Source organism: Brassica napus, chromosome A1 (genome assembly GCF_020379485.1).
Source record: "Brassica napus cultivar Da-Ae chromosome A1, Da-Ae, whole genome shotgun sequence".
NCBI classification, from domain to species: domain Eukaryota; kingdom Viridiplantae; phylum Streptophyta; class Magnoliopsida; order Brassicales; family Brassicaceae; genus Brassica; species Brassica napus.
In genome coordinates this window covers 18,475,610-18,547,698 of record NC_063434.1, presented here as the reverse complement: position 1 = coordinate 18,547,698, position 72,089 = coordinate 18,475,610, and the positions used below count along the sequence as shown (strand labels likewise).

At 41.1% G+C, this 72,089-nt stretch overlaps 2 protein-coding genes across 2 annotated transcripts; one reads left to right on the top strand and one right to left on the bottom strand.

Moving 5' to 3' along the window:
- Positions 1 to 2,833: 2,833 nt before the first annotated feature.
- Positions 2,834 to 4,345, top strand: LOC106427556. The gene is made up of 2 exons (XM_022717351.1): positions 2,834 to 2,943; positions 3,034 to 4,345. Exons 1-2 carry the CDS (start codon positions 2,834 to 2,836, stop codon positions 4,343 to 4,345), a joined length of 1,422 nt encoding a protein of 473 aa, XP_022573072.1.
- Positions 4,346 to 18,965: 14,620 nt separating this feature from the next.
- On the bottom strand, positions 18,966 to 19,729 carry LOC106427573 (UPF0057 membrane protein At1g57550-like). The gene is made up of 2 exons (XM_013868295.3): positions 19,247 to 19,729; positions 18,966 to 19,149 (listed from the first exon to the last, which is right to left on the bottom strand). Exons 1-2 carry the CDS (start codon positions 19,319 to 19,321, stop codon positions 19,066 to 19,068), a joined length of 159 nt encoding a protein of 52 aa, XP_013723749.1. The 5' UTR covers positions 19,322 to 19,729; the 3' UTR covers positions 18,966 to 19,065.
- Between the last annotated feature and the right edge of the window lie 52,360 nt (positions 19,730 to 72,089).

Sequence of the window (72,089 nt, the reverse complement as noted above, 5' to 3'; positions counted from 1 at the left end):
GAACATACATAATACGGTCACTAAACCCAAACATCAACCCCCACCTTCCAAATACTTAACCCTAAATCTTAATCATTAAACCTAAACCCAAGTATAAACTCTAAACCCAAATAGTATAGAACAAAATACATAGTATAGTACATATAGTTGTAAACTAGAAATTGATAAATAATGAATTTATCAAACAATTGATGGTACAATAATACAAAAACCGTAGCATGCTATTTAGTTTGGTACTTGCGAATTGTACACAATTTATTAAATTATTTATTTAATATTTCTTTTAATAAATAATTCTCAGCAGGTTACACAGGTTAAATTGAAGGGTAATATAGCATTATTACATAAAATACATGTACTGTAGATGAAAATTAGGGGTTTTAGTTATGTAATGAATTATAATTTGTTTGAATGTTATACAGCCCAATTTCCCTTCTTTTTAAGAGAGGCGTGTGAAAGCATCCATCATTTAAAATTAAAAGAGGCTTTTTCAAAAGGTGCATCGGAAAAGGACACATCATTTACTAAACAAATTGATGATATATATAAAATCGTATAAAAGAAAAGATCTTATCTATTTGTTACAAAATTGCAATATCATCAGTGGATAACAATAATAACTAAGATACCGAATAATAAAAAGAATGGTGTATAGGTAAAGAGAAACCTGATCAATTATACATCATAATTAACCAGTTTTAAAAAAAAATCCTCTTAACAATGTTCACTCATCATGATGTTCTCCGCTGGTCTGCTCCTCAGTGAGGCTAGGTTTTCTTTCATACGTTGCAAAGAATCATCGAATCTAAAACTTCACAAAACTTCTTTGTTGAGGGACAAAGAACACGGCAGTTGACTGAATTTTTAACCATTCCAAACTCAGAAGCATATAATATACATTAATACATATACATGTTATACTACGAGAGATAATTTTTGAATTTGCAATCTGCAGATTTGTAACTTAAAACTGTCGAATTCTAATAGAAACTTGGTGCGGGAATTTCCAGTTAACTTCGGTGGGATTGTGGGTGAACCCAAAGATACATGAACCGAAATAACTGAATAAACTGAAACCGCATGTCTAGTGACGAGTGTGGCTCTTGATAAAGTTGTTGTTGGATAAGCTTCAAAAAGGAATTACTTGTGTGTGATGCAGCGCACCGTCATTACGTTGGGCCTCTATACCTAACGACCTTACTTGTGTTCTAAGTTTTATATTTCCTTTTCTGTTTAGGATTTCTTTTGTCCTTTTCGGACTAGCATTAGGTCTTTCGTTTAGTTTAAATAGCAATCTCTAAGTTTGTATTGAGCACCTTACTTTGAATAATAAAACCACAGTCCTTACATAGAGCTTGCAAAAGCACTTAGAGGAGTACTCTAGCCCTATTTTGATCTTGCCGAGAGTATCGTCAATATCAAAAGACCTTCTTGTTTCGTTGAGAGTATCAACGCGCCAAGAATCCATTGATCTCACAAGTTCTTTTCAAGTTCTTGTTAGATTACTTGTTACTTAAACTTCCGCTCTCTATCAGTAGATATTAGAATCAGTACGTTTTGGGAAAGAATTTCTCGTTTTCAATGACAAAGAAAACAGAAGGTTCGGGTGGTGACAATCGGGAACAGCTCCCGGAAGGAACCACAATTAGAATTCACTGAGCTTCGAGCCCTAATTGTCGAGATGCAGACGGCAACGCACGTGGCGACGCAAGTTACACAAGCCTCCATACAGCAACTTGGCGACACAGTGGGAACCCTAGCAGCCCGCCTCGACGCCTTGACAACAGCACTAATGACTCGCTTGGAACAGCAGGTCCAACCCGTCGTTCATGCTCCACCACCACCGGCCCAACATCAACAACATCTACCGCAGTTACTACCATCACAACGACAGCAGCAACAACAACTCCCACCCATCAATCAACCGCTTCCTCAAAATCAACAACGGCAGCAACATCAGCACCAATTCGGTGATGCGCGAGCTCACGACTTGTACGAAGAAGAAGAAGACGATCATCGAAGAGTTTTTCGTGAGGATCTCCGACAAAGGGACATCATGAATACTAGATGGGAAAATAGCTTTCAAGTGGACATACCCGAATTTCATGGAGGTCTTAAAGGAGATGATCTCATTGATTGGTTGATCTCCGTCGAAGAGATCCTCGAGTTTAAACAGGTCTCTCCAGCTCGACGAGTGCCTCTCGTTGCTATGCGTTTTCGCGGACATGCTGCGACATGGTGGAAACAATTGATAACTACTCGTTCTCGTACCGGAAAAACACCGATCCAGACATGGGATAAGCTGACTAAACATCTACGCCAATCTTTCTTGCCCCATAATTACGAGTGCACCATGTATACAAAACTTCAGAATCTGCGTCAAGGTTCTCGTAGCGTTGACGAATACGCTGAAGAATTTGCTCTCCTCTTAACGCGTAATGAGATTAATGACAGCCAGATTCAACTAGTTTCATGCTTCATTGGGGGTCTCCGAACACAACTTCAAACGGCAATGGCACAATTCGATCCTCCTACGGTCGGAGAAGCGCATCGTCATGCGGCTTCTTTTGAGCAACAGTCCCGGTCTTATAACTGGAATGCTTCACCGACACGCCCACGCTCGCAAGACCAAGCGTCTAGCACCACGCCGTTAACGGCAAATAAAGAAGCTGGGGATGCCTCAACGTCAGCCACTAAACCTACCACGCAAGATTAACAACAGCTTCGACGCTCAACGCGCCCTAACGCTTTACGTTGTTACACTTGTGGGGAACAAGGACACAGGCAGACAGCATGTCCTAACGCCAATCGTCGAGGATTGGTAATCCAAGATATGGACGAGGAGCAGGACGTGTACGACTCTCAAGATGAAGAAGACCAAGCAGACGACTCCAACGTCTACCCAACAACTGGCAATAGTGGTCATCTCTTAATTCTTCACAGGTATTGTTTGGCACCACGACAACAAGACGATAAGTGGTTGCGCACAAATATTTTTTGATCCACTTGTACAATCAAGGACCGCATCTGCAGCTTTATAATCGACTCCGGCAGTCGTAATGTTATATCCGAAGAAGCAGTTACTAAACTCGGCATCTTGAGAGAACCTCACCCGGCACCATACTCTTTGGGCTGGATCTCAGAGGGCGTTAAGATACGTATCACACAACGTGCCTTGATCTCCTTCTCGGTCGGACCTCACGATAAAGATCGTGTTTATTGTGACGTCGCGCCAATGGACATTAGTCACTTAATTTTGGGGCGACCGTGGGAGTATGATCGCCAAGTCATTCATCATAGAGCTAAAAATACTTATAGTTTCACGTGGGATACACATCAAATCGTCCTCATTCCATCACGGGACAAAGCCACTACTCCAAATCCACCGCCAGCGACCACTCCAGCACCACAGCAACAAAGACCGGCTACCATGCTTTGTTCTTACTCTTCTTTCATCTCTGAATTGAAAGACGGGTGCATGGCATTCATGTTACTCCCATCAACATATCATCGGACACTTACAACTTCAACAACAACGGCATTGGACTCGGTTCTGGGCGAGTTTGTCGATGTCTTTCCAAATAACTTGCCAGAAGGCTTACCACCATTACGCGACATTCAACATCACATTGACCTTGTACCAGGCGCCACTCTCCCTAATAGACCTCATTATCGTATGAGCCCAAGTGAGCATGAAGAACTACGTCGGCAAGTGGAGGATCTGCTGCAGAAAGGACATATCAAAGAAAGCTTGAGCCCCTGCGCCGTACCTGCTCTGTTAATTCCAAAAAAAGATAGGACATGGCGTATGTGCGTTGACAGTCGCGCGATCAATAAGATTACTGTTCGTTATATGTTCCCGATTCCCAGGTTGGATGACCTATTGGATCAAATTGGCGCCGCCAAGATATTTTCAAAAATCGATCTCAAAAGCGGTTATCATCAGATTCGAATCCGTCCAGGAGATGAAAGGAAAACGGCTTTCAAGACGAGAGAGGGACTTTTTGAGTGGTTGGTAATGCCATTTGGCCTGTCTAACGTGCCAAGCACTTTTATGCGGATCATGAACCAAGCTTTGCGCCCATTCATTGGCCAGTTTGTTCTCGTTTATTTTGACGTTATCCTCATCTTTAGTACATCCATCGATGAACACGAAGACCACTTACGCAAGGTTCTCACCGTTTTGCGTCGACAGTTCTCACCGTTTTGCGTCGACAACAACTCTATGCGGCCAAGCATAAGTGTGAATTTGGCGTCACCAAAGTCCTCTTTCTCGGTTATGTGGTGTCTGATGAGGGCCTTTCAGTCGATACATCTAAAATCGAAGCAGTACGTTCGTGGCTGATTCCCAAAACTGTCTCAGAAGTACGTAGCTTTCATGGTTTGGCGGTTTCTATCGGCGTTTCGTCAATCACTTTAGTACTATTATGGCTCCGATTACAGCATGTATGCGGGATGGTAAGTTCGACTGGACACAAGAGGCAACAAACGCATTTGAGTTGATCAAGGAGAAACTTACCACAGCCCCGATTTTGGTCCTTCCTGACTTCTCTTCTACATTTGAGTTACACTGCGATGCGTCTAAACTTGGAATTGGTGCAGTACTTAGTCAGAATAATAGACGTGTGGCTTTCTTTAGCGAAAAACTTGCTGGAGCTCGTGGTCGTTACAGCACCTATGACGTCGAATTCTACGCCATTGTCCAAGCCATTAAACACTGGCGTCGCTATTTAGTCCATCGCGAGTTTGTGTTGTGCACCGACCATGACGCGTTGAGGCACTTGGATAGTCAAGCCAAAGTTTCATCGAGACATGCCGCTTGGATATCTTATTTGCAACAGTTCACGTTTTCTATACAACACCAGTCAGGCAAACCAAACAGTGTTGCTGATGCTCTTAGTCGACGACATTCCTTGATCACTACAATGCATACTCGTGTGACAGGTTTTGCTACGTTTGCAGACTTGTATCCGACTGATCCTTTCTTTGCTCGGATTTATACGGCAGCAGAACAAGGGGATCACACGGACTATACAGTTCACGATGGCTTCTTGTTTAAAGGGATTCATTTGTGTGTGCCTGATTGCAGTCTCTGGCAGCGGATTATTCGCGAACTCCACGACGAGGGTCACGTGGGTCGGGATCGTACTCTCCAGCTCGTTGTCGCGTCTTACTTCTGCCAAACTCTCCGGCGAGACGTCGAGCGGTACGTCGAAAGGTGTCGGATCTGTCAACAATCAAAGGGTAAGACGTCCAATGCGGGTCTCTACCTTCCACTTCCTATTCCGACTCAACCATGGACTGACGTCAGTATGGATTTTGTGTTGGGTTTGCCTCGAACTCAACGAGGGCATGATTCGATATTTGTCGTTGTTGATCGCTTTTCGAAGATGGCTCACTTCGTGGCTTGCAAGAAAACAATGGATGCAATAGGGCTATTAAGTAATAACTAGGAATGCGGCTAGCTCAGCTAGTATACTTACACAATAAGTCCCACATTGATTCCTTCAGACGTGTCAATGGGGCAAATACGCCCGTAGTGACTAGGATGGATATCTCGAGCACCTAGGAAAAAAAGACCATATGCAGATAACGAAGAACCATAAACTACCCACCTCGCAGTGTCCCGCCTCCCCCCGAATTCTCGTCAGTGTTGCTGGTCTCTTCTTTCGCGACATCTATTGGCTCCACGGTCTTCCCTCCTCCATTGTCTCCGATAGGGACACACGCTTTCTCAGTCACTTCTGGAGATCATTGTGGAAAGTTCTAGGCACTTCCTTGGATATATGAGCACGGCATATCATCCTCAAACTGATGGTCAAACGGAAGTTACTAATAGATCGTTGGGCAATCTCTTACGCTGTCTCGTGGGTGATAACATAAAGTCATGGGATTCTAAGCTATGTCAGGCCGAGTTTGCGCATAATCATGCGATCAACAGAAGCTTAGGTTATTGTCCGTTCCAGATTGTCTATGGCATCGTTCCTCGCTGTCCTTTCGACTTGGCAACGACTCCGGATTTGACGCGCCACCACGGTGAAGCCGTTGACTTCGTCTCCAACCTGCAACAACTTCATCAAACAGTTCAGCAGAATTTGCAACACTCGGCCGCCAAATACAAAGCAGCCGCTGATACTAAGCGTCGTGAGGTACTTGACAAAGGAAAGATTACGATTGCGCGAATACAACAAGTTAAAGTCAAAGAAGCTTGGACCAGTGGAGATTGTTGAATGCATCAACCCTAATGCATATCGTCTTAAGCTTCCGTTGGACCTCCGCACTTCTGACGTTTTCAATGTCAAACACCTATCTCCTTTTCATGGCGATAATGACCCTACAGATTCCGAATCGTAAAAGGAGAGCAAAGTAGATCTTATTCCGAATCTGCGTTTGAGCGTTACAACAAGGTAAGAGCCTGGGCTTCGAGAGCTGTCGGCAAGATTCCTAGTTCTAAAACCCTAAGACGGCAACAACCTAATTGAGTCGCAGCTCGAATAACAAAAAACGGAAAATTGCCTAAACTGCCTAAGGGCTAAGTTTGCTGTGAAAAGTTCTCCCTCCATGCCTCTTCCCTTGGACTCATTATATACTCGCTCCTAGGTCAGTTTACACTTTTCTCCTTGTGCCCTTAAGCCGTCATACCGTAAAAATAGAGATATTCTATTTTTCCTGATCTTCGTAATTATCTTCGAAATTTCGTATTTATCCGCGGAAACCTGACATTTATTTTTCCTTGCGAACCAAGCGTAAACCGACCCACGGTTTACGGGCTGCTGGTTAAGAAATAGTAAAGTGAGCTTCGAGTCATGTCTTAGGTCTCTTTGGGCCGTCTTTCGACTTGAAGTGTTTATTACAATTTCTTTCGATAAAAATGAACTTTTCGCGGTTTTTATCGTAAAGTTTGATTGATGATTTCAAATGACGGAAAACACGAAATGGGTTCGCTATGGTCTTCGGGAGATAGCATCAAAGGGTAGAGGAGAATGCAGGTATTCGTGTCGTATCAACGTTTCGGAAGCGCTTGGTCGCTACGTAGCGACCGAACGGAACGCATGCTCGGTCGCTACGTACCGACCGAACGGGACGCACGCTCGGTCGCTACGTAGCGACCGAGCGGGACGTGCACTCGGTCGCTATGTAACGACCGTGCGACCTTATTTGGGCTTTTCTCCGATGTCTCGTGTTTCTTCCGCGAAGCTCTTCGTAAGAACGAATCATTTCCGAAAAAGTATTTGTCTTAAAGAAATTCTTACTTTCTTCTTTGGACGTTTTGAATGTTAATTTCGTCGCAACCATTTTTGACCCCAACAGGTAGCCCCCCTGCTCGTTAGAATCGTGGATCGAGAGACGAGATTCTAGCGCGCGGTTTGGCGATTTAGGCAAAGATAGGCGTCCCGGACGAAGGTTATACTCTAAACTCCGCGGAGGAAAGTTATCAAGAAAGGGTATGTTTAAAATAAATAAAATTCTAAGCCCATACTTCTATAAGTAGTGAGCTCTTGTCATTCATTTCCTTCATACCTTCCCTTCTTCAAATCTTCTCTGGCTTCTCTCCTAAATTTTAGCTTTCAACATGTCTTCTTCCCAAGGTGGCAAGAGAAGTTCTGACGTTGAGATGCGCGAGGCCACCTCCCCAGCTCCGATTCTGACTTCTTCTGTCGAAGCGCCGGCTTGCGTCGCCGACCATCTTTCCTTCTGAGAGAAACTAGCTCGTCGAAAAGCCGAGAAGGAGCCGGTTCCAGCTGGTACCGAGTTCCCATACTCTTCTGCCCTGGCCGTTGCTCCGGACCATGGGACCAAGGTCAAGGTTCTGCAAGACGCATGAACTCTTGCTAGCTCGAGCGTTCCGGATACTTCGGTTCTCCCCGCCGGATCGTACACGACTCCGATTCTTGTCGAGGATAAGGAGAGGGCCGCTGAGTCTATGCCTCCTCCTTCGGTCAGAAAAGATATCGTTCTAGCGCTGCGTGCTCCTAATGCTGCTCCGGTTGCTCAGCCTAAGGGCCGGAAAAGGAAGTGTACCAAGGGCGGTGACGGAGAATCTTCACAACAAGGAGGCTCGAGTCTAGTGTCAGAGCTCCGCGGAAAGGTTTGTCGCCTGTTCAACTTTTTTTTTATGATGATTTTTTTTTTATCTCTAACTATCTTCTCGTTTCGCAGTTCATGTCGTTGATCGACGGGATGATCAGCGAGTGCGGTTCTGAGGCCAGTCATCTTGCCGGGGAGTTGTCGGAGCTGCAAGGCAGCTGGTCCAAAACTGAAGCCATGCTGACGGCTTTCAAGGATTCTCATTCCGCAAAAGTGTCCAAACTCGAGGCTGACATAGGGGAGCTCGAGAGGGACCTCGGGAAGACGGCGATCTCTCTGCTTAAGGAGAAGAAGACCAAGAAGGCCAAAACTTTGGAGGTGCGTCGACTTCAGTGTCATATCGAGGGTGACGTAGGATTAGCGAGCTGCAGGATTCGAGAGGCGACATATGCTCTCCGCTCTAAGTTCCAGGCTCGTTTGGCGAAGATCTCTGCCTTTCTTGGCTCCTTTGAGTGCATCCGGAGCAGGGATTCGGCCTTGGCGACGATTGAGGGCTGGACGGCTGTAGTTCAGGCGTTCCAGAGTGAGACTCCTTCGTCCTTAGAGGCCGAAGAGACCCAGTTGTCCGACGCCAAGGGGGATTTGGCCATCGTGGATGGAGATTTCGATCTCGTCCTAGCTGACCTGAAATCCGCGTGCTTCCTTCCGACGTGTTCAGAAGACCTAAAGGGGAAAGATCCCGTGGTCGGAGAAAACGGAGGTGACGCAGCCCCAGGCTTGGACAAAGCGATGGGTGAAGAGGGAGCGTGAGTTCAGAAGATGACTATGGTTTAGATCTCTTGTGAGAGATATTTTTTATGTTTGATGTTTTGGCCTTAAATGGCTTTATTTCATGTTTCGGGACTGGCTGTTTGTGGCTTTGAATCTCTGCCGTTCTGCGGCTTTCTTTTTATGAGAAGATGATCAAGTTGCGTTTTTCGTGAGTTAGCGTATGGTGTGAAAGGAAGGTGATGAGTTGTCGTCTCATATCCTTCTTCGATGTGAAATTTTTTGTTCGAGATCTGTTTTGAGAGTTTTTCCACGAAATATAGATTTCGCGGGATATCTGAAGATGTCGAATATAAACATAGAGGCATGGTTTTAGGATCTCGTATCTTTTCGATATCATGCCTTGAGATGTTAGAGACTAGTGCGCTGGGTTTAGGGCAAGACCTAGGTTTACTTTCGGTTTTAAGATTTATTCGGTGACCAGCCGGCTATCGATTTATCTGTCGCGATTATAACCTAATTCGTACCGATTTAAAGTCCCCGATAGGTTTTCGGCTTACACGACTTGTTTGATAAGAATCGAGCACCTCTCCAGAGACAATTTTTAAGCCACTTGGAAGTGCTAGACCAAAATTTCAGGTTTCTTTTATAGCGCTATTATCCTTGTGTCAGATGTATGAGAGTCATCTTCCCCCTATCGCGGAAGATAAAGATGAAGGAGAAATCAGACACGTCGATGTGGATTCTAGCAGTCAGTCCGAGCCTAGACACAGATGTGCATCCGCGTCGCACAAGGAGCCATGCGGCTCAAGAAAATTCCCAGTGCGATAACCCTATGACCGAAGAAGAAGAAGCCATCTTCTGGGACGAACAGGAAGAACTGGCCGAGGAGCAAACTCGGAACACTCGCAGCAAACACCGACAAGGTCGGAAATCTAGCGAGAAATCCGAGATTCGCGTTCATCTCATGAAAATGGTAGCAGAAGTTAGAGCGGTGAAATCTCAGATCCACCACGCTACTAGCATTGCGCCTGAGATCGATCTACTGCTCGAGGAGTCTCGAAAAACACCCTTCACTACTCGCATCACTGGAACTAAGGTTTTGGATCCTGGAAAGGTCAAGGTAACACCTTACGACGGTACAACCGATCCAAAGGCACAATATGCAGGCCTTTCAGATCGCAATGGGAAGAGCCAAGTGTAGAAAAAGAGAAAGAGATGCCGGCGAATGCCGCCTCTTTGTCGAAAACCTCTGAGGAACAGCACTTGAGTAGTTCTCTCGCCTGAGGCAAAATTATTTCGGAAGTTTCCGCCAACTGCCTCGGCGTTTCTCAAGCAGTACTCTATGTTCATATACCGTTATGGCTTCGCTCCGCAAAAGCTTAACTTTCTCACACAGTTGTGATTTGCAGCACAATATCCATCATTTCCTTATGCGCCTACGACGTTAAGCAAATGATCCTTCCGTATACTTGTCTTACCACTCCTTGTTAACCCCTTCATAGGCCTCTAGAACTCCACCATATCGTAGTTCGAGGACTTATACGTTGATCCCATCCCAGCTGAAACCTTTGAGCTGATTGGTGTCTCTTTCAACACTGACTACAACGAGTCCAACATAACTATTTAGAGAAGTAAGGCACAATGACGGAAACGCTTATCCCCTAAGTTAGTATTAAGGGACCTTAACCTGGCTTTGACACCAATTATCCCATTTCCGACAGCGGTTCCCGAGCACGAGGTTAAGGACACACATGTCTACATACCCGACATCTCCGTGTGTTCTGTTACTGGTCCCGTAAACTTCAAGTGCGTTTCCTTTGTTACAAACGACACTTCCTCTTAAGGTTCTGCGAAAAGGGAGGGAAAAAGAAGGGAGAGTAAAGTATACTCAGTGAAGTGATTCTAGACCAGTCTCCCCCATAAGGCTCTATACTGCTCAATGCGAAACGAGAACCGACTAGCAACTACACTCAATTCAATGCAACTTACATTACTAGCTACTACAGTTCCATTTCATGTAATCAAGCAATATAATGATTTCAGTCATCACTCAATACACATAATTCGATTTAAGACTTCAATCAACCTAGAACTCTATGATCTACACTGCTCAAGCGGTCCATACCACCCCTTTCTTGCTGCATCCCTATGGAGTCGCCTGCCCTGGTATGCTCAACATCTGGTTCCTTGGATGCGGTCTGCCCCTGCAGTGTATTACGACCCCTTCCCACAAAGACTCGGCGTGACTCAATCTTACCGGCACCTCTACTCTTAGTCCGCCGTTTTTGAATGCTACGGCCCCGCATTTCGACCGTTTTTGAATGCTACGGCCCTGCATTTCCACCGTTTTTGAATGCTACGGCCCCGCATTTCCACCGTTTTTGATTGCTAAGGCCCCGTATTTCTACCGTTTTTGAACGCTACAATCCCGCGTTTCCTTTCTACCCACCCTCTCCAGGTGGCTTACATTTCATTCAATCTTCTTTTCCTTTTCTTTCTTTCTTTCCTTAGACTCATTCTTTCTTTCCTTTTTTGACGCCACCCGTTCTCGGTTGGTCACATTCAATTCATTAAACAACCATTCACTAAGGTCCTACCATTCATCTAACCAAACCGGTTAACAGTATTCTATGATCCTATGGGCAACTCTTTCTATACATCCTAGCTTTCACAAACACACAAGTCTAGCAATCAGATCAGAGAATCACATCAACATAATCACATCAACACATGACAGTCCATTCAAGTCCTTTAACCTTATCAGCGTTCTTATGCAATACGATCCATGCAACTATCATTCTAAGATTTGTCATGATCTAACAACCTAACATCAACCAGGATCTTCCCAATCCTAGCTCCTCATTCAACAATAATAAAGGAGCATGAAATAGATCTGGGTAGCACACCATACCTTAGCTTAGATCTAGATCTGGATCTGGAAACATGAGATAAGAGAGAAGACATCCGGGACAACAACAACTCGCGGCCACCACCACCACTCGCAGTTGCTCACGGCGAGGGGGGAGAGATATCCGGCCGGGAGAGAGAGAAGTTCGGCGGCGAAGAGAGATAGAGAAGAGAGAGGGAGAGCACGACAAAGAGAGAGAAAGAGAAGAGAGACGGCACGAGGAGAGAGAGAGCTTGACGGCTAGGGCTTCCTATCTCCGGGATTTCTCTGCAGAGCTTCACTTCTAAATTTCTGATGAGAGAAAAGAAGGAGGAGGCTTTGTATTAATAGAAAAAGGGAAGGGGAACCTTAGGATTTTCTAGTTGGGCAGTAGAGAATCCAATACACCTTTAAATTTTAATTGGGCCAGTTTTGGGGTGTTATAAATTTAGTGGAATTTTAAACAAACAAAATATTTCTTAGTTTACATTGATTTCATACATTTAAGATCTAATATTGACACAATTCATGTTTAGATCTAGTATTTAATATATTTCAAGATCTCTTAAAATTTGGTTATTGTCCATAGCACTATCACGGCGAAATCGCCCAATCCCTATGTTAACAGAAGCCAATGGTTCGGTTCAATACATAAACGTTACATGTGTAAAAGCATACATTAACTAGTACACATTTTAATTCATACATGAACTTTCAAAGTTTGGTTTTAACATACATTGACATGATTTCCATTAGTCAAATATTACAGAAGATGAGTTGTCGTTAACCAGTAATAGGAAATCAACTAATTCTATATCAACAGGGGCCAACGGTCCCGATCAACAAATTACACAATAACAAAATTATTTAGCCTAAATGATTTATTTTTCTCGTTCTATTACAATGTAATATATTTTAATTAGCACATACTATAATAAAAACCTCACCCTATCAACACGTGGCATGAAATTTATCTTGTAATGTTTAAATAACGAAAATTAGGACAGTGTATGTTAAAACCAGATCTCGAAAGTTCATGTATTAAATTTGAATTTTTTTTATTAGTTAATGTATTTTTTTCTCACAGGTAAAATGTTTGTGTATTGAATGTTTGTGTATTGATTGGGATTTGTTGACCCCTGTTAATGTAGAAATTAGCCAATTTCCTATTATCGAATAACAACAATTCATTTTCCGTAACGTTTGACTAACAAAAATAAGTTCATGTATATTAAAACCAAAATTTTAAAGTTTATGTAAGGAAATTGAATTTTGTACTAGTTGATGTATTTTTCCGCACACGTGATGGTACATAACTTTGGCTTCTATTCACGTATGAATTGACTGATTTTCCCACTATCGTGTAAACAAAATGGAACACTATAATCATAACATTTCTCAAAAGCGTCAAGGAGCGGCTGACAAAGCTTCCAGGAGCAGGAGACATGGCTCAAAAGCGAATACCTCTTTGGGCATTTTTAAGAGAAAATTTGAGATTTTTCGTCGGGGATCTCCTCGGAAGCGTTCGACGTCGTCTCATGGCGATGCAGGAAAATTAAGGCGCCACCATCAAGTTTCGAAAAACATGAGAGGTGGTTCGTCAACAAGTGATGGTTTGATGGGATCCAAAAACCCATCCCAAGATCATCTATGAGGACACTCAGTTGGAACTGTTGAGGGATTGGAAACGACCTCATAGTTCGACGCCTTACGGAGATGTGTCAGAAGCATCACCCAGGACTTGTGTTCCTTTCTGAGAAGAAGAACAGAAGGCTGTTGTTGCAAAACATTCAGGCCGGCTTAGGATTTGATCATTTGTGTACTGTTGAGCCACTAGGACTCAGCGGAGGTTTAGCTTTATTTTTTATAGATGAATTTCAAGTTAATGTTTTATTTCGAATAACCGTATGATTGACATTCAGGCAGTCATTGATGGAATAAAATTCTATATGACGTTTGTTGATGGGGATCCTGTACTAGAAAGACGAGATCAAGTTTGGGAACGTCTTACACGTTTCTCAACAACAAGAAATGGACCTTGGTTCATGATAGAAGATTTTAATTAAATCACAGGTCATAATGAGAAAGAAGGAGGGAGACAATGTCCTGATAGTTCAGTCCTCCCCTTTAAGCAAATGCTTAATGACTGTGGGATGCTAGAGTTTCCTTTCATGGGGGACATGCTTTCTTGGGTAGTGATATCACTCAAATTACTCTAAGGAGTGATTTATACTTTCTCAAATAAGAGGTCGGGTTGTAGTACTTAGGGATCGAATTCACAGGGACCTAGGAAACCAATTAAATCTAATCAGTTTGATTAAGCTAGACTAATAGGTTTAAAGCAGTAAACAAAGATATGCAAAGCAGTAAACAGTAAACAAGTTGAACAAGACAATTGGCCAGCTTGGCAAAGAGTTGTTTGATGGAAGGATGGTTACTAGACTTAGGGTTTCATTCAGGTTATTAGAACTCTAAACTATAGATGCTAAGGATTAATTCTAGAACTCGATATTTAATTCAAAAGACAACCAGCTCTCGCTGTGACTCTAATCTATTGACTAAGTTCAGTGTTTCAGCTCTCGCATGTTAACACAGATCGAGCGTCGATCGATATTATGGTATGAGCGTCGGTCGATGCTACGGATTGAGTGTCGATCGATGCTACGGTATATGCGTCGATCGACACTGCCTTAGGCAAGCGTTACCGATCTGATCAATTATTTTCAACTAGATTCCTAGACCAACTCTCATATGCGCCTAGGTATCTTATCCAGCAGGATTTGGGTTCCGTTAATTGATTGCACTCTCGTGCCTCTCAATTGTCCTATGATTCTAGGTTCAAGCAATTAGTCACACTCTCGTGGTTTCCAACTACTCTAGATACTAGTATTACAAGCTATCCTGATGTAGAGATCTTTAGATATCCTAACAATCATATAATTCAGAAATTCATTCAAAACCCTAGAAATTCCTAAACCTAGCAGGTGGATCTACTCATGCATGATGTTTGTCAAATAAATCGTAGATGAATAGATGAAATTGCAATAGATATAAATAAAACCAAAACAATGGAGTTCCAAGAGGACTCTGAAGGAGTTCCTCCCTTCTCTTCTAATCTAGAACTATGAATAAAAATAAAGCTTAGCCATCAACAATGGCTTTGAAAACACATAAATAGGGTTTATGGTCGTCGAAGGGTATTATGGTTATTTGGGGTTGCTTCTGGGCTTCAGTCAGTCATAAAATATGATCGGCCCGCATTCTGGCATCCATATCGATTGATATCATGAGTTCTGCATCGATCGACATACGTTCCTCTTCTCGACAGCTTCCTGTCGCGAGGCAGACTGACCACTCTTCAGTAAAATATGCATAACTTCTGCTACATGATGCTGATTTACCTCAAACCGGTGGCATTGGAAAGCTAACTGAAATATATATCTTTTGTCAAAATATAGGCTCAATATAACGGTGGAAAGGTCTCCGTCCATAGCTAGACATCTGACACGTCTGTGCTGTTTTGCACCTCAAAAGACTCCAAACTTATTTCTCCAGAACGTACCTGGACCTGTAAATACTCTAAATAGTCTCTATATAGTAGTAAATATATATTAAAACACTTATAGACCATGGCTAAAAGTGGGTAAAATCCATGGTCTATGGGGTAGGGAAGAGAGCAGGAGGAACAACTGTTCGATGTCTCTTAGACAGAGCAGTCGGAAATGCAGATTGGCATGATAAGTTTCCTCACTCGACTGTGAAGTATATGAGGTTATGAGGATCGGACCATCGTCCGATTCTTGCAGACATACTCATAAAGCCAATGAAGAGATAAAAAAAATTCAAGTTTGATAAAAGATGGCTGGATAATGAGGAGCTGATGCAAGTTATTCTTCAGGGATGGAAATCTTCTGATCTCCCTCCCAATGCGAGTATTATGGAACATATTTCCAGTTGCAGAAAAGCTTTGAGCGAATGGAGGAAACAACATAATGCTAACTCAGCAAAATTAGTGGAGGATCTTAAAGAAAAAGTGAAGGGTTTATATGCAGATGATAACGCTACAACTGAGGAAATTGCAGTAGCGTTGAAGGAACTCTCTGATGCTATTAAAGCAGAAGAAATGTTTTGGAAACAGAAGAGTTGGATGTTTTGGCTGAGAGAAGGACACGGAAATACAGAAAATTTTCAAGACTTAACAAAGCAAAGAAGAGCAAAGAATAAAATCACACAGCTCATAGATGCAAATGGAAATTTAGTTGAGGATGAAAAAGGATTAGTAGCCATTGCTACTAGCTACTTTAGGCAGATCTTTGAATCATCAAATCCAAAGGACATTGAAGAGGCACTAGCTCATGTTCCTACGACGATCACTGGAGCAATGAATGACAACCTTACAGATCCGGTCTCCGAATGGGAGGTCAAACTAGCGCTCTTTGCTATGCATCTAGAAAAGGCCCCAGGACCAGATGGGATGACTGCGCTTTTCTATAAAAAATTATGGGATATAGTAAAGGAGGATTTAACTATTATGGTTAATAAATTTCTTTTTGAGGGGACAGTGGCGAATGGACTAAATGATACAAATATATGTCTCATCCCAAATACAACAAAGCCTAATGAAATGGCTCAGTTTAGACCCATTAGCTAGTGCAATATCAGCTACAAGATAATCTATAAGGTCTTATACCAGAGACTAAAGAAAGTGCTTCCAGGCTTGATATCGGAAATCCAGTCGGCTTTTGTTGCTGGGAGACAGATTTCATACAACATTATGATTGCTCAAGAAATGTTTCACGCTCTGAGAACTAAACCAAGTGAACGCAGTAAGAGGATGGCCATTAAGACAGACATGAGCAAATCATATGACATGATGGAATGGTCTTTTATTGAAGCTGTCATACGCAAGATGGATTTCTCAGAAACATGGATCACATGGATCATGCGCTGTATTACGTCGGTGGAATATAAGTTCCTCATGAATGGAGAGCCAAGAGGAAATATTATTCCAGGTAGAGGTATTCGCCAAGGAGATCCTTTGTATCCTTTCATTTTTATTCTATGCACGGAAGCGCTTGCTAGCCTTCTCAATCATGCAGAGAACCAAGGGAAGATAACAGGGATGCGCGTCACGCGTGCGTGTCCTTCGGTATCCCACCTTCTCTTCGCTGATGATAGCATGTTCTTCTGTAAGACAGAGCCCCATGAATGTGAAGAAGTAATGAAAGTAGTCACGAAATAAGGCAAAGCATCAGGTCAATGTATCAACTTTGATAAATCGTTCTTACTCTCTGGTAAGCGGATTAATGCAACTAGTAGAAAAGAGATAAAAGATACACTTGGGATACAGAACGAAGGAGGAATGAGAACTTACTTAAAAATCCCAGAAGACATAAGTGTATCCAAGTGCAAACTTTTTGCATTTCTAAAGGATAAGTTGATGGATAGAGTGAATGGATGGACATGTAGATGGCTCTCAAAAGGAGGGAAGGAAGTACTAATTAAATCGATTTTGCTCGCTCTTCCAACATATGTTATATCTACCTTTCTGCTCCCATTGGAGATATGTGAAAACCTAGCCAGTGCCATTGCCCAATTCTGGTGGAGTTCAAATCCACCAAAAAGGGGAATAGACTGGGCAAAATGGGAAAACATATGTTTACCTAGAGAGGAGGGTGGGATCGGGTTCTGTATGATCCAAGAGTTCAATCTGGCACTATTGGCAAAACAATTATGGAGACTAGTTCAATTTCTGATTCTCCACTAAGAGTAAACTCTGCTAGCAGTCCATCCTATGTGTGGACAAGCATTTCTGGTGCAAGGAAGTTGTTACTGCTGGAAATCAGACAGAAGATTTATTCAGGTTATGAAGTCAAGGTGTGGGAGGACCCATGGATTCCTACGACCCCTATGAGACCTGCTATCCCCCTAGCGCCAGTTGTGCATCCTAATATGAGAGTCAGTGATCTCATTAATCAGGTATTGAAGGAGTGGGATGTTGGTTTATTGGAGAGATATGTCAATCTTGAGGATATACCACTCATAAGGAGTTTGGCCATAAGCACAACTCATCGCCGTGATACATTCTACTGGAACTACACAAGGAATGGCTAATATACGGTTAAATCATGATATTGTGTGGCTCATAATTTATTAAAGACAGAGGAAGACAAGGAAGTTTTGGAGCCAAGTATCACTAAGCTTCAAGCATTTGCTTGGAAGTTGAAGGCGCATACGAAGATATGTCATCTTATATGGGAACTGTTAACTGGTCATGTGGCAGTAACAAGGAATTTAACAAGACGCAATATGAGGTGTGACAACTACTGCCCACGATGTGGAGAACCAAAAGAAACTGTAACCCATGCCATATTCGAGTGTCCGCCTGCTCTCCAATTTTGGTCATTATCATCAAATCCAACAAGCCCAAATATATTTCCAGTACCAAGCATCTACACAAATATGGACTACCTATTCTGGAGAAAAAAAACAACATTATCGAGCCAGAACAAGATAGGGATCCTTATCGTGGATAATCTGGTATATTTGGAAGAGTAAGAATGACAAACTTTTCAGGGGGATAGATAGAGATCCTTTTGAGCTAGTTCGACATGCAGAAAGTGAATGTCAAGCATGGTTTGATGCTAACGAAGTGGTACAACCAGTGACACAAGATAACAAAATTGAAGAACCTCAAGTCATAAGCTTTGGTAATATTTGTTTGATAGATGGATCTTGGACATCCACTGCTCATTTTAGTGGATGCGGATGGGTCTGGATGGACAGTGGTGGGAACTTTCAACTTATGGGGACAATAAATTTCACTCGACGTGAATCAGCCTTGCATTCGGAAGTAGAAGCGCTGCGATGAACGATGGAGAATATGCATCATCATTCAACATGCCAGAGTTTCAGAAGAGACTGTAATGAGCTGATTGCATTGATAAAGGAACCTCAGGCTTCGCCAAGATTTGTAACGGAATTTGAGAGGATAAAGACGCTACAGATATGCATCCCAGATTTCAATATCATTCATGTTCCACGAGCGCGTAATCAGATTTCAGATTTTTTAGCTAAAACTGCTAGATCCTTCTATAGGGAGTTACATTTTATTGGTTGTTCTATTTCGGTTTGGTTACCCAGACCACTTCAAGTTTGAGTAATAGAATGGTTTTTCGACGTTAAAAAAAAAGATATTCATAACATTTCTGGGAATTGCTTGGATTTACTTTAACAAATAAAAAAAAAAAAACTATTGTTAGATTACAGAGAGATCAAAGATAACAACTGATTGAGTACGTATTACGACAATTTGAAAACCTGTGATAAATTGTTTTAGTGGAAAGAAAATATAAAAAAATATAAAAATTCTTTTGTTTCTATTTAGTAAGAACCCATATAGCATATACCATTCCAGGGATAAAACCAAAGAACGTCAGGAGCAACGAGAGCCAAAACTCCAACTGCAAAAAATGTATTGCCAAAAGTTAAGAAAAAGAGATTTGAATCTTCAACAATTAAAGTTAAATATAAGTGATATATGTATGAAAAACATATTACCCCGCACCCAAATCTGAGGAATACACCGACAGGAGGTATGAGAACTGCACAAAGAATTTCAAGGAAACTCCCCATTCTTCTTCTGTAATTTTTGTTTTGTATATTTTTTCCTTTGTAAATTGTTTTCTGTTAATAAGCAAGAAAATAGGAATATATTGGATCCGTCTAATAAGGGAAGAAACTGAGTTTGACTGTGTATGGTCCTCTGTTTATACCTAAAATGAAGGAGCTGTTTTAAATACCAATAACTACCCTATTATACCCTTTTCGTTTTCAACGCGACCACCCGTTTCTCGTGGTCGAAGAAATGAGATGAACAAATAAAAGTTTATAATAAAAAAAAAAAAATATTTGGCTACGAATCTATACCATTAAAACTGAAGTACGTTTTCTGACATCCCTTTATTTTAAAAAATACTAAATCTCGACCAGAGCAACTGCGCGAGTTTTTGTTTTCATTTATTTTTATATAAATTTTTTGTTTTCATTTCTAAATGATATATATTATAATATATATGTGTCTATAAATTTTTAAAACATATAAGTTTACGGTATATTTTTTCCATTAAATAGATTGTTTCACACTCTCATATATATTTGTATCTTCTTCTATATATATATTTTTTCGGATTATTATTTCATTATTAAAATCGTAACTATATATATAAAGATTAGTAAAATACTTTTTTATTGTCATATTCAAAAATATTGTAACATTATACAAATTTAGAAAGTTTTTTAAAAAATCAAACTTTTCACTTCATAGATTTATATTATCGAGTAAATAATTAAACACTTAGTTTTGTTTAATTTTTAAAATAAACTATATAGTTTCAAATTTGTTTTCATTTTTTTAAGGTAGTAAATATTAATCATTGTTAGATAATATGATTTATGTTATTTAAAAAAAAATATTTATACTTTAAAAAATTAACATAATTATGTATCTATAAATATTTAAAACATAATAAGTTTACGGTATATTTTTTTCATTGAATAGATTGTTTCAAACATTCATATGTATTTGTATCTTCTTCTATATATATATATATTTTTTTTTTCGGATTATTATTTCATTATTAAAATCGTAACTATATATATAAAGTTTAATAAAAAAATTTTTTATTGCATATTCAAAAATATTGTAACATTTTACAAATTTAGAATTTTTTTAAAAAATTAAACTTTTCGCTTCATAGATTTATATTAGGGAGTAAATAATTAAACATTTAGTTTTTGTTTAATTTTTAAAATAAACTATATAGTTTCAAATTTATTTTCATTGGTTAAAGATAGTAAAGATTATGGGAAAATTACATGTTTACCACTTTTGTGGTACCACTTTTCATTTTTACTACCAATAATGAGACATTTTCAAAAATACCTTCTTCAATAAGTGGCAAAAGACTCTTATGCCTTTGTTATTCATAAATTTCACATTTTAAAAACCCTACTCCACCCCTCAACTCTAAACCCTAAGTCTAGATTAGTTAACCCTAAGGGTATAATTGTATTTTATCCTTCATTAAAGGTGAAGGTAAAGTGGTTAGTGTAAACATGAAAAATGGTACTATAAATGTGGTATTTGTGGCAATTTTCCAAAGATTAATCATTGTTAGATAATATGATTTTTGTTATTTAAAGAAAATCTTTATAATTTTAAAAGTTAACATCGACAAATATATAAATATTTAGATTAGAGATTAAATGTAACATGAGTTTTTAGGAATATATCAATTATGTCCATTTTAAAAAAAAATCACACATGAATCAAGGTTGTGACTTCTGAAAGAGGCAATATCGAAAAAAGTAGATGGAGAAAATAATGATAGACGAGGGCGGCGGCGACGATTCACCGAACCCATCCGACCAAGATCGTCCTGCGCAGGAGGCGCCGGATCTGGGTATTCAACAGAATAGCGCAGGAGGCGCAGGCGGTGACAGTGCTCTGGAAGGAAAGGAGAACCCCTCTCCTACTCTGAAAGCACTCGTAGTGGAAGGAACAAGTCCGAAAGTTTCGTACTCCGACGTTCTACTCGATGGATCCTCAGGTTTGGAGGATTATCCTGAGTTTGTGGTGAAAGACGGTGTTGCAGAAGTGGAGGTTCCTATGTCGTTAATGGAAGAGGCTGTGCCATTGTGGAATAGCTTCGTCGTAGGGTACTTCATGAATGATGCTCCGCACATTGGATCGATTCATGCGACAGTTAACAGGATTTGGGCTTCTCCTCTGAAGAAGACCAAAATTGATGTTCAGTTCATAGGGAAAACAACGGTACTATTCAGGATTGAGGATGCAGGGATCCGTAATAGGATCTTGAAGCGAAAGTTCTGGCACATCTCCGATGTTCCGCTAATGCTGGGTGAATGGACTCCTGAAACGGCTCGATCCCCTCCTGACCTCTCTGCAATGCCATTGTGGGTTGACATGATGAATGTACCTGGTTATCTCTACTCCAAGAAAGGCTTGAGCTTTCTGTCTAGAACCACTGGGAAGTTCATTAAGCTTCACCCTAATACGGAACATTGTGTTCGCTTGGATGTTGCTAGAGTGCTGGTGGAAGTTGACCTAACTAAACCACTGCCTACCAAGATCAATTTCAAAGGGAGAGATGGCTCTGATGTTGTCGTTTCCGTTACTTATCCCTGGCTACCTCCTCGATGTCTCTCTTGCTCTAAGTGGGGGCATGTTGAGAAGGATTGCTCAGTTCCAAAGGCCAATGTAGAGGCGGCAAGGCAGGCACATGTGGTGATTGAGCAGGCTCTAGTGACGGCGAATGACTCCGTTGTACTAGAGGGTTTTTCGACAAAGGACACTACAGGGAAATCCCCTTCTGAGATTGTTACGAAACTAATGGAAGACCTAGAGTCTATGACTGGAAAGGCTAGTCTCTCTGGTGAGGGTACCTCCAAGGAGGAGGTAGTTCAGACGGTTTCAAACAATATTTTGGCTCCAGATAGTAACTCTTGGTCTCTAGTTCCGGGTCAGGGTAGCCCTCAAGCTTATCCCCGTAAAGCACAGAACTCTAGCAATGATTGCATCTCTCCGAATGGTTTTCAAGCTCTTCAGGATATACGTGAAGAAGGAGAGATAGAAGACGATGAGGAGACTGGAGAAGTGGAGGTTCCAGATTCTGCAACCCTGATCGTGGAAAGCTTACCAGTGGTTGTGGTCACAAATGAGACATCAGTGACAGCTCAGCGACATGGCGGCTCTCAGCGAAATAAAGGCAGAGGTGCTAAGCGAGGGATAGTTAACTCGAGAGATTTGGTTCAGGCTGTGACTCAACAGCAAAAGGCTAATAGTCAAGTAAGGAAAGCTTCCTCCAGGAAGCACTGATGTCGTCAATCTTCGCTTGGAACATACGTGGGTTCAATAAGCCACGTAAACAAAAGGCAGTTAATTATTGGGTCAATGCTGCTAAATTGTCTTTTGGGTGTTTGCTGGAAACTAGAGTGCAAGAGGGAAATTTTAAAAAGATTTTTGATACTACTTTTCCGGGCTGGAGTTGTGTAAACAACTACTCCAATCATAGGCTCGGAAGGATTTGGGTTGTTTGGTCCGATGATGTGGAAGTTATACCGGTCTCTACGAGTATGCAAATGATTACAGTTTGGGTGAGGTACAAAGCGTCTGGTGACACTTTTTTATGTTCCTTCATCTACGCATCTAACTGTAGGATGGAGAGAAGGGAGCTTTGGAATGAGATGGAGGTTATTGCTGAATCAGTGGTAGGAGATACTAACCCTTGGATCATCCAGGGTGATTTTAATGTCGCGTTATCCTCTACGGAGCATTCTCGCCTCATGGAAACTGCTGCGGATAGGGGCTCAATCAGAGAGTTCCAAAATGTAGTGCGCAATTGCGACCTGATGGATTTAGCTCAAGTTGGTCCTTCCTTTACTTGGACAAACTGTCAGGATGAGAATCCCATTAGTAAGAAGTTGGACCGTGTCATGGTCAACAGCTGCTGGATCAGTGCCCTTCCGAACTCCTTTGTTACTTTTGAATCAGGTGGCGTTTCTGATCACTTACGTATGCACATACAGCTTCGCGAGGTGCCGCAAGGGAACGCAAAGCCTTTTAAATTTTTCAACCACACAGCCTCACACCCCCGTTTTCTTGAAGTCGTTGATAGGGTCTGGAATGAGACTGCGCCACTGTTCCATTCTCGTACTGCGCTTCGGAGATTCCAGGATAAATTGAAAGCTCTAAAATCGGAGATGCGTGGTTTAAACCGTGATATGTGTGGTGATTTGCCCAGTCGTGTGAAACAGGCTTATGAAGACTTGTGTGCGAAACAAACTGAAGCTATGCAGAACCCCCAAACCTCCACTTTTGAAGCCGCGTCTGATGCTTGGGAGCACTGGCACCACATTTCAGGCATTGAGGAGCAATTTTATTATCAGAAATCCAGGGTGCAGTGGTTGGGTCTTGGAGACAGGAACTCACGGTTTTTCCATAAAGTCACTCAAAGCCGAAATGCGAGGAACACGATCAGGCGTATTGTCACCGATGATGGCAGAATTCTTACCTCTCCGTCTGATATCAAACTAGAGGCTGCTGCTCACTTTGAGAACTTCCTCAACGGCTCTCCTCCGCTCACTCCAGATATTTCTCCTGATTTTATTAGTGAACTTGTTGACTATCGCTGCTCTCATGAAGATAGAGTCATCCTCACGAAATCGGTGGAGGCCTCAGAAATTCAAGAGGTGTTGTTTACCATGCCTGCCAACAAAGCGCCGGGACCTGATGGGTACCCAATGGAGTTCTATAAAGCAGCTTGGCCAGTGATTGGAAAGGATCTAACTATAGCTATCCAGTCTTTTTTCCTCTTCGGCTTCATGCCTCATAGTGTCAACGCCACCCTGCTGTCGCTGATTCCGAAAACTACTGATGCTGAGAAGATGACCGATTTCAGACCTATCGCTTGTTGCAACGTCATCTATAAGGTTATCTCCAAGATCCTTGCTAGAAGACTCAAAGCAACTCTTCCGGAAGCTATAGAACTGAACCAATGCGCTTTTGTGGAGGGCAGATTACTCCTGGAAAACGTCCTCTTAGCTACGGAGCTTGTTAAAGACTACCATAAGTCATCGGTCTCCTCTAGATCTGCTATTAAACTGGACATCTCCAAAGCTTTTGATACAGTAAGATGGTCCTTCATCGAGAGTACTCTTCGTGCGATGAACTATCCAGATATCTTTGTAACCTGGATAATGAGATGTATAGAAACTGCAACTTTTTCAGTTTCTGTCAATGGAGAACTAGAGGGTTTTTTTACGAGCAGCAGAGGCATAAGACAAGGGTGCTCCATCTCTCCCTATCTCTACGTCATCGTCAGTAATGTTCTGTCCAAACTCATCAACAAAGCTGTCTCCGAAGGTCGTATTGGGTTTCACCCTCAGTGCCAAGAAGTTAATCTGTCACATTTGAGTTTTGCAGATGATATAGTTGTTTTCAATGATGGAACACCAGATTCGCTCCTTGGTACTCTCAAAGTGTTCGAGGAGTTTGCTGAAATGTCAGGTTTGAGAATAAATGTAGCCAAATCCACGGTCTTTGCAGCAGGAAGAGGGAAGCTTGTTCTTGAGGATGCAGCAGCAGGTTCGGGTTTATCCACTTCTGCGCTGCCTATCAAGTATCTTGGACTCCCTCTCACTACTAAAGTCATGACTAGAAGCGATTATGAGCCTCTGATAACGAAGATCAGGAACCGGCTTTTATCATGGACGAGCAAGGCCCTCTCATATGCGGGAAGGTTAACTCTCATCAAGTCAGTCATAGCAAGCATCACAAATTTCTGGTGTGCTGCTTTTTGCCTTCCGCAGAGCTGTATCGATGAGATTGAGAGCATGTGCTCGGCTTTCCTCTGGAGTGGTTCGCCAAATATAACGTCAAAGGCAAAAATTGCTTGGGAAGATGTGTGTTGCCCCTATGCTGAGGGAGGTCTAGGTATTCGCCGCATTCAGGAGGTCAGTACGGTGTTCTCTCTAAAGCTTATATGGCGCTTATTTGTCCAGTCTGATTCGCTTTGGGTCATTTGGGTGAAGAGATATCTCCTGCGTGGCGAGACCTTATGGGATGCAAAAGACACGGGTATGGGTTCATGGGCGTGGCGCAAACTGCTGAAGTTTCGACCTCTGGCAAAAAACTTCCTTCTAATGGATGTGAAGGATGGCGCCACTGCAAGGTTCTGGACTGATCTGTGGTTTCCTAAAGGAAGACTTATTGAGATTGCTGGGGAACTTGGTACACAAAAGTTGGGCATCAGTAGAGATATGAGGATTTGTGATGTCTTAAGAGAGGGTCAATGGAGGTTCCGCAGATGTCGTGACAGACATATTCAAAGTTTGGTAACAGAGATACGAACTTTTCAGCTAACATTAACTGATGGAAGGGATGAAGTTCTATGGAAGCGTGGTGCTAATGATTATGGCACTAAGTTTCATTCTTCTGAAACTTGGGATCAAATCAGGGTGCACAAGGATACTGTAATTTGGAGCAAAATTGTTTGGTTCCCTCAAGGTGTTCCTCGTTTTGCTTTCATCACTTGGCTTGCGGTCAAGGATAGGCTCGCCACTGGTCATCGCACTCGACGATGGGGTCAACCGGAACATTGCCTCTTCTGTGGCGAACCAGACGAGACTAGAGACCACCTTTTCTTTGCGTGCCCTTATACTTTCACTCTTTGGCTAAAGATGGTAGGGAATTTATTTGGGACTGATCCGGATCCAGACTGGGACATCACTCTGTCTACAATGCTGTCCAGACCATATGACCGTTTGACGTTCATACTCCTCCGATTGGTCCTGCAAGTCACCATTTATTTCATCTGGCGTGAACGCAACGAGAGGAAGCACGGTACGAGCCATAAGACAGTTGAACAGCTTGCAAAGTTGGTGGATAAAACAGTTCGGAATCGCATCTCCTCTACAAAGTACACTCTCAGCCTGCGACTGCAAGGTTTAATGATCAGGTGGTTTGCAGCTCATGACACTGCAAATTAGAGTTTTCAATTTTTTCAGAGATAGTTATATGAACTACTCATAGTTGTACATATACTCATATATTCTTTTAGCGATGATCAATAAATTTAAAATTTCATCAAAAAAAAAAGGTTGTGACTTCTGTTTTAATATATAAGATTTATATCCATTCCACTGCATTTACATTATTATCTTACAAAAAGTATTTTTAACTACCAAGATATTTTCATTATTATCTTATGTGAATAAATATTATCATTTCATAAATATACATACACGACTCCCCTTGTTAATAATTACATTCCACAATTGCATAAATATACTCAACTCACAGGAAAAAACATAAAATTTAATGATTTTTAATATCTATACTATTATTTATGAAGTGATTTTGTTGATTTGTCACATTCTTTATGATTTTAGCTAATTTTGCTTATTTGTCATATTCTTATTAGTTTTTAGATTAAATCATCATTTTATTAATTTAAATAATATAAATATTTCGATTTCTAATTAATTTATTAATATAAATACTATAAAAATTTTGATTTCTAATTAATTTATTAATATAAATAATATAAATATTTCGAAATTTCTAATTGGAATTATGATTATAATTATTTGAACTTTCACAAGATTTTATTAGTTTTTAGCTTAAATTATTAATTTATTAATTTAAATTACATTACTATTTCAAACTTTCTAATTGGAATTAAAATTATAATTATATTAAAAAAGGTAGGACCAATTCTTATTTTCTTATGATATGATGTAAGATGTTTTAAATTCTATAGTTTTAATTTTCTTATTCATTCCAAGTTGTCTTAATTATAGTTTTTGACATCTATATTTATGTACTTTTGATATTTTGTTTTTTTTATAGTTGGAGTTCTATGTTTTTCTTGAAGTACTAGAATCAAATCGATTTTGTTACATGGAATTTGAAATTATGAATTAGGTATTCTGAATTACTTCAATAGTTATTTCACGTGTATGTTTTAATACTGTTTAATATATAAGAAAAATATGCTTTGTTATTAAATTTAGAGAATTGTCTATGTAATCATGTTATGAACATGTCTTTAATGGTTTAGTTTATAAAACGGCTAAAAGTAAATATATTTTTAATGAATAATTAGATTTATCATTATATTATTAACCATACGTTAACTTTAATAATAAAACTATCATTATCTATTGTTTCTTTTATTAAAGGTAAACTTATGAAATATTAAGATAAGTCGATTTATATATTGATCAAGTAAACCAATAAAATATTGTCATTATCTCATTTCGTTTTTTTTAAATCTTCAAAATTATAATCGAAATTTAGTTTTTATTTACTTATTTTGTTCTTATTTAGATTTTGTGTGTTTTAATGCTTTTTTTGGTAAGTTAATTCATATTTATGATTCAAAAATACAAAGTAGATCAAGAGGGACCAAAAGTTTATATTCTTACTTTACTTTATTGTGTGGAATATTTGATATGTAATTATGCTCTTCAGTCCTCATAGTTTTATAGCTTTCCTTTGTGTTAAGAAGAAGTAGATCAAAATAAAAATCGAAGAGAAATAAAATGATTAAGAATATAAATAATAAGTTATCATGATGTTTAAATCATAATATATATTACTAATTATTAGTAAAACGATCATGCCCGCATGTGCGAGCAAAACACCTAGTTTACTTATAATAACTAAATAAACTCATGATTTTGCGAGTTATTGATGAAATATGTAAACAACATATATATATATATATATATATAATTTAAAATTGGTTGAAAAATAATCTTAAAATAAATTTTACTAAAAAGAATTTAAATGAATTTTTATCAGTATTAGAGGATTACATTATCCTATTTCAGTGTAACTCTTTAAAAATAAAATTACAGAAAAATAAGTTAAATAAATGGGTTACATACAAATATTACCCATAACACGAATCTAAATCATTTGAAATTCTAAGAATTATATCCCAGATAATAATAATAACTAAAATAAATTACACATATAAAATTAAACATAAAATTTCATAAACTCAAATATATAGATTTTGTATATAAATTGTGATCTTCATTACAAAAAAAAAAAATTAACCAAAATTCACAAAAGCGCGGGTGAAAATCTAATTATAATTTGTACACTAAGTCAAATTGCTTAATATTTGAGTACATCACATTAGTCAAATTGATGTGAGTTACCGACATATACCAATATGACTAGTGTGATGTATTCAGAACCTAGCATCAAAAAACTTCAAGTCTTCGCTTGGAATATAAAAGTCCACTGAATTTTTTTTTCATCTTATGTGGAGAGTTATATCATGGCACCTAGTTTTGATCAGGAACTTAACACGTCATATTATGAGATGTGATAATAATTGCCCCAGATGCGGAGCAGATGATAAACAAAGATCTCTATTTTTGAATGCCCCCATCTGTACGAACATGAACTAGAGAAGTAACACCTTCCTCCGCTTCTGTATTCCTAATTTGAGTTAATATACAAATATAGATTATCTATTCATGTGCAATAACTTTATTGAAGACCCGAAATTAGATTGGGACCCACTCCCATGAATAATATCGTATATTTGTGATATTCTCAAATTAACCTCAAGCAACTCTCTCAAATAAGAGTGTTATCATAGTACTTGAAGAGCATATCCAGACGTACACAAGATCATGCAATAGCATATCGGTTTCTGATTAAGCTAAGCCAACAATAAGAAAGCAATAAACAAAATAAAAGATCTAAACGGTTGTAAATTTCAAGAGAAAGGCCTAGATCCATGAATTTATCAAAAAGAGATTCAAAAGCATAAATCAATCGATGTCAATGGTTTAATTAGATTTAATTCCAAAACTCGAATTCAAATAGTAAACTATCCAACTCTCGCTACTATAAACTATCAGATGCATAAATCTAATCAAATACCAACTCTCATTTTGAATTCGATGAATCAAACAAGGAATAAATCATATTCGATATTGTTCAACTAAATTACAGGCCAGCTCTTTCTGCGAATAGATATCTAGTTCAGCGGGATTCAATTATGTTAGTCGAGTACACTCTCTGGTCTCTCAATTTTCCTATAATTTTAGGTTCTAGTTATAGATCCTAGTGTGATAAAAAAATCATGGTGTAGAATTCTATGAATAAACCTAGCAATCAATCAATCAATCAACAATTTGACATTAAGAGTTAGAAATATCTAGATCTAAAATGTCGATCTACATAGACATGATCAAGCAAGGGCAAGACATATTCTGAATAGATTGCATAAATAATAATCAAAAGGAGTTAAAATAAATCTCCTAAGGAGTTCAGATCTTCTCTCCAAATCTAAAACAAAGCATAGCCATAAAAAATGGCTTAGATTCATTAAATATAAGTTAAAACTCGACTTGGACACTTTTATAAACAAATAGAAATTTCTTGGCCAAACTGCAATATTTGAAAGTTGATAAAAATTGTCGGGAGAAGATCGGGAGGGTGTCATTAGACAACAAGGTAATGCCTGTATACACCATGCTTTAAGCTCGACAGCTTCCTCTCGCACGTCAGACAGAAGACTCGTCAGTAAAAACAAGGATAACGCTTGATCAAACTGATGGATCGATCTCAAACCAGTGGCATTGGAAATCTAACTCAATTTGATATCTTGTTACCAAATTGGAGGGAAATCTATCGGTAGGAAGTCCTCCATACGTTGTAAAACTTCTGGCGCATCTGCACAGTTCTGCATCTCAAATAGCTCCAAATTCTTCAAATTTTCCCAAAACATACCTAAACCTGAAAAGACTCTAAAGCGACTCCAAACATATATATATGAGACTCTAAAGCCGGACTTATATCATGGTAAAAACCCATAAAAACCAGCTATTTCAACTCCCTGGACTTATCTTTTACTTGCCCTTAAGCAAAACATAGAATGAACGCATGGGGGAGGTTTGAACACACGAGAACTCACCTTTTCTGTAGAGCACCACCATCACCTCTACTGTGTTTCAAGCCATGTCAAATAATACTATTTTTAGAATGTACTTTCATGTACTTAGCCTCAGCTTAGCAACATGACCATCCATCCCACAACTCAACATATACAATGTGACATACCCTTCTACTGACCTCATTTTTGAGATTAATGTGCAGGCTCATCTTGGGAGTATTGATCAAAAGACACTTGCCTCTTACCCATTCAGGTATCTGATCAAACATGCAGTCATTTTTATACAAAGTGTTTGAGGTTAGAATCGATTTGTGCTAAATGAATAAGTTGTCTTGCACTTACGAATTTGCTGTCTTTATGCACTCAAAGATGAGGTGACTGATTTGAAGAAAGAGGCTCATGACAAGGTCAAGATCCGCTTGAACCTACAATTTAAGATTGAACAAATGAGTGAAAAGATTGCAGAGTTCAAGAAATTGGTCAAGGATTTTCCTGAATTTCTTGTGTGTTTCCATATCTATGTTATAAAACTGGTGGGTGTTCTCCTGTTTTCCTTAATTGTTAAGTTTTACCAGTAGTACACCGTCAAATAAGAAACAACAAAATAAGTTTTACATCAACCAATAACAAGAAACATAAGTTTTAAACATAAAACAACAAAGAGATAATCATTGTAGTAGTAGATTATAGTAGTAGTATGACTTTTTCACCATACTTTCAACTACCAAGAAAAATCAAGTTTTAAACCATTTACAAGGATCTCAGTTTTGCTTCTTAGACCTCGACTTTAGCATTCTCAGGTTGTCATCCTAGTGTGCACCGCCTTTTTAACACTCTTTCCTTTTTCTTCCTCTTCTTCACATCCTAAGGTGATTCTCACCTACTTCCTTCCCATAAGCTTCCAATGCAGCGAGTCTCATGCATACCCCTCAATTCTTTTTGTCCACTCTCCCATTTCCTGTCCTTACCATTAACTAGTTCTACCAATATATTTAACTTTACCATGATCTCTGGTGTTCCAATAGTGGATCTTCGTCGAACAGCCCTTTAAACCTTATGGTATATCCTTTACCAAGCTAGTTCATCCAACTATCAACAACCACATCATGCTTACTATCGACGTCATCTTTTTCTGTTATCCGAACAAGTAAAGTTTCTTCATCAGACGAAGCGCTTAAGATGCACTCAATGTCCTTCATTTAAAAATTAATAAAGATTAACTAAACATAGAAAGTCAACCAAATATATTCATAAATAATAATTACTAACCTAAGAGAACCAAGTTTTTCATCCTCCGAATCCTACAACAGGCAAACAGTGGGAACAAGGATACATGTCAGCCTAGTTTTAGTCCGATTACCCCACTTAATATAAATCACTACCATTTCTTCCTATGAAAAACGAAGTAGTCATCTCTAGTTATACCAATTTCTTTTACAAACTAAGAGAATGACATAGAACTACTAAAACTAGTGTCTCCACAGTTGCTTAAGGTTCAGCTACTTCTTCCCTCATCCTCATCTATTTGTTCTTTATGGGACTGAATATCATCAACAACCAAAGTCTTGTGACTCGACCTTTCCTCAGATCCTATCTCTCCTTCTTCTTCAACAGAATTCTTCTCAGAGTTCGCGTCTTCTTCTTCTTCACTGGAGCTCACGTCCTCTTCTTTTTCTTCAACGCAATTTGCATCTCCATATTGTTATTCAGCCAAATTCACGTCTTCTTCTTCTTCAACAGGGTCCAGGTTTAATTTATCATTCGCAGCGACCAATTACGTATCTCTTTCTTCTTCCTCAGGGAGAGTAGGGGGTGTCTTTCCCTTTAGTTTCTTAGAATTCTTAATCTTATGCTTTGACCATCTACTCTTAACCATTTTTCAAAACCTACAAATAAACGACATCAACAAACCAACTAGACAGAGTTCTTTCAACATGGAGCAAACAAAATACAAGTTATACCAAGTATCACGTGAGAACCGTTGGAGACAGTCGAGAGGAGACAAGATTCGAAAATCTTTTCTTTTTTATAACTTTCTTTCAAAACTCGTGAGCGGTTTAAATTAGGGATCCAATTGCGGTTTCTTAGATAATAAGGATAAACGCGACAGACGAGATTCGAGATGATTTCTCGTTTTCTTGTGTTGTTTACATTTGCCATCCAAACAATCATGTGAATTGGGCCCATTAGAGGTATTGAGCCCGTCTAATGAAATGAAGACATTGTTTGGGCATTTCACGGTTTTCTCAGACTATTAGGATACACGCTGCTGTATGCGAGATGTTATTTTTCTGTTTACTTTTGCCATCCAAACAATCATATGACTAGTGCCCATTAGAGGGATTGAGCACGTCTAATGATATGATGACATTATTTAGGCATTTCACGGTTTTATCAGACTATTAGGATACACGCTGCTGTATGCGAGATGTTATTTTGCTGTTTACTTTTTCCATCCAAACAATCATGTGACTAGTGCCCATTTGAGGGATGGAGCCCATTAGATGAAAAGAAGAAATTATCTCTCTTTCTCTAAAAACCCATGAGGACACAATTGAAGCTTGAATCATCTTCGTTTAAATCATCTTTTTATCTTTCTGTCTCTAATAACCCATGAATTTTTTATCTTCAAATCATCATGAGACCATATTTTTATATGTTCCTAGTCACAAAAAACCTAGAATACACACAACAGTAGACAACGACATGGTTCAACGAAAGAAGAACAAGATTTTCAAAATAAGACAACACTATGAACCAACATAGAAAAGGTTTAAGAGAGTAACAAATTGAAGAAAGTGTATTGGTATCACTCAAATTACACCAATGAGTGACTTGTACTCTCTCAAATAAGAGGTTCAGTCGTAGTACTTAGGGTTTGAATCCACAAGGAGCTATGACATACAATAGATCCTAATCAGTTTAAGATTAAGCTAGGCAAACAGAGTAACTAATAAAGAGCAAGGGTGAACAAGACAGTTATTCATTTGATTGATTGATTGGTTGAGGTTGTAAAAAATCATAGAACTCGAATTCTAATAATTTTATTCCAGCTTTCGCATGCGAATATTTTTTTTTGACTAAGTCCAATATCTCAACTGTCGCTTGCTGATATGGTTCGAACGTCAATCGATGCTATGAGATTAGTGTCGATCGATGTTTACCTTGGCAAGAATTAACGAGCTGTTCGATAGGTTAACTAGTATTAACTAAGTCCGATGTCGCTTGTTTCTAGCAATACTAGATCAAGGGAATTAATTCAGATAAAAGACTATGTTGTCGCGTGCGCCTAATTATCCTAAGTTCAGGGTCTAGTTAGCTACTCTAGAACACAAGCATTACAAACAATTCCTTGAAGAAAAACTTTATCACCTCAGCGTATCTATAGTTTGGGCTAATCCCACATAACCTTACTTTAAACCCTAAATCTAACAAAGGAAACTACTCAGACATAGCAAAGCAGAACATAGCAAATATTAGATACAAAGCTCTGAAGGAGTCTTGGATCTTTTCTCCAAACTACTAAAAACCCTAAATATTTTTTGTTGTGAAAAGATAAAGTATTAAAGCGTGTGTTACCCAAAACAATGGCAGAGCACATACATATTAGGTTAAAGTCAACCATGGGTATTTTTGTAATTAAGGTGGAACTTGGGCTATAAGTCGACTGGGAACCATGTCGGGCCTTGTGCGCTTTGCTGTCGATCAACGGCAAGAGATGTCAGTCGATCGATGTTTGACTCTGAATGTCGACTTTGTACTATTTTGATGGAAAACTACAAGTTTCTTATAGCTTTATCTCTAAAATGCTCCAAAACAACCACATCCAAAACACTCCTGAACCTGTAAATACTCTAAAAATACTCCAAAAGATAATAAACAACTCCTAAACCACATATATAACATGGCAAAAGTGATAAAATCCATGGTATATCAGGTATTGGGAGCGAAAGCTGATTAATAAGAAGAACAAATGTCTTGTTATTATCATTCCCATTAGCTTGCCATTGATCCCATTTGAAGGCTTGCCGCTAATCTGCCATTTAGTATCATTGCCTTTAGCTTGCCAATTCTTAAGGGTAGCGCTGATATTTTGAATTAATGGGACAATTTCAACAAATTTCATTTCATGGGTGTGGGAACCGAAATTTGCACTGTTGATTTCCGTATAAATTAAGAAACTAGGAAAACCCTAATTTGCCAGAGGTCCCGGATATCTGCTAATACCACACGCTAAGCAATCAGAACACGAGATAACAACGACAAAAGTATAAGAATCGTAAAAAGAGAGCAAAGAGAAGTCTTATTCCGAATTTGCATATGATCGTTTACAACAAGGTATAAGCCTGGACTCGAGAGCTGTTGGCGAGATTCCTAGTTCTAGCAACCCTAAGACGGCTAAACCTAATTGAGTCGCAGCTCGAAATAACAAAAACGGAAAGTTGCCTAATTGCTCTAAGTGCTAAGTTTGCTCTGAAAAATGTCCCCCCCCCCATGCCTCTCGCCTAGGACTCCTTATATACTCGCTCCTAGGTCGGTTTACGCTTTTACTCCTCTGCCCTTAAGCCATCGTAGCATAAAATGGAGATATTCCATTTTTTCCGATCTTCGTAATTATCTTCAAAATTCCGTATTTATCCGCGGAAACTTGACATTTATCTTTCCTTTCGCACAAAGCGTAAACCGTCCCATGGTTTACGGGCTTTTGGTTAAGAAATCGTAAGTTGGGCCTCGAGTCGGGTCTTAGGTCCCTTTGGGCCGTCTTCCGACTCGAAACGTTTATTACGATTTCTTTCGATAAAAAACGAACTTTCTGAGGTTTTTACCGCAAAGTTTGATTGATGACTTAGAATGGCGGAAAACATGAACTGAGTTCGCTACGGTCTTCGGAAGATAGCATCGAAGGATACACAAGAATGCATGGACTGGTGTCGAATCGACGTTTCGGAAGAGTTCGGTCGCTACGTAGCGACCGAGCGAGACGTGCGCTCGGTCGCTTAGCGATTGAGTAGTGTGCATGCTTGGGCGCTGAGTAGAGATCGTGCTTGGCTTGTCCGTGGTTGCCATACTCGAGCTCGTCCGTGGCTAATTTTAGATACGTGTATATTGCCTTGGGACAGCCGGTATTTGATTCAATCGAGATTTGAACACGATTTTACCGCAAGATTCTTCGTAAAGATTTCTTTATAAAGATTACTTTTTGTAAAAACGTTCATGCCGAATTTTACGGACTTTTAGACATTGATTCCGTCGTGACCGATTTTGACCCCCAACAGTTAGCCCCCCAGCTCGTGAGAACCATGAGCTTTTAGCGTGAGGTTCTAGCGAGTGGCTTGGCAAGTTAGGCAAGTTAGGTGAGTTAGGCGGAATTAATGGTTGAAAAGGTCCGTGGTAAGTGGTCTTCTTGCTCTTCTAAAAGTAGAATGCGATAAGATTGGGGCTGCGCCTTATGACGGCTGCCTACGTACCCTTGTTGAAGGGATCAAGCCTTTCGTAGTTTGTCTTAGAGTTAAGGTTCTTATGACTAGTTTTCCAGTGAGACCTTTATGGTCAAGTTTTCATGTAGCGGTTATAAGGCGTGTTGCTGCCGATGGCATTTTGTATGGGTGTAGAAGGAAGACTACAAGTTGTCATCTCGTAATCTAACTCTGTGTGAACTGCTATATCCGTAATCTGTTTCGAGAGTTTTCCGAAGATTCTCGAATATTGGCAAAGAGACAAATTTTGGGATCTCGTATCAGGGTGTTTGATACTATGCCTAGAGATGTTAAAGACCAGTGCACTGGGTTTAGGGCAAGACCTAGGTTTACTCCTGGTTTTAAAGGGTGCGATGACTAATTCGACTTACGTATCCCGTTTCAGTTTCATCCTGATTCCATACCGAATTAAAGTCCGCGATAGGTTCTCGGCTTATACGACTTGTATGGTTGGAACCGAGCATCTCTCCAAGGATAATTTTTAAGCCTCCTGGAAGTGCTGACAAAAATTTTGGGTTTCTTTTATAGCGGTATTATCCTTGTGACGGATGTACGAGAGTCATCTCTACGAGATGGCTAAGTCTGTTTAGGACGTTAAAGAGTTTGTTGTGATCAACAACCAACTTAATGGTAAAAATTACCATATTGAGTCTTCGCGAAGAATATTTTTTGAGAAGATGTTAGTGCGTATGACAATCAGGTCTTCCATGAAGGTGTTTTTATCGAGGAAGGAAATTTCGTCGAAGAACTAATCTTCAGGCGTCTGCGACGTCTCGTTATGCTGAAGATTTGTTATTCTTTCGTATGCCACGTTTCGTGCTTGAAATGTTCGCGGGCATGAAGATATTTCGCGATGTTGCAAGGGTTTAGTCTTAGCCATGCGTTTGAGAAACATTCTTGTTTGACTACGAATGTTCGAAGCCAAAATTGTTGTTCCTGTTTGGATGCTAATAGTTTTATTTGCGATCGAGGAATTATGACTGAGGTGTCGTGTAAATTTGTCCATGGGAACAAGCGTTTTCCTTCATAGTGCTTTGTGAAGTGTTGGCCTTCCGAGATGTATTTCGTGCATTTTTTAGGATGTTTTGTATAGCTCTAGAAGCTTTGTTACGAATTTTTCCTTACATGCCGCGTATTATGGTTAAAACGTTGCGAGCTTAAAGTGAATTGTGGAGCGTATTGAACTTGGTCAATTTTCGAAAAGTTTAGATTTTCCGTTAACCGTTTGGTTGTTAGGACTTAGTTTCGTTACGAAGAATTTATCATATGATTTCTGACTGTGGGCTATACGATAATTTATCATATCATATAACCGGTTTTATGAAGGTTGTAAATCAGTGATATGTATACATATGTCAAAGTAGCGTTGTTTCTGCGGGTTTTACGAGAAACGTTTCTGCTGTGATTTTGATCTTAGGCAAAAGTTGCTTGGAGTTACTCATGGAGTGTTACCGAAGTTTATTTCAATACGATCTAGTCGCATAACGTTTTTCATAGGTTTTTTGAGAGGATTCTCATGACACATTCGTTTCTTGAACGAATTGGTCAACCAGAGGTCGATCTAGCTAACCATCGGGAGGAAAGTGCTCCTTTTAATGTGCACGATGCTACATCTATTCTCAAGTTTTCTTTGTCGCAAATGTTTTTGATGCTTTTCCGTGACTTGCTTGGTTCAACGGAAACTGAAAGAAATGCTTTGGTGATTTTTTCGTAGAAATTTTTAAACAAAACTGGCTTTCTAAAGCCGGAAAGGGCTTCAATACTTTGGGTAATCGTCGAGTTTCAGTTTGATATTGGTACAGGTTTTCTGTATGCATGATTGCGACAAGAAATGATATATAGTCTTTGAGATTTATGTTCATGATCGTCTGGATATGTTGCTAGCGTTTAGACGAATATTAGATTGTCGTTTGCCTATTTTTGATGATTTGCAGAAGTTTTTGAAGTTTGGGAGTATACGAGTATAGTATACGTACCTACTCCCCCCTCCTTTTTTTTTACGAAAAAAACGGTTGAACTAATACTTTGAAGGGTTGTGTACGTTTCTTCTAGGTTTGGAATGATAGATAATTCGGAACGATTTAAAGACGACGCTTGGACTGTGATTTGGTTGTTTCCACGCTGACGACTTGGGATATGTCGGTTCCGAGAAAATTGCCAGAAACGAATCAGTTTTAAGACGACGTTCATGTCTATAGTTTTTTCTCTCTTTAGGAAGCGAACTTGATATGCGTGGAGATCGTTTCTCGATTTTCGGAGAGTTTAGATCGGTTTGCAAGATCTGGATGAACAATTATGGAATAATATATCGAGACAGGAAAAATCGCTTAAAACTTAGTTCGCTAGATTATCCGCCTAGGTTTTATGTTCCCTAAAGTTCTATGGCAGCCTCAAAGTAATTTCCTACAAAAATTCCAAGTCTGATTTCAAAAATTTCAAGTCGGAAATACCTTAGTGCTCTCGAAGATGCAGTTTTGTCTCTTCTCAGTTTTGCTTGGTCATTTCCCTTTGCTCTTCTCGTGTATGTTTGCCATTTCCGATATTGGTGTTTATCCTTTGAAACTTGACATTTATCTTCCGAACTTGACTGTTATCTTCTCCTTAGATACGACGTCAATTTTTGTAAAAAGGTTCAACGTAATCGTATAGTTAAGGCGACTAAGGTGTTAAGTTAACCGTTGCCGTTTTATACGATTAATCTGAATCCATGCGAGAAAACAAGTCTTTGCGGTTTTTTTTTGTCGTAAAGTTTCAATGGTAACTCCCATCGAAACAAGAGATGTTTCGATCGAGATTTAAAGGAGAACACAAAGCTGGAGGTAAGGGTGAATAGGAGCAAGCGAAGAAGTTTAGACGAGTCTTACTTGCTTTTGTCGTAAAATCTCGACGGAAACTACGATTGAGACGAAACGAAAAGCGTTTCGATCGGGATTCAAAAGAGAACACAAAGGAGGAGTTTTTTCAGGCCTGAAAGGTTGCAATGTAGAGAGCTGGGGGTCTGACAGGTCGCTACGTAGCGAGTGGAAGCAAGCCAAGAAGAGTCCTACTTGGTTTCGTCGTAAAATCTCAACGGAAACTCCGATTGAGACGAAACAAAAAGCGTTTTGATGAGGATTCAAAAGAGAACCCAAAGGAGGACCTTTCTGAGGCCTTACAGGTCGCTAAGTAGCGAGTGAAGGTCTGACAGGTCGCTACGTAGCGAGTGGAAGCAAGCCAAGAAGAGTCCTACTTGTTTTCATCGTAAAATCTCAACGGAAACTCCGATTGAGACGAAACGAAAAGCATTTCAATGAGGATTCAAAAGACAAACCAAAGGAAGACCTTTCTGAGGCGTTACAGGTTGCTACGTAGCAAGTGAAGGTCTGACAGGTCGCTACGTAGCGAGTGGAAGCAAGCCAAGAACAGTCCTACTTATTTTCGTCGTAAAATCTCAACGGAAACTCCAATTGAGACGAACCGAAAAGCGTTTCGATGGGGATTCAAAAGAGAACCCAAAGGAGGACCTTTCTTAGGCCTGACAGGTCGCTATGTAGCGAGTGAAGGTCTGACAGGTCGCTACGTAGCGAGTGGAAGCGAGCCAAGAGGAGTCCTACTTGTTTTCGTCGTAAAATCTGAACGGAAACTCCGATTGAGACGAAACGAAAAGCGTTTCAATGAGGATTCAAAAGAGAACCCAAAGGAGGACCTTTCTGAGACCTTACCGGTCGCTACGTAGCGAGTGAAGTTCTGACAGGTCGCTACGTAGCGAGTGGAAGCAAGCCAAAAAGAGTCCTACTTGTTTTCGTCGTAAAATCTCAACGGAAACTCCGATTGAGACGAAAAGCGTTTCGATGAGGATTCAAAAGAGAACCCAAAGGAGGATCTTTCTGAGGACTTACAGGTCGCTACGTAGCGATTGGAGAGTTGGCTTGAGCTCGGTCGCTACGTAGCGACCGAGCAGCGTGTGCGTGCTCGGTCCCTACGTAACGACGAAGCAGTGTGCGTGCTCGGTCGCTACGTAGTGACCGAGCAGTGTGCGTGCTCGGTCGCGACCAAGCCGTGTGCGTGCTCGGCACAACCAAGCCGTCTGCGTGCTCGGCGCGACCAAGCCGTCTGTGTGCTCGGTCGCTACGTAGCGATCGAGCAGCATGTGCGTGCTCGGTCGCTACGTAGCGACCGAGCTGTGTAATCGTTTTGTTGTGTTTTCTTTTTCCGTGATTAACCTAGGGGTTTTTCAGCGGGTTTTGGGAAAACAAGTTTTACCCTTCCGAAATATTTTCGGAAAACGTGTTTTGGTAAAACCCTTACGCATCGAAATTTCTTTTGTTCTGTAATGAGCCAAACTTACGGGGTATGATAAGATTTATCATTTCCCTTTATGTTCAGAAAGAGAAATCGCGAGCTCGTTTCATTGCACTTCCAGTGGCGAAAAGTCGCAGCAAGGTTTTTGATTTTCTCAAGAACTGTGGCGGTTGCGTAGGCGTTGGCCATAGGCGCAGTGGCGGCTAGAGTTTTCTTACCAGCGTTATTGCAAACTGCGATTTTGTCTTTCGTATTTCCAGACATTGTTTTGATCAAGCGTTTTGTGGCTGAGAGTTAGATTGATCCGTACCTCCCCCTCCTTCTAGCACCAATCTATGGGAACCGAAATTTGCACTGTAGATTTCCGTTTAAATTAGGAAACTAGGAAAACCCTAATTTCCCAAAGGTCCCAGATATCTGCTAATACCACACGCTAAGCAATCAGAACACGAGATAACAACGATAAAAGTATAAAAATCGTAAAAAGAGAGCAAAGTGAAGTCTTATTCCGAATTTGTGTATGAGCGTTTACAACAAGGTATAAGCCTAGGCTCAAGAGCTGTCGGCGAGATTCCTAGTTCTAGCAACCCTAAGACGGCTAAACCTAATTGAGTCGCAGCTCGAAATAACAAAAACGGAAAGTTGCCTAATTGCTCTAAGTGCTAAGTTTGCTCTGAAAAAATCCCCCCCATGCCTCTCGCCTAGGACTCCTTATATACTCGCTCCTAGGTCGGTTTACGCTTTTACTCTTCTGCCCTTAAGCCGTCATAGCATAAAATGGAGATATTCCATTTTTTCCGATCTTCGTAATTATCTTCAAGATTTCGTATTTATCCGCGGAAACTTGACATTTATCTTTCCTTGCGCACCAAGCGTAAACCGTCCCATGGTTTACGGGTTTTTGGTTAAGAAATCGTAAGTTGGGCCTCGAGTCGGGTCTTAGGTTCCTTTGGGCCGTCTTCCGACTCAAAACGTTTATTACGATTTCTTTCGATAAAGAACAAACTTTCCGTGGTTTTTACCGCAAAGTTTGATTGATGACTTAGAATGGCGGAAACACATGAACTGAGTTCGCTACGGTCTTCGGGAGATAGCGTCGAAGGATAGACGAGAATGCATGGACTGGTGTCAAATCGACGTTTCGGAAGAGTTCGGTCGCTACGTAGCGACCGAGCTTGGCTCGAGCTCGGTCGCTACGTAGCGACCGAGCAGTGTGCATGCTTGGTCGCTGCGTACCGATCGTGCTTGGCTTGTCCGTGGTCCGATTGCCATACTCGAGCTCGTCCGTGGCTGGTTTTAGATACATGTCTGTTGCCTTGGGACAGCCGGTATTTGATTCAATCGAGATTTGAACACGATTTTACCGCGAGATTATTCGTAAAGATTTCTTTACGAAGATTACTTTTCGTAAAAACGTTCATGCCGATTTTTACGGACTTTCAGACATTGATTCCGTCGTGACCGATTTTGACTCAACAATGGGGTACTGACTGTACAATGTCCCTTAAAAGTGAGGCATAGTAGAAAATTCTTACATGAAAAACTGATCAACCAATAAATGACAAGGTCTATGGCAACATCTGACATATTTCTGTCATGGGCAAAATGTTTTCGTCCATAGAGATTTGATGGGCCTGTTGTAGCAAACATTTTCATTTAACCAAAATATTTAGAGTTTTTTCGCGATCAACAAGTTTCACAATGAACTATCATGTATAAGTTTGGCTGTACACCTTACATGCACCAGTTCAAGAAATCTGCTATCAGAACATACCAGGGGCTTTGGGCCTTTCTTCTTCAAAAGCTCATAGATGCACTTCAATAGATCATCACCTCTCCGGTCACCGTCTTCTTATGCTTAGTCGTATAAAGTGGAATTTTTGTGAATTCAAATAAAACGATCTATAACTTGAAAGAATCAAACTGCAAATAGAAACAGAGAAAGGGATAAAAAACCCTTCGATGGAGCGAAACTTACCACCACAACTCAAAAAGAATCTATGAGAGAAAAATATACATTAGGTATACGATCAATCCAAAAAACCAATCAAACACAGTTTCAAAGATTGTGAGAGGGAAGAAATACTGAAAAAAATACAAGGATATTTCTCTTGATGTTCGTAAGAGCTTTTTTGACATATACGGTGTGGCTCACAGCTCGTTTCGACATTGGAAAAAAGATCTTCACCTAGATGCTCCATTCTGTACTCTCGTATTAGCAGGCAAGATCAGGTGAAGATCATGGGCATTATGGTCATTCAATTATAAAATAATGGTAAATACGGTAAAAACTCTATAAATTAGTAATGATAGGACTATTATAATTTTTCTTAATTTATATAGATCTTAATTTGTCTAAAATATTTTTTAGATATATAGTTTAAACTCTATACATATTTTGTTTTAGGATCTTATATATTATTTAAACTTTCCAGATTTGAATTTTGTCTACATATTATTTGATATATTTTGCATACATTTGATAAAGTAAAAATGTAGTTTTTTTCAGTCAGTAACTTAAACAGACTCGTATAGACTCTGCAAACCAAACCGGTAGCTCTGTATCCATATGAAAAAAAAAACGACGGTTGCTTTCTGGCACTGCGTGCGAGACTGTCCGCCCTTGAAATATGCGTTCGTGAATGTGAATGATCTCTGAATTATTGAGACTTCGTTTCAAAAACTTTATGTCTTCCAAATAACTTGCAAAGGCTGGCAATTCTTCTGGTTCTGAAACCATCTTCACCAACTGAGAACAATCCATTGCAAATGTAACAGAAAACTGTCTTAGATTCCTCATGCATTCAATTGCCCAAATGAGAGTCTCTATCTCTGAATTAAGTGGAGACTGACTTGATCTTGTATTCCTCGCTACCATTAAACCATCAAACCCATTTAGTGTGCTATACAACCCTTGGCCCGAATAGATTTCCTGATTTTTCCAAGATTCATATGTATAACAACATCTACCTTGGATAGGCGGTATTATCGCTACTACTAGTAATCGATTATGATATATTCCCTGTTCAAGAGTAATTTGTGCTCAGCGCAAAGTAACGACTCCGTTTCTTCCAATTGAAGAGTACCTCTCAGATCAATATGCAAATTGCTAAATAGTTTATTGTTTCTTCCTTTCCATATAGACCATAAGATCCATGCAAATTTAATATCTTCCATTTCTGGAGAAACCCTCCAAAGGTAATGATCCATGTTTGCAAAACGTGATCGAGTGGGAAAGATGTATGGATTCAATGGAGGACCAGCACTCCTTGCTGTAGAGTTAGCATTTTCTCTGGCTCTTTTGCAGGAGGCAGAGCAGCAGTGTTCCCGGCGCTTGGGCATGGTTTCTTTCGCGGAACAACTCCACTGGAATTTGACAAGTACTCTAAGGCGTTGTATCCCCTTAACTATCAGGCTTATCTACGATTCCACTATCACTCATATTCTAGAACCTAAAGAGAAAGGTGGTTCTCCAGTTACCTCTTAGTGGTTTTTTTGGTATGCATGCAATATTTCCAGGAACTCCTCTTCTGGCTCCTCCAACTTTTGGAATTCGTCAAAGTTATAAACCTGGCCGAAAGATGTTGTGCCCTGCTTAAGGACCTCTTATCTTTCTCATATGTGGTGGATTTGTGATCCTGGATGCATTCCTGGTGTCTAGAGCTGGCTAGATTGTTGCTAGTGAATTGTCCATTGATATTGATGTTGGTGATGACAGCTCCTAGTCGGGATCATTAAATCCAAAGTTTGCAGGGGCCTGCTTTGCAGTTGAGATCTGAACCACAAAGGACTAGCAGGAACTCATAGGTAATTCCTGCATTGGATTCCGCTACTGCTGTTAGAAATGTGTTATCCTCCCTTGAAGAGGTGTTTCCAGCTACGTGAGCTTTAGAACTGGTAAGAATGTGTCTTTTCTTGCCCCCAGGTGGCTGGGGTTGAGAGATTTTGCAGGAACAGATGTAATGTCTCTTATGCCTATCACATCGTCACATAGTATATGACTGTCCCTCCTTCTAGCGCCAAACGGTTAGGGTATTTTTGTGTACAAGCGATATGTGCTTAGCTCTACGGAATGATAGAAGGAAGGAGACATGTCGTTGAGTGTATTCTCCTGCTTTAATAGTTGATGGTTCCGGCTACCAAGGTTGGTCCTTGAGTATCTATGCACGGGACCATGGAAGGTGTTTGAATTTATAGCTGCATCCTTCAATGGGGATTTCCTGCGTACCCTTCAGTGAGGGACCAAGCAATTCGTAGTTCATGTATATGGAGGCACGTAGCCTAGATGGGCAAGTAGCCTTGGGAGCACGTGGCTCTAGTGGGCTCATGGCCTAATGGGCACGTAGCCTTTGGGGCACGTGGCTCTAGTGGGTAGGAGTCATCTGTTCTAGAGGGCACATGGCCGGAACAGATGATAGACCTGTCGATATGCTGCAGTGAGCATGATGTGTCGATGTGCTTCAGTGAGCATGGAAGAACCTTGCTGATGAGCTGGAGACCGTGGTCTAAACCAGTAAGTAGAGTTGTAAACGTGCTGCAGTGAGCATATATCTTCCTCTGCTTGATAAAAATCGCACGGATTTGTTGACAACATTTTACGAAACAACTTTTGTAAAATTAAAATCGATAACATTTTGCGGAATAACTTTCCTAAAATTAAACTCGATATTATTTTTCAGAAAAACTTTAGTAAAACTAAAGTTGGCAACATTTGACAACCTTCGAAAATCTGACAACGATCGCAGGGATTTGTCGGTTGTAAGCCTGTTGATGAAGATGGTCTTCTAGGTGCGAAACCTTGCCTTGGCGGCTGTAGAATTGCCGAGCTCTGGAGCTGGATGTGTTCGACCCCTTTTCTTTAGGTTTAGAAACCTATGTTTATAGTGGAGGTCGTGCCTCTCTCTTAGGATTTGGAAATATTCATTATATCCTTAGATAATATAATATTTCCCTTTTTTTCTTTAGGGAGGTCATATGTATTGGAATACTTCTTCTTTCTCTCGGATCTTGGGAGACTTCTTCTTGTCCAAGTTGGTTACCTTATTAAAGGAAGATTTCCATTTATCCTAAGGTAGGATAAATCACTCGGCCTGGAAGCCAGAAGCTGGAGGAAGCACCCAGACCAAAGGGCAGGGATCCAGAACCTGGAGGCAGGAACCCGGAACCTGGAGGCAGGAATCTAGAAGCCGGAAGCTGGAGTAATCTCTTCATGGAATATTTTTCCCCAACATGTAGCATCAGTATTGGGCTCAGGGAATACACCCCCCTGAGCATCAATTCTCTGACCTGTTGCATTACGTAGATGACCTTCCTGGTAATGCAGGTGTCCATTATCTTCTCGTACAAGAATCAAAGTTGCAACCATGTCTCGCGGCTCATTATCGATCGATGTTCGGACTGAAGTATCGATCGACATTGGATGGAAGATATCAGCCGATGGAGGATTGTCTTCGGTCGACGGTGGTGAGCGAGTGTTGGTCGACGAGACTTGTATCTGGGTCGAAGGTGGTTGGCGAGAATCTAGCGACGAACAAGGGTTGTTGTCGATCGATGAGGCGTGTCTTCCTTTACAGATCGAACGTTCGAAACTTGCAGGATCTGATGAGAATAGCATTTGAGTTTCCTTCTTGCTTCTTGTACTGTTGGGCACCTGAAAAGACAAGAAAGTTTCTTTTTGTGTCAGAAATTTGTTTAAAGAAGTAACCTAGACTAAATCAGACTAAATATATAGGCGATCAAAGTTCCCCGGCAATAACGCCAAATTTGATCTCACTCAAATTACCTTAAGGAGTGCATTACTCTCTCAAATAAGAGGTTAAGTTGTACTACTTAGGGATAAAATTCACAGGGAGCTGGGGAACCTAATAAATCTATTCAGAGTGATTAAGTTAGGTTAATTATGATTAAATGTAAATAGCAGGTTTGTGAGCAAGGCAGTTGCTACAAATGCGTAATAAGTTGACACCATTCAGGTATTCAGGATTATAATCTTACAAATGTTCAATAAGTTGTATGAATGATATTATAGAGCTCAACACTTATTAACATACCAATAGATGATTCTATAGAAATATCGATCGATACACCTGTTGAACTGTCAATCGATTATTCCATTGGAATATCAATCGACGCGTTTAGTCAAGCCTTGCGCGCGGGTTGATATGTGCTCACTAGGCTTCCTAGATCAGCTCTCCCCTTATTCTAGCAATCCTAGCTCAATTAGGATGGATTCAGGGTAAGCATTGATTACGGTTTTCTAACACCTAAAGAATTTGGTATTTTCAGGGACCCAAATGGCAACACACGTGCAATGGATAGAAGGATCTTACAAGTGTCAAGAGAGGACATAGCAGATATCTTTCAAGTGGCCAATGGACCTGACAACCTATTCTCACAGCAATGTGGCATCCCAGACCTCATTCAAACCGATCCAAACAAACACGTAGGAGTCGCCGCAACAGAAATCAATCAAGGTCTATCACGCCAACCAAAAGGCCAAGCATCGATCGACGGGACAACTCAGACATAGATCGACAGGGTAACACCAACGTCGATCAATAAGGATGACCCGACGTCGATCAACAGACGTTACGAATTTGGACACCGCGCTTTTGACATGTACGGAGCCAGAAAGTTCATTTGGGAACGACTGGACGAGTATGGAGTCTACAGAGATGAGTGTGGACACGTACGATGCGTAGCTGGTGAGATGATACCTGTCACAAAGGACGACATCAGGAAATTATTGGAAAGAGCATCTCTTTTTGAAGAGGGCCACATCTGTCTTCCAAAACACGCCACTTCCTTCACACACACAAGACTGGCACCAGAACTCTACACCAAAGATGAAATCAACGAGATGGTGACTGGTATTTGTGGAGCTCAGGAAAAACTGTGAGAGGAGCTCAAATCATTGGTAGATGATACACATCAACCTTTCAATAGAGGCTACAATGATCTTTTCAGAAGTATGGTAGAAATGAGGGCAGAAATTGAGAGTTTACGACAGCAACTTGAGAAGGAAGCCACGACCTCAGCATCGATCGACGCACCACATGCACCATCGACCGACGTCAGTCTTCCTACAGCCCAGATCCCTGCAGAACCGCAATGTTCAGCAGACCACAAGGATGAATGGGAAGTCTCATACATCAACACGAGGATAAACGACGTGTACTACCCTCTCAACAACAACGTGGACTGGCTGAACACTAAAATCGAGCTACTACAGCAAGATATGGACACCATTCGCAAGAAGGACCAACAACCAGCCACATCGATCGACGTGTGTACCATCACATCGCTCGACGCTAAGATCTCAGCCATGGATACTAGGCTGCAGACTTACGAAATCATGCATGACCGCTTCGTATCACCAGTCATGCTAGATTTAAACAAATTGTCTAGTCAAATACTTCATGCTGAAAGAGATATTGATAACATCTCTAATCAAAATTTTTTGCAGGCAAACTCATTTTCGATCGACCGGCTACGAGGGCCATGGATCGATGGCAAGAATCCTGTGGAGTTACTTCCCTACACAGCAGCAGAGGTTGACAAGATCACATCCAAGATCTACACTGCTATAGACACCATGGAGGAACGACTTGACAAACGCTGCGATGACATCTACTTTCCATTCGACAACAGAATCAGTGGACTAGACAGCCACGCAGAATGGCTACAGAAAGAAGTCAAAGCCATTCAGAGGTAACTCGCAGCCCAACACCAGATATCAGCATCGATCGACAGGAAGCGAGCGAAATCGCTCGATGGTAAGTCGCCGAGATCGACCGACGAACCCTTAATAGCATCGATCGACGCCGAGTCTACACCAGCCGGCGAGCAGCTGATACACAACACGATGGAGTCAATGCACAAGGAACTAACAGAACTTTCAGCATACGCCTATTACAACATAGGCTGGCACCAGGTCAGCATTGACAATGTTCAAGATAGGCTACAGAACATCTCCAATGTACTTGAGAAGATGGATGACAAATGCATAAGAAATGATGAGGCCACAAGAAGTTTCATTGCATCTTGGTCCAGTATATGCAGAGATGACGTGGATGCTTGCTTTCCAACAAGCAGCTGTTTCTCCACCAAATAGCCAATCACTACCACAGTCAAGCTAAATGACTATAACCAAGCGCTGAGAGGGAGGCAACCCACTATTAGGTATTTTATTTTGGTTTTATTAGCTAGCATTTATTTACTTTCGTTTTATTTCTTTCAGATTTAGGAGAACCAAGTAGGAGGACATGAATATCGACCGCCGACGGGACGTCGACATCGCTCGACATAGACAAACACACGACGATCGATGCACCATTTTCACATCGATCGATATCGAATCCGGTCAGATGTATCTTCCTCACTTGTTACATTTCGTACCTATGAATTATTCCATCATAACTCCGGCTGAGTTACACTAGGGTATCTGCGACACGAGAGTGTAGTATTGAGGCTTCAGCTCGAAATTCTGCTTCTGGATCTCCGGAAGTCGAATAGCTGATATGTTGGAATAGTACTCATCTGGGCGATCCTAGCGATGTTCATTGCTTGTTTTAGCCTTGCTAACTAGAACTTGATCATAGGATTGCATACTCAAGCACCCTTGTTAACCCATCTTGACATCTATCTATCATATTAGGACTGCTAGAGAGGGCTAACCGCCAATTTAATATCTTAATAGGGCATATCATACTCGCGCATAGGCCTGGCTAGAACCTGTCGATCGATGTCCTCAACTGACTATCGGTCGACGTAGGTAAAGGTGTATCGGTCGACGTCCCTATAGGACCATCGGTCGACACTCTCTCGTTGTCAACATACTAACTGTTGAGACACGAGATCTAGCTTGTTAACTAGTGAAACATGCGACAGCTGATCACTGAGTTAAGCGGTTGAGCTCTAACATATCATGCATGCAACAAATAGGCATCTATAGATATTATAATCTCCAACACCTGAATAGTGGTCCTGTATCTAATATCATTTCCAACCAAGTTACATTTACTATTTACTTTGCTTGTTACTATTGCTATTTCATTTAAACATTTACAACTCTTATAATTAATAAACACTAGATTTAATTGTTCCCTAGCTCCTTGTGGATTCGATCCCTAAGTACTACATCTGAACCTCTTTTGATGAGGGTAACACTCCTTAGGGTAATTTGAGTGGTATCAGTGGCGAACATCTTTTTAAACTCCTCGAGCGCCGCGGCGTTGGCTGGTGTGTTGGCTGTGGATACGTCCGCTGTTGGAGTGTGGAGATCAGTTCCATTGCCTCCGTTAAGAGGAGTCTGCACGTTATCCGCGTCGTCAGTTGACATGTCTGGTTGAGTGTGATGTGGTTGAGAGTTAGATTGATCCGTAGCCCCCCCCCCCCTCCTTCTAGCGCCAAACTGTGAAACTAGGAAAACCCTAATTTCCCAGAGGTCCTGGATATCTGCTAATACCAGACGCCAAGCAATCAGAATACGAAATAAAGACGAGAAAAGTAAGAAATCGAAAAGAAAGAGCAAAGTAGATCTTATTCTGAATTCGCGTTTGAGCGTTACAACAAGGTATGAGCCTGGGCTACGAGAGCGTTACAACCCTAAACCCTAAAATCCTAAGACGGCAATAACCTAATTCAGTCGTAGCTCGAATAACAAAAACGGAAATATGCCTAATTCGCTCTAAGTGCTAAGTTTTCTATGAAAAAGTTTCTCCTCATGCCTCTCGCTTAAGATTCCTTGTATACTCGCTCCTAGGTCGGTTTATGCTTTTCCTCTTCTACCCTTAAGCCGTCATAGCCTAAAAATGGAGATATTCCATTTTTTTCTGATTTTTGTAGTTATCTTCAAAGTTTTGTATTTATCCGCGGAAACTTGACATTTATCTTTCCTTGCAAACCAAGCGTAAACCGTCATGCGGCTTACGGGCTGTTGGTTAAGAAATCGTAAATTGGGCCTCGAGTCATGTCTTAGGTCTCTTTGGGCCGTCTTTTGACTCGAAGCGTTTATTACCCTTTTTTCGATAAAGAACAAACTTTCTGCGGTTTTTCCGCAAAGTTTGATCGATGACTTCGAATGGCGGAAAACATGAAATGGGTTCCCTACGGTCTTCGGGAGATAGCATCGAAGGGTAGACGAGAATGCATGGACTTGTGTCGTGTGGACGTTTCAGAAGAGCTTGGTCGCTACGCAGCGACCGAACGGAACGCACCCTTGGTCGCTACGTAGCGACCGAGCGAGACGGACGCTCGGTCGCTATGTAACGACTGATCAGGACGGACGCTATGTAACTTGGCTCGAACTCGGTCGCTACGTAACGACTGATCGGGACGGACGCTAGGTCGCTACGTAGCGACCGAGCTAGCCAAGCTCGGTCGCTACGTAGCAACCGAGCGGGATGGACACTCGGTTGCTACGTAGCGACCGAGCTTGGCTCGCTATTAGCGACCGGACAGCGTACATGTGCGGTAGTTGCGTAATGACCGAGCTTGGTTTGTCCGTGTTCCGATCGTCATACTCGAACCTATCCGTAGTTGGTTTGGGTATATTTCCGATGACTTATGTTTGATCTAAATAGAATTTGAACGAAGCTTTATCTTGGGAGCATACGTTGTGATGTTTTCTTGACCGAGCACAATTTTGTTGCGGAAAGACATACTTGTATTTTGCGGAGATTTAGACTTTAACTTCGTCTTAACCGTTTTCGACCCCAACATCATGCACGCAACTTATTAGGCATCTGTAGGATTATAATCCCAAGTTTCCTGATTAGAAACCCTAAGTCTAGCAACCATCCTTCCATCAAACCCCAAATCAATCAATCGAGCAATTACATTACTCACAAACCTGCTATTTACATTTAATCATTAAATAAACCTAGCTTGATCAAACTGATTATATTTATTTGGTTCTCTAGCTCCCTCTGAATTCGATCCCTAAGTACTACAACTCAACCTCTTATTTGAGAGAGTATAAATCACTCCTTAGGGTAATTTGAGTGATATCATCTATCAATCCTAGGGCAAGTTCTAGGTAGGTAATATAGAGACATGCAAAATAATGAACAATCCTAATAATAATTACCACAACTCAGCAATCTATAGTTGGGGCTAATCCCTCCTAACCTATTTAAACCTTATAATCTAACAATGGAACTACTGAGACAGTGTTTCAAAAAAAAAAAAGTGTTTCAGAAAAAGAACTACTCAGACATGGCTAAAGCAATTCATAACAGCAGTTAGGTAAGAAAACTTCATTAGAATAGTAAATAGATATTAATGGAGTTCCAATCACAAATTATAAATTTGGATCTTCTCTCCAATCTACCAAAATCCTAGAAAACCTTGCTGTGAAAATAATAAAACAAGAAAAGCACACTTTGCCTCTAACATGATGGCAAATCTTATATAGTTAGATTAAAACTCGTCAGGGGTAATCTTGTAAATTGGTAAAGACTTGAGCTACAAGTTGGCTGTGACCAAACGGGCTTTCTGCGCTTCCTGTCGATATTCCTCTCCAATATCGACCGACGGTCGAGCTCGATGGTCATCTCGGGTGCTTGCTCCAAATATCTCCAAAATGCTCCAAAATCATCACATATCTCCAAATCACTCTTGATCTTATAAATATAAAATAAATAGACTCTTATCAAAAGAGGTCGAGTTATAGTACTTAGGGATCAAATCCACAATGAGGTAGGGAACCGATTAGATCTAAACAATTTATAATAAACTAGGCTAATACACTATAAAGCAGTAAAATAGCAATTAAATAAACAAAGCAGTAAACAAGTTGAACAAGTCAATTGTTCAGCTTGGCAAGGGTTGTTCGATGGAAGGATGGTTGCTAGATCTAGGTTTTCTATTCAGGTGTTGGAGATTATAATTCCTATAGGTACCTATTTGTTGCATGCATGATATGTTAGAGCTCAACCGCTTAACTCAGTGATCAGCTGTCGCATGTTTTACTGGTTAACTCGCTAGATCTCGTGTCTCAACGGTTAGTATCTTGATCACGAAGAGTGTCGACCGATGGTCCTATTGGGACATCGACCGATACACCTTTACCTACGTCGACCAATAGTCAGTTGAGGACATCGATCGACGGGTTCTAGCCAGGCCTATGCGCGAGATGATTTGCCCTATTAGGATGCTAAATTGGCGGTTATCCCTCTCTAGCAATCCTAATATGATAGATAGATGTCGGGATGTGATAACAAGGATGCTTGTGTATGCAATCCTATGATCAATATTCTAGTTAATTACTCTAGAACAAGCAATAAGTATAGATCTATCATGAATATCACAACAAGGCAGATCTATAGTTTAGGGCTAATTCGACAAACCTATCTGAACCCTGGATCTAACAGGTGGATCTACTCAGACATGAAAACAGAAATCATAGATGAATAGATAGAAAAACTGAAATGAAATAGATAAAATAAAACCAAAGGAGTTCCAGGAGGAATCTGATAGGAGTTCCTCCCTTCTCTCCTAACCAAACTATGAATCAAAGAAAGTGTGTAAAAAGCGTAGCCGTCAACAATGGCTTATAAATAACATAAATAGGGTTTCTGGTCGTCCAAGGGCATTCTGGTAATTTGTGGTTACTTTTGGGCTTCACGCAGTCATAAAATATACAAGGCCCTTGATCTGGAATCTCCATCGATCGACGTGCAGAGTGCGGCATCGATCGACGTGCCTTCCTTTTTTCGGCAGCTTCCTCTCGCGAGGCAGACTGACCACTCTTCCGTAAAACGGGCATAACTTCTGCTACAAGATGCTGATTGACCTGCGACCAGTGGTATTGGAAATATAACTTAAATCTCTATCTTGTGCCAAATTATGAGCTCAATCTAACGGTCGGAAGGTCTCCATCCATAGCTAAACATCTGACGCGTCTGTGCAACTTTGCACCTCCAAAGGCTCAAAAAGACTCCAAAATCACCATATTTCTCCTAAACGTCCCTGAACCTGTAAATACTCTAAATAGACTCCAAAAAATAATAATTGTATCTTAAAACACTTTAAAACACTTATAGACCATGATTAAAAATGGGTAAAATATATGGTCTATCATCTTTCCAGTAATTTCCTGATGTCCTCCTTTGTGACAGGTATCATCTAACCAGCTACGCCTCGTGCGTGTCCATACTCATCTCTGTAGACTCCATACTCGTCCCTTCGTTCCCGAGTGAACTTTCTGGCTCCGTACATGTCAAAAGTGCGGTATCCAAATTCATAACATATGTCGATCGATGTCGGGTCATCCTCATCGGTCGATGTTGGTGTTATCCTGTCGATCGATGTCTGAGTTGTCCCGTCGATCGATGCTTGGCCTTTTGGTTGGCATGATAGATCTGGATTGATTTCTGTTGCGGCGACTCCTACGTGTTTGTTTGGATCGGTTTGAATGACGTCTGGAGTGCCACGTTGCTGTGAGAATATGTTGTCAGGTCCATTGGCCACTTGAAAGATATCTGATATGTCCTCTTTGGACACTTTTAAGATCCTTCCATCTATTGCACGTGCGTTGCCATCTGGGTCCCTGAAAATACCAAATTCATCAGGTGTTAGAAAACCGTAATCAATGTTTGCATTATGATATCACTCAAATTACCTTAAAGAGTGTTACTCTCATCAAAAGAGATTCAGATGTAGTACTTAGGGATCGAATCCACAGAGACTCTAGGATTACTCAATAGACTTAAATAATTAGAAATAAAGATAGACTCAGAGGTTTTAATAGTTTTAAAAGCAATAAACGATAAATCGAAAACAATAGTGAAACAATAGATTTAGTTGAAGTGGTCTCAAGAATGGAAAGGTAGCTAGATTCAGGTAAATCTCAGGTATGAAATGTATGCACTTAGTTTAGACTAAAGGGTTTGATGGTTTTTGAACTAAGCAATGGTTTAACCGGATAGGTTATTTCAACTAGATCTCGGATCTCAACTGTCGTATTTTAATCTCGAGAGAGTGTCGATCGATGTGACTTGATGTACATCGACCGATACACCTTTGTAACGATCGACCGATTGAGACGAAACGAAAAGCGTTTCGCTGAGGATTCAAAAGAGAACCCAAAGGAGGACCTTTCTGAGGCATTAACGGTTGCTACGTAGCGAGTGAAGGTCAGACAGGTCGCTACGTAGCGAGTCGAAACTAGCCAAGAAGAGTCCTACTTGTTTTCGTCGTAAAATCTCAACGGAAACTCCGATTGAGACGAAACGAAAAGCGTTTCGATGAGGATTCAAAACAGAATCTAAATGAGGACCTTTCTGAGGCCTTACCGGTCGCTACGTAGCGAGTGAAGGTCAGACAGGTCGCTACGTAGCGAGTGGAAGCGAGCCAAGAAGAGTCCTACTTGTTTTCGTAATAAAATCTCAACAGAAACTCCGATTGAGACGAAACGAAAAGCGTTTCGATGAGGATTCAAAAGAGAACCCAAAAGGAGGACCTTTCTTACGCCTTACAGGTCGCTACGTAGCGAGTGGATAGTTGGCATGAGCTCGGTCGCTACATAGCGACCAAGCAGTGTTCGTGCTCGGTCGCTACGTAGCGACCGAGCAGTGTTCGTGCTCAGTCGCTACGTAGCGACCGAGCAGTGTGCTTTCTCGGTCGCTACGTAGCGACTGAGCATTGTGCGTGCTTGGTCACTACGTAGCGACCAAGCAGCGTGTGCGGGTTTTGTCGCTATGTAGCGACCGAGCAGTGTGTGCGTGCTCGGTCGCTACGTAGCGACCGAGCTGTGTAATCGATCGATCGCGTTTCCTTTTTCCAGAATTAACCTAGGGGTTTTTCAGCGGTTTTTGGGAGAATGAGTTTTACCCTTCCGAAATGTTTTCCGAAAACTTGCTTTGGTAAAATCCTTACACACTGAGACTTCTTTTGTTTGGTACGGAGCAAAACTTACGGGTTTTGATAAGATTAATCATATCCCTTCGTGTTTACAAGGAGAAATCGCGAGCTGGTTTTAGTGCTCTTCCTGTGGCGTAAGATCGCGACTAAGTTTTCGATTTTGTTGAAAACTACGGCGTTTGCGTAAGATTTGTCCATAGGAGCAGTCAGTGCTGCGAGTTTTTCTTTCATATATCCAGACATCGTTTCGATCAAGAGTTTTGTGGCCATGAGTAAGAGTAATCCGTAACCCCCCCCCTCCTTCTAGCGCCAAACTGTGGGAACCGAAATTCGCACTGTCGATTTCCGTTTAAATAAGGAAACTAGGAAACCCCTAATTTTCCAGAGGTCCCGGATCTCTGTGAGAGCCGAGGACAAGTGACCGAATATATGCGGAAATCATGAAAAGATAACAAACGAGTTTAGAGAAAACAGTAGATCTTCTTTCGAGTCTGTGTAAGAGCGTTGCGATCATTACAAGAGATCATAAAAGCTTTGGACACAAAGGCTGTCAACGAGTTACTTAGTTCTAGCGGCCTAAAAGCTCAAACCTAGTTGAGTCGCAGCTCGATAACAAAAGACGAAAAAGATACATAAAAGGTTTTTGATTGATTTCGGACTGAACCTTGTTAAAGGCTGCCTACGTACCCCTTTCGAGGATCAAGCCGAACGTAGTTCAATTGATAGAGCTGGACAAGAGATCGAACTGCCTGGGCGAGTTCGTCTAGTAATTGAGTGCCAGTCATAGAAACCTAACTTGTCGAGAATAAAGCCTAAAGTTTCTAAGTGCAGCGAATTCCGAGTTAAAAGAAGTCCTCTTCCATGCCTCTCGCCTAGGACTCCTTATATATTAGCTCCAAGGTCGGTTTACACTTTTACTCTTCTGCCTTTAAGCCGTCATAGCATAAAATGGAGATATTCCATTTTTCCGATCTTCGTAATTATCCTCAAAATTTCGTATTTATCCGCGGAAACTTGACATTTATCCTTCCTTGTGCGCCAAGCGTAAACCGTGCTACGGTTTACGAGCTTTTGGTTAAGGAGTCGTAGGATGGGCCTCGAATCGTGGTTTAGGTCCCTTTGGGCCGTCTTCCGACTCGAAACGTTTACTGCGACTTCTTTCGATAAATAACGAACTTTTCGCGGTTTTATCGGCAAAGTTTGATCAATGATTTAGAATGGCGAAAAACATGAACTGAGTTTGCTACAGTCTTCGGAGATAGCATCGAAGGATAGACGAGAGTGCATGGACTGGTGTCGAATCGACGTTTCGGAAGAGCTCGGTCGCTACGTAGCGACCGAGCAGGACGGACGCTCGGTCGCTACGTAGCGACCGAGCTTTGGCTTGAACTCCGTCGCTACGTAGCGACCGAGCGGGTTGGATGCTCGGTCGCTACGTAGCGACCGAGCTCGGCTCATACTTTGTTGCTATGTAGCGACCGGACAGCGTGTATGTGCGGTAGTTACGCAATGATCGAGCTTGGTTTGTTTGCTTTGAGCCTTCAAGGATACTTCTTCGTAAAAACTTCGTATTGGCTAACTTTTACGAAAATCATATTTTTCTTTTACTGTCTTTTTTGGAAATACGATTTCCGAGTATTTTCGGATTTTAGTTCCGTCGTGACAGTTTTTGACCCCAACAGTTAGCCCCCAGCCCGTTAGGACCATGCATCGTAGGATCCCAGCTTGCGGTTAGGCATGTTTGGCAAGTTAGGCGTGTTCGATGGAATTAATATCCGAAAGTCCGAGTTTGAATAGTAAATTCTCATGCCTATAAGAAGGGAGGTAACTTCTTTCACAATTTTTTCACTTTCTTGTTCTCTCAAAGATTTTTCCTTAAGAAAACTTTCCTTCTTTCTCTCTATCCCTTCCTTCCATTTTCCCAAAGAGGAGTATAAAATGTGGAGTAAGAAAAAGATTGCGAGGAAAGGGTCTTCGTCCGCAAGTGCTCATGAAGAGCTCCTTGTTCTGAAGATAGAGTTTGTGCCTCACTCGGTAGATCCCGCCGAGAATGAGGCATGGTGGGTTACGCATTACAGTTCGATCACTCCTCCGAAAGAGAAGCCGTTCCCGGTCCTGACCCATCGTGCAGTCGAGGAAGGGGCACCAAGCAGGAGTACCGACGAGTTCCTCGAGATCATGCGGTCGTTCTACCGCATTCCGAGCACGGTGGAGTTCCGGTTTCCTCGTCGAGGGGAAAGCGCTGATAACCCCCCGGAGGTTTCCACTCAGTCTGGCTTCTTCGGGATTCCTAGTGATGAAATTTCCCTCGCTCGCTATATCGAGTGTGGTTTTATAGCTCAAGTTAACACCTCCATAAAAGATGTTAAGAAGCTGTGGTTCTGAATAACCATGATGGGGACATTCAAGTTCATAGCCTCTGAATCTTCCCCAGGCGTTTTTAAACGATCTAAGGAAGGCACTTCTAATCTCTTCCCAACAAGTGAGTGAAGAAATGTAGAAATTTGCCTTCCCTTGGCGAAATGTAGAAATTTGCCTTCTTACTTCCCAGTAGCGTTCATCATTGAAAAATTCTCTAAGGAAGGCACTTCTAATCTCTTCCCAACAAGTGAGTGATCCTGCTGCTAAACAGTTTAACCACCTGAGGGCTTCTCCTTCTAGGGAGAATGAGAATAGTTTGCAACGGTCATATTTATCTGGTATTAATTCTTCCAAAGTTTCAATGTGATCTTGTGGGTGCTCTGGGAGGGATCCACGGAATGGGTTTTGACGAACCATAGGGTAGTAATCTGCGTTAAACTTAGATTTCTTGGTATCGTCTCCTGGTATTTTGATAGCGGACCTAAGGGAATAGGTCCTACCAGGATCAAGGTAGTCTTGCATGGACAAATTTAGATCTTCACCTTTAGTTAAGGTGGAATTTTCCTTAACACAGATTTCAGTCCCCTGTTCAGTTTGGCTAGCTTCATTGCTCGTTTGACCATTTAGTTCAGTTTGGACTACTTTCTCATTAGCGGGTTTGGTAAGAGAAAACTTACCTGCTTCCGGCTGGGCGGTATCGATCGATGTTGGCAGCTCCGTATCGGTCGATTTTTCTGACTCAACGTCGCTCGATGGAAACGTGTCTCCGTCGATCGATGGTTGGTCGCGCTCTGTGTTCTCCATTATTTGTGTCTGCGTAACAGATTAAGAAAGAAAACTTTAGCAATTTTTTTTCGTAACAAGTCTATACTAAATTCTAAATTAAATCTAATGGTAATAAGAAAGAGTCCCCGGCAACGGCGCCAAATTTGATATCACTCAAATTACCCTAAAGAGTGTTACTCTCATCAAAAGAGGTTCAGATGTAGTACTTAGTGATCGAATCCACATAAACTCTAGGATTACTCAATAGACTTAAATAATTAGAAATGAAGATAGACTAAGAGGTTTTAATAGTTTTAAAAGCAGTAAACGATAAATCAAAAACAATAGTGAAACGATAGATTTAGTTGAAGTGGTCTCAAGAATGGAAAGGCAGCTAGATTCAGGTAAATCTCAGGTATGAAATGTATGCACTTACTTAGACTAAAGGGTTTGATGGATTTTGAACTAAACAATGGTTTAACCGGATAGGTTATTTCAACTAGATCTCGGATCTCAACTGTCGTACTTTAATCTAGAGAGAGTGTCGATCGATATGACTTGATGTACATTGATCGATACATCTTTGTAACGATCGACCGATAGAACGATAGTTGCGTCGATCGATGGTTATTCTAGCGAGCTTTGCGAACGGGTTTAACTTGTTCTCTAACCTTCTCAGACCAACTGTCGTTGCGCCTGAGTTAGTTAGATCACGCAAGTGGGTTCAGGTATTGAGGGGAAACGGTTAGTTGGACTCAATTAATCCTAAGATCTAAAATGAAGGTGATCAATCTCAATTTTAGCATTAAGTTCACAAGCAATGAAAGAACAATCAAAACACCTTTTTAATAGTCATACTAGCAGTACATAATTTCAACCATGGTGAGAAACCTAAATCTAACAATAGGTTTACTCAAACATATTCATGAGAGACAAAGTCGTGATGGCGTGAAATAAACTCAAATGAAACATAAAACGCAAAAAGATAGAGTAATAGAAATAAAGGAGTTGAAGATCTTCTCTGTTTTGCAGTCTCAGATCTATCTCTCCAATCCTAAGCTCTTCTAATGGTAGCCAAAATGCTCCTTCTCCAAACTAGGTATTTTGCAAGTGTCTGCCTAAAAATGATAGAAAACCCTAGTACATATAGTCTGACAGGCGGCTAGGGGCTTAAGTTGCAAATAATAGATCTTCTAGGAAATGAAATCTTTTAATTCGCGATCACACTCGTGTGACTAGGCATCGATCGATGCGCATGTATGTTTATCGATCGATGGTAAGTGATTCTGATCGACCGATGTTGCTCTTCAAGCGTCGATCGATTTTCCTTGCATAAAAGCATTCCAAAATGTCCCAAAAGTATCATTTCCTTCCATCAGGTGAATAAACCTGTAATTGCTTTGAAAATACTCTAAAACATGATTAATACATATTAAAACTCTTATATACCATGTATAAAAATGGGTGAAAATCATGGTATATCACATTATCATTCAATTTAGAAATAGAAAGATCAGGTTTAAGAGTAGGATCGATCGATGTTGATACAGATGCATCTATTGATGGCAGAATAATTTCGGCAGAACTTGTGTTCTTGAGATGATTGCTCTTCATGGATTTTCCTGTTGATGTAGACAGAAGAGTGTTCCTCTTTTCTTCTTGTGTTTCTGCTCTGGTGTGTGGAGGTGGTTTCAGGGGTGCAAAACGTTTTAAATAGGTATCTATAAACCTAGTTGGAGAGGGAATATTCTCCTGCTCCTAGATTTTTGCTGCGGCGCGAATATCGATCGATGTTCCTGTATGGGTGTCGATCGATGTGAGCGGTTGTTTTGCTGGACGAGGGTGGGTATCGACCGATGTGGAGTGCACTTCGTCGAACGATGTTGGAAACGTGTTGGTAAACTTATGTGTTTCAAATCTTTCATCCTGCAAAGACATTTCTATTGCACGTTCCTTCCAATAATCCTCATCGTATTCCTCTGTATGTTCCTCGTTAGGTGAAGTAATTACAGTGTCAACTGCAAAACTTTCATGGAAACCACTGTCTGCCCAACTGCCTGTGGAATAATCATCACGTCCTCTCTTGCTTGGAGGTTGGAAGGCAAAGTGTGGGTAACAATGATTAGGTAGAGCAAAATGGTCAACCGGTTGCTTTACGTCGAGCGACGTGTTGTTGCGGTCATCCGTCACTGTTGACTCATTGGAATTGATCGATGGAAAGGTGTGGGTGTCGATTAATTCAGAGTACTCTGTTTCGTACTCTGCTCCACAATGGCATGCGTCAATGAAGCCAAGTTCTTTCCCATAATCCACATAATTAATAATTTGTCTCTTAGGTCGGATAGGGTCGTTGTGGATGTTGGGTCTATCAGCGTCAGACACAATTTGTTTTTGTTCATGTCACATACAGCTCCAACTGTAGCTAGGAAAGATCTTCCAAGCAGAAGTGTAGAGTTCCAGTTAAGCTTGATGTCCAGGACATGAAAATCTACGGAAACAAGGGCATTACCAATTTGTACCTCCAGATCTCTTATGATACCTCCTGATCGTTTTTCTGAAAGATCCACGAAGGTGAAGGATTCTGTTGAAGGTTCGATGGTCAAACCAAGATGGTCTGCCATGATCTTAGGGAGGATACTAACTGATGCTCCTGTGTCACACATTGAATGGGGAAATTTAACACCCTTGACTAAGCATGGTATTGCAAACTTTCCAAGATCACTCTTCTTCGACAATGTGATCATGTGTCTCATCTTCTCTCTGACTTGATGAAACATTATCCTAATGTCCTCCTCAGTTACCTTTGTTTCTGGAATCCGGTGCCTTCGATGTAGTTCACATTTTCGTCTCCTTCCGTATCTGCTACTTCTCCTTCAGCTGAACAGACTTGCTTCCTAAGAAGCTCGTGCACCACATCTAAATTAGCTCTTACTTCGTCCATCTGTTCCTTCCCGATAGAAGCTACAGACTTCTTCCGTTCAGAGTCAGTGTTTTTGGTGCTGCTGTTGTTAGCAAGATTTTCGATAAGTCTCACAGCTTCCAACGGATTCCGAATAGAGAAGTTTCCTTCACTCGCCGTATCAAGAGCCATTTGATACTGTAAGGCGAGACCTCGGAAGAAAGTACTTAACAGCTGCACTTGGTTAAATCTGTGGTGTGGACAGTCTCGCTGGAAGAACCTAAATCTAATCTACGCATCTTTGAAGGACTCTCCAGCCTTCTGCGAGAATGTGAAAATTTTGTTCCGAAGTTCTTCAGCGCGCGCCTCATCGAGGAAGTTTCGTAAGAAAGCATTCTTGATGTCGGTCCAGGATGTTAAAGATCCTGTAGGTTGCTGCCTAAGCCAGTGCACCGCTTCTCCATTCAGCATGTATCTGAAGAGCTTGCACAGCAGGTAATCTTCGGGGACTCCTTCCATCCGAATATCAGCGATTAGATCCTCGAACCATTCCAAATGGTCCATAGGATGCTCGTGCGGTAACCCAGAGTAGGGTATCTGCGACACGAGAGTGTAGTATTGAGGCTTCAGCTTGAAATTCTGCTTCTGGATCTCCGGAAGTCGAATAGCTGATATGTTGGAATAGTACTCATCTGGGCGATTGTAGTCGGCCAGTGGTTTCGATCGAGCGTCCTCGTCTACAGGTTGAGCAGCTCCTGTAGCATCAGCATCAGGGATTACAGTCCCCTGAGCATCTATTTTCGGATCTGTTGAATTACGCAGATGACCGGCCTGGTCATACAGGTTTCCGTTCTCGTCCTGTGTTAGAATAATAATGTTTACCATTTTTGACGACTTGGTATCGATCGACGTACGCGGTGTAGTATCGATCGTTGTCGAACGACTGGGATCGAGCGACGATGATGGTCTGGTGTCGGTTGACGGTTGGTTGTGGGTATCGATCGACGACGAAGTTGTTGCGTCGAGCGATGTGGAACGTTGACCTCTACGGATGGTGCATTCCAAATGAGCAGGATCGTTTGAGAACAGCAAGTCTTTCTCCTTGTTGCTTCTGGTACCGTTGGGCATGCACCTGAAAAGACAAGAAAAAGATTATTTAGAAAGGGGGTAGAGAAAAGAAAAAAAATCAATAAAACTAAATTTAATGGCGATCAAAGCTTCCCGGCAACGGCGCCAAATTTGATACCACTCAAATTACCCTAAGGAGTGTTACTCTCATCAAAAGAGGTTCAGATGTAGTACTTAGGGATCGAATCCACAAGGAGCTAGGGAACAATTAAATCTAGTGTTTATTAATTCTAAAGGTTGTAAATGTCTAAATGAAATAGCAATAGTAACAAGCGAGTAATTAATAAATGTAACTTGGTTGGAAATGATATTAGATGCATGGTCACTATTCAGGTGTTGGAGATTATAATACCTATAGATGCCTAACTGTTGCATGCATGATATATTAGAGCTTATTCGCTTAACTCAGTGATCAGCTGTCGCATGTATCACTGGTTAACAGACTAGATCTCGTGTCTCAACGGTTAGTATGTCGACGACGAGAGAGTGTCGATCGATGGTCTATTAAGAAGTCGACCGATACACCTTTGCCAACGTCGATCGATTGTCAGTTGAGGACATCGATCGACGGGTTCTAGCCAGGCCTATGCGCGAGTATGAAATGCCCTTTTAAGATACTAAATTGGCGGTTAACCCTCTCTAGCAGTCCTAATATGATAGATAGATGTCAGGATGGGATAACAAGGTTGCTTGAGTATGCAATCCTATGATCAAGTTCTAGTTAGCAAGGCTAAAACAAGCAATGAATACAAATCTATCATGAATATCACAACAAGGCAGATCTATAGTTTGGGGCTAATCCCACAAACCTATCTGAACCGTGGATCTAATAATTGAACTACTCAGACATAGCAAAGCAATTCATAACAATAAAGGAATAGAAACTCATAGTATAGATGAAAAGAAATGAAAACAAGGAGTTCCAATCACAAGTGATCTTCTCTCCCAAATGAAACTTGTAACAAAACTAGGTCTAAGAAAGCTCTCCTGCCGTCAAAACACTTAGGTAGTATATATTCTACTAGGTTAAAAACTCGTTAGGGCATTTTGGTAATTTGGCTTGGCCTTGGTTTTTAGGTCTGCTGAATCCAAAATGTCGCTTGTCTGGTGTCTCGACATCGATCGATGGTACTTGTATACATCGATCGATATAAATCTTCATCTGTCGAGGCATCTCCTGATATCGATCATCAGCACTGATGCACATCGATCGATTGTTCTTCCTCTCGTCGACTTTTACGTGGTCAGCTCGGGTGAAATGTCCTTTAAGCTCCAAAATGCTCCAAAGTCATAGCTTTACACCAAAATGCACCTGAACCTGAAAACATACCTAGAAGAGTAGAAAACATAGATATATATATAGTAAAATACTTATATACCATGGATAAAAATGTGTCAAATCCAAGGTATATCAACTCCCCCAGACTTACCCTTTTGCTTGTCCTCAAACAAAACATACAGGCAGTCTCTCTGAAAGAGGTTTAAAAATATTAGGGACTTAAAATTTAAAAGCATAGAAATCTTTTCTCAACAATTTTGAAACCACATTTAAAAAGTCTTAATCACAAAAGCACACTATGCAATATCCTAGCTTAGCAACCATTTCTAACATAACACAACTCATCAATTCACGTCTGACATCCCCTCTACTGATTTCATTTCTTAGCATAAATATAAAGTGAATGCTTTACCTTGGGAGTATCGATCACAGGATGCAAGGATTTCAAACAGGTATCTGGAGCTGCAGGTAAAAGTTAGTTCCTAGTTTCTCTCTCTCTAAATTTCTCTCTTGAGTCAAAGTTTGCTTCCATTGAAGGATCAGTGACCAAGATTGGACAGGCTTCCATGAATCAAAACTTAATGGTGGTTGCCACCAAGTTCTGTTCACTTCTTTTTGACCTATATCCAAGAGTTTTTTGTGAAAGCGAACCTTGAAGATTGCCGCCTCCAATTCCTGTTTCGAACTCTTTTATTGGAGTCTTTATGAATCAAGCCTTAATGGTTTTAGCCACCAAGTCCTGTTCAGACTCATCCTAATTAAACAATAGATCTTTTTTTTATACTCACTAACTAATCTAGGGTCGAAATTTAGAGAGAGAAATTGTGATAAATAATCTACACCAGGCGTTACCTTCCAGACCTGTCTGAAGAATCCGATCCCATGTATACCAAGCCCCAAGACAAGCGGTTATGTCAGGTTTAGAGGTGGAAATCAGCTTTGGTTACTTCATACGGTTCAAGGCAAGTGTGTAGTTGATAGGTTGATCCGCTTTAGCATCTTTAGTGCTATCTGCAATCAGTAAATCTAAAATGGTGCTAAAGATTGATTAGATATTCAAGTTTATATCAATTTAAGATTATAGTCCTTATTTTCAATAGCTAAGTTTAATTTATTAAAATTCCTTTTTTATATAAGAATAAAATAAATTATATCAGTAATCTCCTCCCAAACTTAAATTACACTGTCCCAGTGTAACTCAGCCGGAGTTATGATGAATAGTTCATGATGTACAAAATGTAACAAGTAGGGAAGATACATCTGACCGGATTAGATATCGATCGATGTGTAAGTGGTTGCCTATGTCAAGCGATGTTGACGTCTCGTCGTCGGTCGATATTCAGGTCCTCCTACTTGGGTCTCCTAAATCTTAAAGAAATAAAACGAAAGTAGATAAATGCAAGCTAATAAAACCAAAATAAAATACCTAATAGTAGGTTGCCTCCCACTCAGCGCTTGGTTATAGTCATTTAGCTTGACTGTGGCAGTGATTGGCTATTGGGTGGAGAAGCAATTGCTTGTTGGAAAGCAAGCATCCACGTCATCTCTGCACATTCTGGACCAAGATGCAATGAAACTTCTTGTGGCCTCATCATTTCTTGTCCATTTGTCATCAATCTTCTCAAGTACATTGGAGATGTTCTGTAGCCTTTCTTGAACGTTGTCAATGCTGACCTAGTGCCAGCCTATGTTGTCATAGGCGTATGCTGAAAGTTCTGTCAGTTCCTTATGCATTGACTCTACTGTCTTGTGTATCAGCTGCTCGCTGATTGGTGTAGACTCGGCGTCGATCGATGCGATTAGGTGTTCGTTGGTCGATCTCGGCGAGTTGCCATCGATCGATTTCGCTCGTGTCATGTCGATCGATGCTGATATCTGGTGTTGAGCTGCGAGTTGCCTCTGAATGGCTTTGACTTCTTTCTGTAGCCATTCTGCGTGGCTGTCTAGTCCACTGATTTTGTTGTCGAATGGAAAGTAGATGTCATCGCAGCGTTTGTCATGTCGTTCCTCCATGGTGTCTAGTGCAGTGTAGATCTTGGATGTGATCTTGTCAACCTCTGCTGCTGTGTAAGGAAGTAACTCCACAGGTTTCTTGCCATCGATCCAAGGCCCTCGTAGCCTGTCGATCGATGCTGATTTTGCCTGCAAAAAACCTTGATTAGTAATGTTTTCAATATCTTTTTGGGCATCACGTAATTGACTAGATAATTTGTTTAAATCTATCATGACTGGTGATATAAATCGGTCATGCATGTCCTCGTAAGTCCTCAGCCTCTCATTCATGGCTGAGACTTTAGCGTCAAGCGATGTGAAGGTACACATGTCGATCGATGTGGCTGGTTGTTGTTCCTTCTTGCGAATGGTGTCCAGATCTTGCTGTAGTAGCTCGATTTTAGTGCTTAGCCAGTCCACGTTGTTGTTGAGAGGGCAGTAAACGTCTTTTATCCTCGTGTCGATGTATGAGACTTCCCATTCATCCCTGTGTTGTATTGAACATTGCGGTTCTGCAGGGATCTGTGGTGTAGAAAGACTGACGTCGATCGATGTTGCATGTGGTGCGTCGATCGATGCTGAGGTCGTAGCTTCCTTCTCAAGTTGCTGACGAAAGTTCTCAATTTCTCTTCTCATTTCTGCCATACTTCTGAAAAGCTCATTGTAGCCTCTATCCAAAGGCTGAAGTGTATCTTCTACCAGTGATTTGAGCTCCTCTCCCAGTTTCTCCTGAGCTCCACAAATACCAAACGCCATCTCATTGATTTCATCTTTGGTGTAGAGTTCTGGTGCCAGTCTTGTGAGTGTGAATGAAGTGGCATGTTCTGGAAGACAAATATGGCTCTCTTCAAAAAGAGATGCTCTTTCCAGTAGTTTCCTGATGTCGTCCTTTGTGACAGGTATCATCTCACCAGCTACGCCTCGTGCGTGTCCACACTCATCTGTGTAGACTCCATACTCGTCCCTTTGTTCCCAAGTGAACTCTCTGGCTCCGTACATGTCAAAAGCGTGGTTCCCAAATTCATACCGTCTGTCGATCGAAGTCGGGTCATCTCTATCGATCGACGTTGGTGTTACCCTGTCGATCAATGTCTTGGTTGTTCCGTCGATCGATGCTTGCCCTTTTGGTTGGCGTGATATATCGAGATTGATTTCAGTTGTGGCGACTCCTACGTGGTTGTTAGGATCTGTTTGAATGACGTCTGGAGTGCCACGTTGCTGTGAGAATAGGTTGTCAAGTCCATTGGCTACTTGAAGGATGTCTGTTATGTCCTCTCTGGACACTTGTAAGATCCTTCCATCTATTGCACGTGCGTTGTCATCTGGGTTCCTGAAAATACCAAATTCATCAGGTGTAAGAAAACCGTAATCAATGTTTGCATAATCGTTCAATTTAGAAATAGAAAGATTAGGTTTTAGAGTAGTATCGATCGATGTAGATACAGTTGCATCGATCGATGGCAGAGTAATTTCTGCAGAACTTGTGTTCTTAAGATGATTGCTCTTCACGGATTTTTCTGTTGATGTAGATGGAAGAGTGTTAATCTTTTTTGCTTGTGTGTCTGCTCTGATGTGCGTATGTGGTTTCGGGGGTGCAAAACGATTTATATAGGTATCTATAAACCTAGTTGGGGAGGAATATTCTCCTGCTCCTGAATTTTCGCTGCGGCGCGAATATGGATCGATGTTCCTGTGTGAGTGTCGATCGATGTGAGCGGTTTTTTTGCTGGGCGAGGGTGGGTATCGACCGATGTGGAGTGCACAGCGTCGAACGATGTTGGGAACGTGTTTGTGAACTTATGTGTTTCAAGTCTTTCATCCTGCAAAGACATTTCTATTGCACGTTCTTTCCAATAATCCTCATCGTATTTCTCTGTATGTTCCTAGTTAGGTGAAGTAATTGCAGTGTCAACTGCAAAACTTTCATGGAAACCACTGTCTGCCCAACTGCCTATGGAATAATCATCATATCCTCTCTTGCTTGGAGGTTGGAAGGCAAAGTGTTGGTAACAATGATTGGGTGGAGCGAAATGGTCAACTGGGTGCATTACGTTGAGTGACGTGTTGTTGCGGTCATCGGTCACCGTTGACTCATTGGAATCGATCGAAGGAAAGGTTGGGGTGTCGATCGATTCCGAGTACTATGTTTTGTACTCTGATTCGTACTCTGCTCCACAATGGCATGCGCCAATGAAGCCAAGTTATTTCCCGTAATCCACAGAATTAATGACTTTTCTCTTAGGTCGGATGGGGTCGTAGTGGATGTTGGGTCTATGAGCGTTAGACACAATTGTTTTTTGTTCATGTCACATATAGCTCCTAATGTAGCTAGGAAAGATCTTCCAAGCAGAAGTGAAGAGTTCCAGTTAAGCTCGATGTCTAGGACATGAAAATCTACAGGGACAAGGGCATTACCAATCTCTACCTCTAGATCTCTTATGATTCCTCCTGATCGTTTCTCTGAAAGTGAAGGATTCTGTTGAAGGTTCGATGGTCAAACCAAGCTGGTCTGCCATGATCCTAGGGAGGATACTAACTGATGCTCATGTGTCACACATTGAATGGGGAAATTCAACACCCTTGACTACGCATGGTATTGCAAACTTCCCAGGATCACTCTTCTTCGTCAATGTGATCATGTGTTTCATCTTCTCTCTGACTTGATGAAACATTTTCCTAATGTCCTCCTCAGTTACCTTTGTTTCTCTGAAGAACATCCACAACCGGTGTATGAAGTAAGCTTCATCAAAAGGTTTTTCGATTTGGATTCTGAGGACTCTTTTAGTGAAACCATCCATCTCCTTATCGTTAGCTTCCCTCTTAAGGTTTTTAGGAATCTTCTCCTTTCTTTTTCTTAACCTTCTCCCTTCAGCTTCTTGAACTGATTCTGGTGAACTATTTAAAGGGTTGGGTTTTGGTTCGAGTGGGTTAGCTAATGGTTTAGGTGGTGGTCTGAGTGCGTTGATGTAATCATTATCGATTGAGGGTAACCGCACTCGGTATGTCAGAGGTGCCTGTCGATCGATGGGAGGTGTGTTGTGACGATCGATGTCGGACTCACTCTGTCGATCGATGGTTGGCTCAACCGGTCGATCGATTTTATCATAGAAAGGGGAGGGTGGGTGAGGATGCTTAGCTGGGAATTCATCATGAGTTAGAATTCGAACTGCATTGCATTCAGTCGATTTAGCGGATGACGTCGATTGATGACTGGAGTAATCTGTCCATCGATCTTCATCATGGTCTGTCGATCGATGCGAGTTCATCGACATTGGTCGACACCATTGAGAACCGCCGAGACTCATGGAGCTTTCGATTTCGAAGTCTCCTTCCTCAAGCTTTTCATTTCTCACCACTTGCCAGAAATCATCATCAATGATGACATTTACGTGGTGTTTCCCTTGCAAAAGCTTCTTGCCTCTTTATAGTCTCGCCCGTCTGAATTACTTGCGTTTCAAGTTTTTTCACCTGAGTCCCTAAGGTCTCGATTTTGGTGTTCAGATTGTTGTAGGCGGAGTCTATTTTACCGTTGAAATCCACGGTGATTTGTTGTTGTCCCAACAGTACTCGATCAAGCATTTCTTCGATCTTGCTTTCCTGAGTCTGGGGTGGTGGATTCTGGTAATAAGAGTTTGAGTAGCTCTTGCTGTTGTTGAAGGATTTTTGAAATTGTGAACTTTGGTTACTTCTTTGACCATTTCCAAAGAAGTTTCTGTTTCCGCCCTAGTTTCAAAATTTCTAGAATCCGGTACCTCTGATGTAGTTCACATTTTCTTCTCCTTCCGTATCTGCTACTTCTCCTTCAGCTGAACAGACTTGCTTCCTAAGAAGCTCGTGCACCACATCTAACTTAGCTCTTACTTCGTCCATCTGTTCCTTCCCGATAGAGGCTACAGACTTCTTCCGTTCAGAGTCAGTGTTTTTGGTGCTGCTGCTGTTAGCAAGGTTTTCGATAAGTCTCACAGCTTCCAACGGATTCTGAGTAGTGAAGTTTCCTTCACTCGCCGTATCAAGAGCCATTTGATACTGTAAGGCGAGACCTCGGAAGAAAGTGCCTAACAGCTGCACTTCGTTAAATCAGTGGTGTGGACAGTCTCGCTGGAAGAACCTAAATCTAATCCACGCATCTTTGAAGGACTCTCCGGTCTTCTGCGAGAATGTGGAAATTTTGTTCTGAAGTTCTTCAGCGCGTGCCTCATCGAAGAAGTTTTGTAAGAAAGCATTCTTGATGTCGGTCCAGGATGTTAAAGATCCTGTGGGTTGCTGCCTAAGCCAGTGCATCGCTTCTCCATTCAGCGTGTATCTAAAGAGCTTGCACAGCAGGTAATCTTCGGGGACTCCTTCCATCCGAATAGCAGCGATTAGATCCTCGAACCGTTACAGATGATCCATAGGATGCTCGTGCGATAACCCTGAGTAGGGTATCTGCGACACGAGAGTGTAGTATTGAGGCTTCAGCTCGAAATTCTGCTTCTGGATCTCTGGAAGTCGAATAGCTGATCTGTTGGAGTAGTACTCATCTGGGCGATTGTAGTCGGCCAGTGGTTTCGATCGAGCATCCTCATCTACAGGTTGAGCAGCTCTTGTAGCATCAGCATCAGGGATTACAAGTCCCCTGAGCATCTATTTTCTGACATGTTGCATTACGCAGATGACCGGCCTGGTGATACAGGTTTCCGTTCTCATCCTGAGTTAGAATAATAATGTTTACCATTTTTGACGACACGGTATCGATCGACGTACGCGGTGTAGTATCGATCGTTGTCGAACGATTGGGATCGATCGACGATGACGGCCTGGTGTCGGTCGACAGTTGATTGTACGTATCGATCGACGACGAAGTGGTTGCATCGAGCGATGTGGAACGTTGCCCTCTACGGATGGTGCGTTCCAAATGAGCAGGATCGTTTGAGAACAGCAAGTCTTTCTCCTTGTTGCTTCTGGTACCGCTGGGCATGCACCTGAAAAGACAAGAAAAAGAAAGATTATTAGAAAAGGGGGTAAAGAAAAGAATAAGAATTAATAAAACTAAATCTAATAGCGATCAAAGCTCCCCGGTAACGGCGCCAAATTTGATACCACTCAAATTACCCTAAGGAGTGTTACTCTCATCAAAAGAGGTTCAGATGTAGTACTTAGGGATCGAATCCACAAGGAGCTAGGGAACAATTAAATCTAGTGTTTATTAATTCTAAGGGTTGTAAATGTTTAAATGAAATAGCAATAGTAACAAGCGAGTAAATGATAAATGTAACTTAGGTTGGAAATAATATTAGATGCAGGGCCACTATTCAGGTGTTGGAGATTATAATACCTATAGATGCCTATTTATTGCATGCATGATATATTAGAGCTCAACCGCTTAACTCAGTGATCAGCTGTCGCATGTTTCACTGGTTAACAGGCTAGATCTCGTGTCTCAACGGTTAGTATGTCGACAACAAAAGAGTGTCGATCGATGGTCCTATTGGGACGTCGACCGATATACCTTTGCCAACGTCGATCGATAGTCAGTTGAGGACATCGATTGACGTATTCTAGCCAGGCCTATGCGCGAGTATGAAATGCCCTACTAAGATTATAAATTGGCGGTTAGCCATCTCTAGCAATCCTAATATGATAGATATATTTCAGGATGGGATAACAAGGGTGCTTGAATATGCAATCCTATGATCAAGTTCTAGTTAGCAAGGCTAAAACAAGCAATGAATACAAATCTATCATGAATATCACAACAAGGCAGATCTATAGTTTGGGGCTAATCCCACAAACCTATCTGAATCCTGGATCTAACAGTTAAACTACTCAGACGTAGCAAAGCAATTCATATCAATAGATAAATAGGAACTCATAAAATAGATGAAAAGAAATAGAAACAAGGAGTTCCAATCACAAGTGATCTTCTCTCCAAATGAAACTTGTAACAAAACTAGGTCTAGAAAGAAAGCTCTCCCTGCCGTCAACACACTTGCAGTATATATTCTACTAGGTTAAAAACTCGTCAGGGCATTTTGGTAATTTGTCTTGGCCTTGGTTTTTAAGTCTGCTGAATCCAAAATGTCGCGTCTGGTGTCTCGACATCGATCGATGGCACTTGTGTACATCGATCGATATTAATCTTCGTCTGTCGAGGCATTTCCTAATATCGATCGTCAGCACTGATGCGCATCGATCGATTATTCTTCCTCTCGTCGACCTCTAAGTGGTCAGCTCGGGTGAAATGTCCTTTAAGCTCCAAAATGCTCCAAAGTCATAGCTTTACTCCGAAATGCACCTGAACCTGAAAACATACCTAGAAGAGTAGAAAACATAGATATATATATATATAGTAAAATACTAATATACCATGGATAAAAATGGGTCAAATCCAAGGTATATCACCAAGCTCGATCGCTACGTACCGACCGAGTGTCCGTCCCACTCGGTCGCTACCTAGCGACTGAGCATGCGTTCCGTTTAGTCGCTGCGTAGCGACTGAGCTCTTCTGAAACGTCGATACAACACTAGTCCATGCATTCTCGTCTACCCTCCGATGCTATCTCCCGAAGACCGTGGCGAACCCATTTCATGTCTTCTGCCATTCTAAGTAAACAATTAAACTTTGCGCTAAAAACCGTGGAAAGTTCGTTCTTTATCGAAAGAAGCCGTAATAAACGCTTCGAGTCAGAAGACGGCCCAAAGGGACTTAAAACATGGCTCGAGGCCCAACTTACGATTTCTTAACCAACAGCCCGTAAGCCGCATGACGGTTTACGCTTGGTTCGCAAGGAAAGATAAATGTTAAGTTTTCGCGGATAAATACGAAATTTTGAAGATAATTACGAAGATCGGAAAAAATGGAATATCTCTA

Bases quoted from the DNA above. Each gene is read 5' to 3' on its own strand.
- LOC106427556 (XM_022717351.1), top strand. From the start codon at position 2,834: ATGGACGAGGAGCAGGACGTGTACGACTCTCAAGATGAAGAAGACCAA. The intron at 2,944-3,033 runs GTATTGTTTGGC...CCGCATCTGCAG, and splicing joins CATCTCTTAATTCTTCACAG to CTTTATAATCGACTCCGGCA.
- LOC106427573 (XM_013868295.3), bottom strand. From the start codon at position 19,321: ATGGGGAGTTTCCTTGAAATTCTTTGTGCAGTTCTCATACCTCCTGTC. The intron at 19,150-19,246 runs GTAATATGTTTT...CATTTTTTGCAG, and splicing joins TCCTCAGATTTGGGTGCGGG to TTGGAGTTTTGGCTCTCGTT.